General features: G+C 50.9%; 2 protein-coding genes across 6 annotated transcripts; both read left to right on the top strand.

The window, feature by feature from the left end:
* Positions 1-16,971: 16,971 nt before the first annotated feature.
* On the top strand, positions 16,972-41,913 carry LOC128826079 (C-type lectin domain family 7 member A-like). 5 transcript variants are annotated; one of them, XM_054009264.1, is made up of 7 exons: positions 16,972-17,022; positions 19,842-20,001; positions 21,984-22,079; positions 28,726-28,824; positions 29,433-29,584; positions 31,051-31,193; positions 33,374-33,766. In XM_054009264.1, exons 2-7 carry the CDS (start codon positions 19,887-19,889, stop codon positions 33,492-33,494), a joined length of 726 nt encoding a protein of 241 aa, XP_053865239.1. In that variant the 5' UTR covers positions 16,972-17,022; positions 19,842-19,886; the 3' UTR covers positions 33,495-33,766. The 5 variants fall into 5 exon arrangements, with proteins under 5 accessions (XP_053865239.1, XP_053865162.1, XP_053865490.1 ...); XM_054009187.1 differs by lacking the exon at positions 16,972-17,022 and adding an exon at positions 18,875-19,003; XM_054009340.1 differs by lacking the exon at positions 16,972-17,022 and adding an exon at positions 19,036-19,065.
* Positions 41,914-47,498: 5,585 nt separating this feature from the next.
* Positions 47,499-52,278, top strand: LOC128830321 (interferon-induced protein with tetratricopeptide repeats 2-like). The gene is made up of 2 exons (XM_054016140.1): positions 47,499-47,668; positions 50,880-52,278. Exons 1-2 carry the CDS (start codon positions 47,499-47,501, stop codon positions 52,189-52,191), a joined length of 1,482 nt encoding a protein of 493 aa, XP_053872115.1. The 3' UTR covers positions 52,192-52,278.
* The last annotated feature ends 18,396 nt before the right edge of the window (positions 52,279-70,674 follow it).

The raw sequence follows: 70,674 nt of genomic DNA on the forward strand, positions 1-70,674 counted from the left end.
TTTAGGCAGCAGCGACCGGCGGCGGTGGCAAGAGAGCGCAGGGTGGAACGGCACGGCAGCCGCCCGCTGGAGGCAGGGACGCTCCAGGGCCAGCTGGAGGTGCACGGTGGCAGCAGGCAGGGCCATAGGAGAGACCTGGTTCCGAACATTGGTGGAGCCGGGCGTCTGGGCCCTGAATATTCCTGGAGCCTGGACACCCCGGGTACATACAACTCGCCACCCCTGAACGATACCATGAAGCACAACAGTTTATATCCTTGCCAAATTTGAAGAAATGCAGTAAATCCATTTGCTCTAGAGTACTGCAAGCACCATTCTATGCGCATCACCAAGAGACACGTCTCAACTCATCCCTCTCCTGTGATATACAATAAAGCATTTCGAGCCGCAGCATGAAAGACCTGAACTGCTGAGGAATAAACCTTTTGCCATTAAGGAATGAGACTTTCACCACCACATCACAAACTTCATTGAGCACAAATGCCCAAATAGCTCCACTGTTCCCCTCTAAAATATCTACTTAATTCAATTTTAAATGGGAAGGCCTTCAAACTCTTATCCTTTGAATTCCAATGAGAGCATTTTATGCAAGACTCCTGACATAGGAGAACGGGACATGGGCTAAATCAGTCACTATTCTAGTGATTTCACTTCTGCACTCAGCTGCACCTACCTCTTTCCAAAGGAGCCACTGATTTTAGATGCATGACAGGACAGGCTGCAGGCCCATTTTTCTGAAGTGTGGAGAACCCAAAACTCCCATTGTAGTTAACAGGAGCTGTTCGTACTCAACATTTGCTGATAACAGGCCACTAGCTTTCCTGAATTGTGCACCAACACTGGAGGTATCCAAACCTGGAGGACATTTTTGGCCAAGTGATGTGGAAGCCTTTGGTGATATTGAAAGATAATGAATGGAAGAGCAATTAAACCAGAAGACCAATAGTGTGACGTAGTATATATTTAAATTTTAAAGAAAGGAGCAATTGAAAATTGTCAGACTAAAGAAGAAAGAAAGCAGAGAACCAAGACTAGATTTCCATGGTTTCATGAAGGTCTGTATCCTCTCAAAAGCTCCAAAGTGGTGTATTTCTCACACAGACCTCTTACTTTCTCAATTTAGCTCTAGAGTTTGACACTCAAGTCTGTTCGCCATAATTTTTAATGACTTATTTCAACCTGATCAGTTCCCAGCTTCTGTTTAGGACCTTCCCTGGTCCCCTCTTGCCTGGCTTGCTACTAGTTGTAAAGAAGCAGTACCAGACCCTGACACATACAGCATAATAGAATCGCAGAAATGCAGGCCTGAAAGAGACCTCAATAGGTCACTAGTCCATTCCCGTATCAGAGGGGTAGCCGTGTTACTCTGAATCTGTAAAAAGTCACAGAGGGTCCTGTGGCACCTTTAAGACTAACAGAAGTATTGGGAGCGTGAGCTTTCGTGGGTAAGAACCTCACTTCTTCTTGCATCTGAAGAAGTGAGGTTCTTACCCACGAAAGCTTATGCTCCCAATACTTCTTAGTCTTAAAGGTGCCACAGGACCCTCTGTGACTTAGTCCATTCCCCTGCACTGAGGCAGGACTAAGTATTTCTAGACCATCCCTGACTTCTGCTTGTCTAACCTGTTCTTAAAACTCTCCAATAATGGAGTTTCCACAACCTCTCTAGGCAATTTATTCCAGTGCTTAACCACCCTGACAGTTAGGAAGTTTTTCCTAATATCCAACCTATACTGCCCTTGCTGCAATTTAAGCCGATTACTTCTTGTCCTATCCTCAGTGGTTAAAGAGACCAATTTATCACCCTCCTCTTTATAAGAACTTTTCACATTTGAAGACTGTTACATGACCCCCTCAGACTTCTCTTTTCCAGATGAAACACATATATTTTTTTTCAGTTTTTCCTTGTAGGGGTCATGTTTTCTACACCTTTAATCACTTTTGTGGCTCTCCTCTGGACTTTCTTCAATTTGTCCAGATCTTTTGTGCAATGTGATGCCCAGAACCGGACACAATACTCCAGCTGATGCCTTTATCAGTGCTGAGTAGAGTGGAAGAATTACTTCTCCTGTCTTGTTTACAACACTTCTGCTAATACATCCCAGAATGATGTTCTGGGTTTTTTCGCAACAGTGTTACATCATCTCAATTCTATACGCCTGCAAAACTTAATGCAAATGAAACTTAATCTCTTGGTACTTAGCATATATATGGAACTTTTAATTTTCAAACTGATGAACAAACATCATTGAACCTACGCTCCTCTGTGAGGAAGAAGTGTGTTAATAACAGATGAGGAAACTAAGGCAGAGATTCAATTACTAGTACAAGACTACAAAGAGAGTCAGTGTCAGAGAAAGGATTAGCGCCCAGGAGTTCCTGGGTCCTATTCTTGAGCTCAGCCCACTGGAAGTGTCTGTATTGTGTTTTGCTTAAAAGGATCAAGAATTTTCACATGTTAGTTGTCCATGTCTCTCCAGGTAGGGTGGCCATTCAAATGATGATCATAAGATTATACACTCTGGAAAGCCACAAAAAGAATTGTTTCTGTGTTTGATGGAGTCAGGACAAAACCCTCGATTTCTCATCATGTTGAACTCTGTATCAACAGTAACCACCAGGAAACTTTTCTAAATGAACATGAGCTCACAGTCTCACAACTTTGACTCTCAATATCTGGGCTTCAATCAGGCACTTGACAAAGGGCTACAAAGGGCAACAAACCTTTCAGGAAATGGGAGAGGGAAAAATCACCCGCAGTCATTGAAGATATTGTTGCAGGGATTAGAAAGTGGATGGTAAACAAGGAATATATAAAGGGTAAAACCTCCAAGTGGGAGAAGTATCACATTGCAACAGACCCTTAAGGAAATTGGATCAAAGCCAACTGCAGCATGTTAGGGCCTGATCCAAATCCAACTGAAGTCAGTCGCAAGCCTCTCATCAACTTCACTGGGCTTTGGATGTGGTATTTTATAGGTAATCTAGAAGAAGGTGTAAACTGAATTGGGATCAGATTTGCTGACAAGCCCCAATCAGAGCGGTGGCAAAGACACGGGGGTGGGACCAAACTCTGGGGAGACCTGAGGAGACTGGGATAATGGGCTGCAGGCAAGAAGAGGTAATTCTGTACCCACCATTTAAAAGCCGTACCATTATTTCATATGCTTTCTTGCCAGTCTTGAAAAACCAGCCCTGCCTACTTAATCAAAGGAGATTCCATAGATCCAGCTATTCCTAACTCTTCCACTGTAATGAAAAGAGAATTAGCAGAGTCAGATCCATCTCATAGACTTTAGTCATACAATAAACCCCCCCCCCCCCAATATTCTGAGCATGTCAGATCCTAACAGGTCTATGCAATAGCAGGGTACATGGCTGAGGAAAGGCAATACCAAACGGCCCCTGCAGTAGACGATGGTGTCTAGATCTCCATTACTCATTCTGGATTCAGCTTTTTCCCCTTTATGGAGCAGGAAGGCATTCTCGGTGGAGCATCCTCCACTGTGCGTCTAGCCCCTTCTGGATGCCCGTCACAGCTTGAGTTGACTGAGCATCAGAGCACGAGGCAAGGTCCTTCTTTTTGGACAAGCCATTCTGCCGCAGCTGGCCGTCGCTGAGTCATGGACCATTTTCTGGGCTCAGAACTGTGGCTGGAAGTCTCCTCACCCACCTACTTCTGCTGACCTGAACTGCCAACTTCATGTGGCTTCTTCACTTCAATTACCTCTCCAGCAGCCACAAGGGAGCGGATTGGGGTTCCCAGGATGATGACAATAGGGCCACCAGTCCTGCCAGAGGTGGCAGATCTTTCTTCCACAATCACAGCGCCCCCTACAGGCTCCTCCTCCTATTGGAAGTCTGTTCCAGCACCTCCCTCCTCTGGTGGTTAGAAACCTGCTTCTCAATTCCAACCCAAGTTTACTCACAGCCAGTTTCTCCCCATTTGTTCTCGACCCACTCCTGGTGGTCTGATGCACCTGCTGCAGCCCCATGCAGTTCCCATTATATTAATCCCACAGGACTACAGAGCAACAGGAAAGGAGTCCATGGCAAGGCCTGCAGCAGGAAGGAAAAGATCAGCGTCACTTTCCATGCAAGAGTCTGAAAGTGACACTGCCCTTTCCACTCCCTGGGGGTCCAGAAGATGCCGAGACTGCACCACGGTGGAAAAGGGGATGAATATCAACCCCGAGAGTGACTGGCAGACACCACCGAGCCCATTCCTCTAGTGCTTCACTCGGCCAGCCAGCATCACTTCTGTCCAGTCCACTCACACCCAACCCCAGCCTTGCCCAGGCCCTGGGAAAGCAGAGAGACAGTTGTCAGGGGAGGACACAAAGAGCGTGTAGAGCTGTACCGCATGCACGTGAACACTGGAGACCTTCCTCAGCGTGTCATTGACTCGGATGTTGGTACGCAGTGTTTGGAACGTACCGTTTTAGGCAGAGACATGCTTGACATGCCTCGAGTGAGAAGGTACGTTTATTATCTCAATAGCGCTCCCCAGTGAGCCGACTGCCTTCCTGGCCAGGGGGACTACAAAGCCCTGGGGAGATTATAGCTGAAACAGACAACGCTCATCAAGTTCCAGGTCTGGGGTGGCATTTTTCATGAGCCTCACTCTGTCCTGTACCGACATGGAACAGGGGTGTGGAATCTACTAAACCAACTCAAAGCCAGTGCCCCCCCTTGGGATGCCCCCTTCCTTCTATGCCGCAGCCTTGCTTTCCTCCTCCTCAGAGTTACAGCGGCGCTTCTTCTGCCCAGCCCTAAAGGCATCCACCCATTGGCTTCAATGATGCCTTTTCCACCAGCATTAGCCCTCCCCAGGGAAACTGATACTCCCTTCTCCTAACCTCAGTGATTCCCCCTTCCACTTTGCCCTAGTCCCAGTGCCCCACCACCTCCCATCTCCTAAATTTGGGGACTGGATTGCAGAGCATTGTGATGGGATCCTACACCAGCAGCTGACATTTGAGTGGCCCATGAGCTCTGGCTTCTCTGTTAAAAGTAAAGTCGGGCAAACCATCTGCAGAAATAATTTATGAGATGAAGTTTTCCCTTCTTGGTTTGGAAATAGCCACAGAGAAAGAAGCTATTTGGCAAAGACTTTGGGCTTAACTTTGCCCTGTGCAGATGCAGAGGGCCAGGTAACAGGTGATCGGAAGAAAGGACACAGCACGCATGGAACTCGATCCCTGATTAACGAGAGCGCCACCGTGTGGCTGCCAGGTTATTCCTGACCTGAAACCTGTAACCAGGGCATCTCTGACTCCGCCCTCTTCCCCACCTCGCACAACCAACCCATGTCCGAATCCTGCCAATTCTTCCTCCGTGACATTGTCAAGGTCTCTTGTTTTCCCTCTGTCTACACAGCACCAGCTCTTCTAACCCTCGCCACCTTCTGCTTTCAAAGCTGCAACCTCCTCCCCTCTGACCTCCCTGAAGCTCACACTGTTCCTCCCCCTCAGGCCCATTGTTCTGATCCTGGCACACCTGCCCCCTGCCTCTGCTTTCCCTTCTCCACCACCTCAGTGAAGCTTCTTGTCTTCTCCTTTGTGGCCTTTCGCAGCTCTGCTCCTCCATGCTTGTCCACTCTTGTAGCTTATCACCTCATCTCCAACACAAACATACACACACACACACAGAGCCAAAGATACCAGGTCACGATCCCCTTCCCTCCCCCCGCAACACATTCACCACCCACTTCTCTCCAAAAGCAACATTGCAACTTCTTCCCCAGGGCCCCAAATCTTTTACCCTCTTCTCCTTCAAATCTGACCACAAGACCTACTTCTACAATGGTGCCTCTGGGAAATTCCAAGCCATGACGGTGGCTGGTAGGGTGGATGGTGGCTCGGGACTAATGATGTTTATCTCACTTATTTAACTGTGTCTTGGAATTGAAATAAACAAATGTAAATGGAAGCAAGTTGTGGCCATGGTTCCTGTCCTCGTTACCCTCATCCTCCCAACCACTCCACTTTTTGCACCTCGTCGTAAATTAGATCATGGGCACTTCAGGCAGGGCTGGCTCCAGGGTTTTGGCCACCCCAAGCAGCCAAAACAAACAAACAAACAAAAAGCCGGGATCGCGATCTAAAAAAAGCCACGATCGCGATCTGCGGCGGCAATTCGGCGGGAGGTCCTTCACTGCTTGAGAAGCTGGTGCCTGGAGCCGGCCCTGACTTCAGGGCAGGCCTGATCCTGATTGGAGCCTCTGAGGGCTACTACCCATATGTCTGTTCCCCCTCTGGGGGCTAACACTAATAACCAATAGCAAATAAACCTAACAGGAGAGAGATTTTATAGGGGAGCACACAGCGTCTCTCGTCAGCGCCACGGGGGCAGCTGTCAGATTGACTGTATTTCCTGGGCTTCAGAGATTTAAGCCACCTTCCACCTCCTGGACCGAGGCAGAGCTAGGAAATCTTAACTATGAATGAACAGAACGTGTATTGGGTAGAATGAGAGAGTTAATCACCAGGGGCTAAGCTGGGTGTGCTGCTGCACCATGCTAGTGTAAACAAACTCCACCTAACTCACCTGCGGGGCCCACTCGGTAAGTGTGCTCAGAGCTTCTCTACCCAATGGGGACCTATATTTGCCAGAAGAAAACAGGCCTCCCTCATAACTTTTAACCCAGGGGTTAAGGTACCCAGCTGGGATGTGGGAGATGCCCAGTTCAAGTCCCCCCCTTTGCTTGAGGGGCAGAGAGGATTTGCAGAGCAAGCGCTCTATCCACTGGGCTCTGGGACAGTCTGATGTGGGACTCCCTCCTGTCGACACTGTGCATAAACAATTTGAAGAGTCATTGAAGCAGGGGGACTGCAGACTGGGGCTCCCAGGTGAGTGCTCGAGCCAGCGGGTTAGAGTCATTTTCCTATATGCTTGCTCTCTCTCCTGTCTGCCAAAAGAGGGTTTGCAGCTGACAATCCCAAACCATCAGGCGCTCCCTGAGAGGGCAGGTCTGTGTTTATACCCCTCACCTCGGCATCGCCCATTGGCCAGCTTAGGCGAGCAGGTGCTGGCTTTTGTGACTCCCAGGGCTTGTTTTCACAGACAGCACTACAGCTTCTCCCATTGGTGTAGTTAATCCACCTCCCCGAGAGGCGGTATCTGTGTTGGTGGGAGAAGCTGTCCCATTGCCATAGTGCTGTCCACACGGCAGGGGTAGGTCGGTATAGCTGCATTATCACTCAGAGATGTGGATTTTTCACACCTTTGAGCGATGTAGTTATGCCAATATTTGGTCTATAGTGTAGACTTTGCCCCATTCTGAGGCACCTATCTCTCCCCATGCAATGTACAGGCAGCCTGGGCCTTAACCCAGGCTTCAGAAATCCCAGGGAGTTTCTAGACTCTGAGCATCAACACACCCAAGTTTCTCTGTGAATCTAGCCCCAAGTGAACATAAGAACGGCCATACTGGGTCAGACCAAAGGTCCATCTAGCTCAGTATCCTGTCTTCCAACAATGGCCAATGCCACCCAGAGGGAATGAACAGAACAGGTAATCATTAAGTGATCCATCCCCTATCACCTATTCCCAGTTTCTGGCAAACAGAGGCTAGGGAAACCATCCCTGCCCATCCTGGCTAGTAGCCATTGATGGACCTATCCTCCATGAATTTATCTAGTTCTTTTTTGAACCCTGTTATAGTCTTGGCCTTCACAACATCCTCTGGCTAGGAGTTCCACAGGTTGACTGTGCGTTGTGTGAAAAAATACTTTCTTTTGTTTGTTTTAAACCTGCTGCCTATTAAGTTCATTTGGTGACCCCTAGTTCTTGTGTTATGAGAAGGAGTAAATAACACTTCCTTATTTACTTTGTCCACACCAATCATGATTTTATAGACCTCTATTATATCTCCCCATAGTCGTCTCTTTTCCCAGCTGAAAAGTCCCAGTCTTATTAATCTCTCCTCATATGGCAGCTGTTCCAGACCCCTAATTATTTTTTGCCCTTTTCTGAACCTTTTCCTATTCCAATATAACTTTTTTAAGATGGGGTGACCACATCTGCACGCAGTAGTCAACATGTGGGCGTACCATGGATTTATATAGAGGCAATATTCTGTCTTATTATCTATTCCTTTCTTAATGGGGGGAGGGATAGCTCAGTGGTTTGAGTATTGGCCTGCTAAACTTAGGGTTGTGAGCTCAATCCTTGAGGAGGACACTTAAAGATCTAGCACAAAATCAATATTTGGTCCTGCTAGTCAAGGCAGGGGGCTGGACTCCATGACCTTTCAGGGTCCCTTCCAGTTCTATGAAATAGATATATCTCCATATAGTTAATGATTCCCACCATTCTCTTTACTTTTTTGACTGCTGCTGCACATTGAGTGGATGTTTTCTGAGAACTATTCACAATGATTCCAAGATCTCTTTCTGGAGAGGTAACAGCTAATTTAGACCCCATCATTTTATATGTATAGTTGGGATTATGTTTTCCAGTGTGCAGTACTTTGCATTTATCAACATTGATGAATGATAGTGGTATGAAGATGGGAGTAAGTGATGGAAAAGTGTTGAAGGAAAGGAACAGAGGGAAATATGCAAGAACACACACACACTGCACCTACTTTAAGATTAAGAAACTTTTACTTATTGTATTTACAAATAATTTAATTGCATTTCTCTGGAATAAAAGGGACATCAGAGCAGGGAATCCAGTTTAATTCTCCGGGGCATGAGAAATCATTACCAATTTCATCAGAAGCAACCTTGCTCACTTGGTCTTCTTGCAGAGACAGTAGTGTTTTGTGGTACAATCCTTAGCATGGGACATTCCTCGTATAAAAAACATACAAGCGTCATTTGCATCGTAGACAGTTTGGGCTCCCACGGAAGACCTGGGAAAGAAACACCAAATTTCAGCAGGGTCTAGTCACAAAGGATTTTACAATCCCAGCTTCCCCACTGCTACCCTACTCCTCTCTGTGCCCATACAGCACCCCACTCTGCCACCCCCAAGAGACATACCCCTTATAACATCTTTGGACACTTTAGCTGTGTGCAGGTGGGTGTGTACCTGTGTGGGTTGGAAGTGAGCAGCTCTAACATGTTTGTCAGCTTCACACTGAAGAAAGAAAACCAACCGCAGCTTTAGGTATTGAGTCCACTCCTCTGCTGCTGTAAGTCAAATCAGCTGTTCCAGTGGTCCATTGCTTTCACTGGGAAAAGTGTGCACATTCTTTCCCATTTGAATTGGTCTAGTTTCAACTTGCAGTTCCTACTGCCTTTGTCTGCTAGCTTGACAAATGGACAGAGCCCTGAGCCTACTGTAAGGTGAGGTCCTAACCGGGGCAGATGCTTCATTGGTTTCTTGCCCTTTTTCTTTAAATTCCTCGTGTGAAGTCTCCAGCTTCTGTTCTAGGTCTTGTTTTAACTTCTGTTAGCCAGCTTCGAGTTTTGCAAGCATTTCCAGTCTTTGTTCCATCTTTGGTCAAGAGGAATGCCAACTCACAGTTTCTCTCCTTGGACACTGGATCCCACTTTTAACACCAGTGCCAACCCTTTAGACCCAAGTGGCTAGCCAAAAATTTGGGGTTTAATAGGTTGTTCTGGTTGAGCTGGAGAAATTGGTGATGGGGTCACATTTTTCTTTTATGCAATTTTGTTTATGTAGAAAGACTGGACAAAGTCCCGTTTCTCTGAACACAGGAGGACCCAAATAACAGGAGACAGTTTTTGCTGACATCTCCAAGGCTCTTTCAGCCAGCTCTTGACCCAAAAGCCTTTTCTCTAGGCTTCTCTCCGGGCCACACCCCGTCCAGGCTGAGTCTAGAGCTTTCCTCTGTTTCTGTGAGCGTCTCTGCTTGTTTCCCTTCGCCCACCTTTTCTCAAAACAATTCCCAGCAAAGCCATCCACCCACATAGTTCTCATTCCTGGATGGACTGGCATATGCCATGGTCTAGGTGGGGACTGCTATAAAGGAGCATAACTGTTTCCTACAGCTGTCTTCAAGGAAAGTTGGTGGTTACCTATAACACGTCCGAGAGCTGCAGGAGATCTGTCCCCTTGACACTTTGGCAGCTCTTGTACAGCTTGTATTCCTAATAACGCTGTTTGGTTTGAATGGCGTGGCATTGCTTAGGGTGGCCGAGGAAGCTATTGGGATGATACTAAGGAATTTAGGCTGGATATGAGAGAACACTTCCTAACAGGGTGACACAATGGAGAAGACACTGCATGGCACGGTGCTATGCTGACCCACAGGAGGATGGATGAGCTGGGCTGTGCATCTCTAATTGCCATTCGATTGAATCCCAAGGAACGGGATAAACCAAATCACCCAGGAAACACAGTTGGGCCAATAATGTTTGTGAGTCAGATTGGGCCTTTCAGCCAGCCAGGAGCAAGGAGGGGTGTGTAAAGTGCACCGCCCCAGGAGGCATTGTGACTCAGAGGGGATACTGAGGCACAGATCCTCCCATGTTTTCTGTGACCCAGGGGGTATGCACGTGAGTGCCATTTTCTGCTGGCCCATGCCCAGCCCACCATGCAGGCTCAGCAGTTTTGGCCAATGAGTTGCAGATGGTGCAAGGCTCGGCCCATTTGCCACCCACATGTGCCAGGGAGGGAGGAAGCAGGGGAGCTGCCCACTTACCCCGCGTGTCTGGAGTCAAGGCCCAGGCAGCCCATGTCAGCGAGCTCTACCCCTGTGTGGGCCCGTAGCCCCAGTCACAGTCTAGCCCGATGTTTCTTTGCCCTTTTAAATGCTGTCACTGTTCCTGGGATTAAAGCCAGGAGGGGAGAGAGCTTGGTCATAGAGGGGCGCTGATTCACAACCTGTAGTTGCATACATTGCATTGAGGGGCAGTTGTTGTTCGTCCCATTTGGAGCTCTTGGTTAATTCTGGCTCGAGTGAGGAGGGGACACTTACAGATCCAACGTGAATGGTGAGTCATCCAGCCAGACCCACTTCTTGAGGCTGGCTTTGTAGGTCAGGCCAATCCAGTAACTGTAGTGCTGGCGGTACCTGAATTCGACACGGTACAATTTACGCGTCTCCCGTTTGAGGAACGCCTGTACAAGGATAAACACATGCACCATCAAACCTTGCTTCCTCCGGGGGATCCTGGCTGTGAGCATCCGCTCAGGTCAGAGGGGCAGAGGGGAAAGCATAAGGAACCCCAAGGCTCGCATTTCAGCATATAACAACAGAAATAAGGGAGGAATACAGAGCTTCCTGGTTTTGGAGTGCATTGGATGCCGGCAGATTTGCCAGAGCTAGGCAGGGTGAACGGGAACAACCCAGAAGTTGGATGTGACGAGAACTGAGCGCACTCAATAGTGGCCTGAAGCTCCAGTGGCCAATGCTACTGTGAGGGAGGGAGTTTAGCTCAGCCCCAGCTGTAGCAGTGCCTGCTTTTAGCTTTAGAGGTCTGCGGTTCGATCCCCGCTGTGTCAGTCACCCCAAGACAGGGGCTGTCGCACATTCACCACTTAAATCCAAAGGGGGAATAAAGGCTATAAACGGAGCTGCAAACACACACACACACACTTGGAGCCTTCTCCACATCAGAGCTAAGAGGAAGTAAAGCCTTTAACCAGGGTGCAAATAAAGCGTGTCAAAGCAAACTGCCTTGAAACAAAGCGAGTTTACACTAAAGTCAGCAGTATGAACCTAAGAATGGCTGTACTGGGTCAGCACGGCCCAGCGGCCTGGCTTCTGATAGTGGCTGCCGCCAGATGCTTCAGTGCCAATGACCAGAACAGCAAGTATTGAGCAACCCATCCCCTGTCATGCAGTCAGAGGCTTAGGGACATCCAGAGCATGGGGGTTGCAACCCTGATCAGCTTGATGACCTATCCTCCATAGCCTAACGGGTAGCTGTGTTCAGCCAAACATATCCCTGGCTGCTAGCTTGCACTTCCTCTTATGTGCTCCAGGCTTCCTGGGAGGCTAATGGCCTCCAGCTGTTTCATGAGCCTGCTGATTAACCCTTTCCTTCCTGCTCCGAACTCTGACCTGGAGTGCTGGCTCTTTCTAAGCCAGTCTATCTCCCAGCACTTCCAGGACCCAGATGAATAGTATGTCTCATCATGAATGGACTTGACAATGACGGTGCCCTAGAACAGTGGCTCTCGACCTTTCCAGATGACTATACCCCTTTCAGGAGTCTGATTTGTCTTGCGTACCCCAAGTTTCACCTCACTTAAAAATTACTTCCTTACAAAATCAGACATGAAAATACTAAAGTGTCTCAACAGACTATTCCTGGCAAACGGCTGGCTTTCTCATTTTTACCACAGAAATATAAATCAATTGGAATATAAATATTGCACTTACATTGCAGTGTACATAGAACAGTATAAACAAGTCATTGTCTGCATGAAATTTTAGTTTGCACTGACTTCTCTGGTGCTTTTTACATAGCCTGTTGTAAAACTAGGCAAATATCTAGATGATTTAATGTAACCCCTGGAAGACCTTTGTGTACCCCCAGGGGTACTTGTATCACTGCGCTAGAAAACCTCAGCTAGGCAGGCAGACAATCACACCCCTCTAGCGTGAGCCAACCAATCCCTCAGCCTACTGATATCAATGTTTTAAACCATTAGGTCAAATAGTAGGGGGAGAGAATAAAATCCATAGTTTTACCAGTTCTCCTTGAGAGTCCATCTTAACGAGTTTGGTGCCCTGCTTCTTACAATGCTCTACACACTCTGGCCACTTTGCACTCATATTGGAGAAAAGATAACAGGCGTCACCACGCTGCACCCAGGTGACCAGACACGAGTCGCATCTGCTGCCTTGGAAGACAAAACACAGCTGGTGGATTTCTCCCTTTCTGGAGAGCTTGGGTGTGCTACAGTGTCTTGTGTGGTGTGTGTAGGTGGTTTACCAGCAGAACGCACCCCAGGCTGGCTGGTTACATGCTGGGATAGACCCTACCCCAGGTCATTTGCTCCCATCTGTATTTGGTTGTTTTGTTAAAGGGGGAACCCACCCCTCCCAGCTCATCCCTCACCTTTGCCTCCTGCCTGCTTCTTCACTGAATCCCTGAGCTTCTGGGTCTGTCCCTGGAGCGTTGCCATCTTTCCCCTTGTTGCTTTCAAAGCATGCAAATCTGAAATACACAGGGACAGATAATGCCAAATGCCCCCTGTGAAACTAACGATGCAGCATGGCTGGTACTGCTGGTGTGGGTCATTTGAGTGAAATCTTTGTCCTTTACACTTTGACAGTGACGCAGTGAGATATGCCTTTGAACATTTCACATTCTTCTGGACACTTGCAAAGACCAGAAAGGAAGGAAGGTGTGTTTCTCAAAACTGTATTAGCCATCTGCCTGTGTTAGGGCAATGAAGAGCTAGAGAAATGGAAAGGGGAATGGATGCCAATGGAATTGGAGAAGTCATTACAGGGGCCTGATCATGCCTCACCCTTCATATATGGATCTCCCCCACCCATGAGGAATGGGGAGCAACCCAATTTGCAGCAGCATTTCCTGGGACCCTGCAGAGGGCTGTCTGACAGTTTGAGAATCTATGCAGGAAAGGGCGCTGGTAGGGCCGTGGGAGCACTGGGAGATCTGGAATGGAGAGATGCACATCACCTGCCCACAACAGCCTTCAGGAGTTCCCCAGATAAAAATAATACAAAGGCCAGATTACTGCTCCACAGCTACTAGGGAACCTCCTTTTCCTGGGGGGCAAGGGGCAGCCGCTAGGAAGTAGGATGACAGAGCCAGCCTGGGGGTCAGATGAAATAACATGCTCCTGGTGAAATCAGGCTCTCCAGCAGATACTCACACTTGCCAATCAAGCCCAGCAGTACGATGAGTAAGACCAGGCTACAGACCGCCAGAATCAACATCACCAGCCGCCAGTGATGAGGCCCAAAAGGAACTTCTAGTGGAAAGGAAAGGGGAAGACAAGAATCAAGCCCCTCTCCTGAGACTCTGAGCCTGATTCTCAGGCAGAATCAAGCTCCCAAAACCAAAACTAATCAACCCGGGTTGAAAACTCCCTTCAAAAACACACCTCGCTTGTGGGATACTCCATAAGCTCTGATATCTCCACATGTAGACATCAGGTCCAGTTTAGCCAATGCTATCAAAACTCCAGCCAGGTTCTTCCAGGCTAGGGGGCCTTACCACTGCAGTAGGGTGTTTCCTGCTCACTCCCCAATGCCATACAGTGTGAGGGATGAGCTGCTCCACATTGAATTCCCTCCTCCATCTGGGAGAAGTAAGGGGGGCAGGCTGGGGCAGGGAGATTGCATTCTAATGGCTCTGGAAGCTGGTTAAGGGTTTTATCAGGGCCCTCAACATTGCTTGGGCCAACCCTGGAGACAGCATCCTTTGTTTATCCGAAGATGTGGCCTGCCAGTTTGGGTCAGCCTCCCCTTACAGAAAGGGCTGTTAATTCTCCATGGTCCACTCAATCCACAGCCTCTCCACCAAGGGGGCTAGTTAGTGCCAATTGCAATGCTGTTCTCTGGGATGAGGACAGACTGCCCCACTGGAACCAGGAGTGCATCGTCCCCCACCCCAGTTCATTGCACACAGGCCAGCGAGCCACCATCAGAGGGCTGTGAGGAATCTACATTAAACTGTGACACTGGGGACAATGGGCAGGATCTGTCGGATGGGGTGTGCTTATGGGTGGTAAAAGCCAGGAGATCCTAGGACAGCAGGTGCCATTCCTCTCCTGGTCACAGCCCCTTTTTCTGCTCAATGAGGGACAATTTCCAGAGAAACATGGAGACTCCATTGCCATGCCACAAATCACGTGGACAGTAAAAGAATGCCCCACCCCTCATCCCTTCTTCTTTCTGGGCTTCAGAGCCATCCAAGCTTCATGAGGGGACTTTGACAGGCCCCTCAGCACCACATACACAAAATGCTTGCGGATGCCCTGGACAAACTTCCAAGCCCCCAGCAGCCTGAGGGCTTGTCTACACTTGAAATGCTACAGTAGTGCGCTGCCCCACTGTAGCGCTTCAGTGTAGATACTACCTACACTAGCGGAGGGGCTCTCCCATTGCTGTAGTTAATCCACCTTCCCAACAGGCGGTAGCTAGGTCAACAGAAGAATTCTTTTGTCAACCTAGTGCTGTCTACACTGGGGATTAGGTTGGCTTAACTACGCCATTCAGAGGTGGGGATTTTTCACATCCCTGAGTAGCAGAGTTAAGCTGACTGAATTTTCTAGTGTAGACTGGACCTGAGACCCCATGGGAGTTGCTGCTGTGATGTAAAATCCCCTTGCTCTTCACATACTTACTGCCAATGGGGAAGATTGGCTTCTTGGGGGCCTCTTGGCTGGCCCCTCCCTCCTGGGGGATCTCCTGTCTGGCTTCTCCCTTCTTGGGGACCTCCTGCTTAGCTTCTCCCTTCTTGGGGGTCTCTGGGCTGACCTCTCCCTTCTTGGGGGTCTCTGGGCTGACCTCTCCCTTCTTGGGGACCTCCTGCCTGGCTTCTTCCTTCTTGATGGCCTCTGGGCTGGCCTTTCCCTTGGGGGTCTCCTGTCTGGGTTCTCCACTCTTTGGGGGTTCTTGGCTGGTCTCCCCTTTCTTGGGAGCCTCTGGCCCAGCTTCCCCCTCTGGGGCAGCCCCTGGGCTGGCTCCCCCCTCAGCCACTGGGGCAGGTTTGATTTTTGCCTGTTTCGACAGCATTTTCTCCCCGTTCGGCCTCTTAAGTGGCAAGAGTTGAAACCAGAACAACTCAGCACAGGGGCTTCTCAGAAAGAGATGGGGACAGTGGTGGGAGGGTGGGAACCAGGGGAGTTCAGGCTGTGACCATCTCAGGGGCCACACAAGGTCTCCTCACCTCCCCCCCCCCAAATATCCACCAGGCACCCTTCACCCTGAAACACCCTGTGGGGGCCCTCCGCCCTAGGATGCCCCTTGTGACCTAGTTCTCCCCTCACCAGGCCATGCTGCCCCCACTCCCCCCGACGGGCTGTGTTGATCTGAGGATCGGGGCCTGGCGAGGCCGGGCAGGGGCAGTGGGGGGCAGCTGCCCTCGGTTCCCATGGAGACGGAGCTGCCCGGAGCTCTGTCAGGCTGTGCCCAGCCAGGAGCCCACGGGCAGCTGCCAGCCCAGCCTCCCCTTAGCGCCCACAGCCGGCTGGGACAGTCCTGCCCTGCAGAACTCAGCACTGCCCCTGCGGCTCCGTTACCGAGGCTGCCAGCTGGGGTGGCCCCCTTCACCTGGCCTGCCACAGCCCATTGCCGAGGGGCGGCAGTGCCAGCCCCGGCTGGGGAACGTTTGTTCCCGGGGGCCCAGAATGGCCCCCACTGGATGCTCCTGGAGCAACGAAGCAGAGACTCGGCCTGAATCTCCGCTCACTCACCCGGGGAAATCAGGCGCTAGGCCATGGCAGCCGGGGGAGGGAGGGGAGCGGCAGCTCCAGACGCACAGCTGGCTGGCGAGAGTCACCCCAGGGCTCGACCCCCCACCCCGCGCCTGGCTGGCTGGGGAAGGACCCCACAGCTCCATCCACACACCCTAGTCCTCGGTGGGGATCCCCCGGCCCTTGGGCGCTGAATACACAGAGCCCAGCCACAGCTGAGCTCAAGGCACCTGGCTCCACCAGCCATACACCCCCGGTACCGCCTGGGCGAGTGCTACCATAACCCACGGCAGCGAGTGCACCTCTGTCTGCCCCCTGATAGCCATGGGGGGCCGCCGGGGTGTGAGCCCGCTGCTGGGGGCTGCCAGGGGGTGGCACCAGGTGTGTCCCTACTACAGCTCAAGGAGGCAGGAACCACATATTGACACATCTCATGATCCTATTGCACCTCTAGAGCCCTTGGGGGAGGGGGGATTAATCTGTCTGATGAACACAGGATGAAAACTTGGTAATTTTCCCTGATTCAAAATGGCAGTGGCAGTGGAGCTGCCCTAAGCAAAGATGGCCGCCATCTGCCATTGTTTTCAATGAGGTTGAAGCCGTGCCCACAGGCAAAATGGCCGCCGCTGTGTGGGTCAGGGGGCTGGACTGGGAGTCGGCAGAGGACTAGACTGTGAGGAGCTTCAGAGAGAGACCCTGGGAAAGGTGGATGGGAAGAGTGAGGGGGCAAGAGGGAGGTTGAGGGGGGAAGGAGGTGTGGGGTAGGAGGGTGGCTGAGTGAGGCAGGGGATGTGGGGGTAGAAGGAGGCTGAGGGGGCAGGAGGTGTGGGGTAGGGAGGTGGCTGAGGGGGTAGGAAGGAGGTTGAGGGGGGGAAGGAGGTGTGGAGTAGGAGGGTGGCTGAGGGGGGCAGGGGATGTGGGGGTAGAAGGGAGGCTGAGGGGGAAAGGAGGTGTGGGGTAGGGGGAGGCTGAGGGAGGCAGGGGATGTGGGGGTAGGAGGGAGGCTGAAGGGGGCAGGGGATGTGGGGGTAGAAGGGAGGCTGAGAGGGGAAGGAGGTGTGGGGTAGGAGGGTGGCTGAGGGAGGCAGGGGATGTGGGGTAGGGAGGAGGCTGAAGGGGGCAGGGGATGTGGGGGTAGAAGGGAGGCTGAGAGGGGAAGGAGGTGTGGGGTAGGGGGGAGGCTGAGGGAGGCAGGAGGTGTGGGGTAGGGAGGAGGCTGAAGGGGGCAGGGGATGTGGGGGTAGAAGGGAGGCTGAGAGGGGAAGGAGGTGTGGGGTAGGAGGGTGGCTGAGGGAGGCAGGGGATGTGGGGGTAGGAAGGAGGCTGAGGGGGAAAGGAGATGTGGGGTAGGAGGGAGGCAGGAGGTGTGGGTAGGGGGGAGGCTGAGGGAGGCAGGGGATGTGGGGGTAGGAGGGAGGCTGAAGGGGGCAGGGGATGTGGGGGTAGAAGGAGGCTGAGGGGGGAAGGAGGTGTGGGGTAGGAGGGAGGCAGGAGGTGTGGGGTAGGGGGGAGGCTGAGGGAGGCAGGAGGTGAGGGGTAGGGGGGAGGCTGAGGGAGGCAGGGGATGTGGGGGTAGGAGGGAGGCTGAAGGGGGCAGGGGATGTGGGGGTAGAAGGAGGCTGAGGGGGGAAGGAGGTGTGGGGTAGGAGGGTGGCTGAGGGAGGCAGGGGATGTGGGGGTAGAAGGAGGCTGAGGGGGCAGGAGGTGTGGGGTAGGAGGGAGGCAGGAGGTGTGGGGTAGGAGGGTGGCTGAGGGAGGCAGGGGATGTGGGGGTAGAAGGAGGCTGAGGGGGGCAGGAGGTGTGGGATAGGGGGTGGCTGAGGGGGCAGGAGGTGTGGGATAGGGAGTGACTGAGGGGGAAAGGAGGTGTGGGGTAGGAGGGAGGCAGGAGGTGTGGGGTAGGAGGGAGGCTGAGGGAGGCAGGAGGTGTGGGGATAGGAGGGTGAGGGGCAGGAGGTGTGGGGTAGGGGGAAGGCTGAGGGAGGCAGGGGATGTGGGGGTAGGAGGGAGGCTGAAGGGGGCAGGATATGTGGGGGTAGAAGGGAGGCTGAGGGAGGCAGGGGATGTGGGGGTAGGAAGGAGGCTGAGGGGGGAAGAAGGTGTGGGGGCAGGAAGGAGACTGAGGGGGAAAGGAGGTGTGGGGTAGGAGGGAGGCAGGAGGTGTGGGTTTAGGAGGGTGGCTGAGGGAGGCAGGGGATGTGGGGGTAGGAAGGAAGCTGAGGGGGAAAGGAGGTGTGGGGTAGTGGGAGGCTGAAGGAGGCAGGAGGTGTGGGGATAGGAGGGTGAGGGGGCAGGAGGTGTGGGGTAGGGGGGAGGCTGAGGGAGGCAGCGGATGTGGGGGTAGGAGGGTGGCTGAAGGGGGCAGGGGATGTGGGGGTAGGGGGGAGGCTGAGGGAGGCAGCAGATGTGGGGGTAGGAGGGAGGCCGAGGGGAGATACGAGGGTTGGGGGGTGAGAGGGAGGCTGAGGGGGTGCAAAGGAAGAGATGGGGTGGAAGATGGAGGGATCAGTTACTCCAGTGTGGGGTGGTTGTGGGGCAAGGGAGTCCCCTCCGAGCAGCCAGGGTAAGGCCGTGTTGCAGTGTCGCCAGTTCTCACGGATGGATCGCAAGTCACGGGATTTGGGCGCCTGCAGCAGGAACTGCCGCGATGGTGCAAGAGGCTGGATCTCACAAATGTCACGGCTGGGTACACGGGCAGAGCTGTGCAGGAGCCTTGGGGCTGAGGACGCAGACCAGCCCTGCCTTCTTGTATGGTCCTGGAGCAGAGAGAGGGTCCCGGGGCAGCAAGAGGCAGGGGAGCGGGAAGTTGAGAACGTGGTAGTGCTGGGACCCTGTCAGAGGAGAAGCCCTGGGACAGTGGGTGGTACATTAGATTAATAGATTGCAAGGCCAGAAGGGACCATTGTGATCATCCAGTCTGACCCCTGTATAGCACAGGCCCCAGAACTGCCCTACAATAATTCCTAGAGCAGATATTTGAAACAAACATCCAATCAGTGATGGAGAATCCACCACGACTCTTGATAAATTATTCCAGTGGTTAATTACTCTCACTGTTAAAGTTTACCCCTTATTTCCAGTCTGAATTTGTCTACCTTCAACTTCCAACCATCGGATCATGTTATGCCTTTGTTTGCTCGATTGACGAGCCCATTATTAAATACTTGTTCCCTGTGGAGGTACTTTATAGACTGTGATCAAGTCACCGCTTAACTTTCTCCTGGTTAAGATTAATAGATTGAGATCCTTGAGTGTTGGTACTGGGTGAAGACAGTAATAGCAAATGGATGGCAGTTCTCCTATCTTAGGAGTGAGGGAAGCTAAGCGGGGTCTCTATCCAATCAGCCAAAGAGAAATGTGCATTTCTGAGTGCATTAAAGGTTGACTTTTCAACCTGAAATTCTCACATACATTGGCAAAGGAAAATAAACAGTCTAAAAAACATTTTTTTTTAAGAAAACATGATTTCTTGGGCCAATTTTATGATTCTTGAGGGTCTGATGCATGATTTTTGATCTCTTGAGGTGAGACCCTCTCCTGCCAGTGGGTTCTCTTACCTGCAGACCCCCATGCCTGTGGAGCAGAGGAAAGTGAAGGGCACTCCATCTGACATAAATGTCATCTACGAGGCCAAGGATGAAGGGAAAGCCAACACGGAGGCCGGGCCAGCTGCTGTCATTGCAGGTGCAGGGGTCTCCTCCCACAGCAAGGGGAACGGTGACCCAAACACTCAGCCTCCCTTCCCCCCCCCCCCTTGCCCCTGAGACGGGTGCCCTGACCTCCACCCTGGTCTGCGCCCAGCCTTGCCAGACCCTTCCTACCAAATGCCTCCTTCTTCTCATGTAACAACAGTGAAGAATCACAGGCTAGGTCTACACTACCCGCCTGAATCGGCGGGTAGAAATCGACCTCTCGGGGATCGATTTATCGCGTCCCATCGGGACGCGACAATCGATCCCCGAATCGACGCTCTTACTCCACCAGCGGAGGTGGGAGTAAGCGCCGTCGACAGGAAGCCGCAGAAGTCGATTTTGCCGCCGTCCTCACAGCGGGGTAAGTCGGCTGCGATACGTCGAATTCAGCTACGCTATTCACGTAGCTGAATTTGCGTATCTTAAATCGACTCCCCCCTGTAGTGTAGATGTACCCACAGAAAGAGGCTCTATCGCAATAAGGAGAAAAGGGTGATCCCTAAAACTCCTCTGCCTCTCTCTGCTTCACTGCAGAGTGGCTCCCCACAGCCATCCCAGCCCCACTCCTGCCTGGCCCACCCTGATTTCTAGGACCTGTGCTCCTGTCCACACTGCATCCCACCTGCCTCCTTAATCCACTGACCAGGGCCAGAATTGGCAGGGAGGCTGCCTGGAGATGTGACCAAGCAGGATTTCTGCTGGTGGGGAGCTGGGTCGTGGGGGTGCCCCTATCTGGGGAGATCAGGAAAGGTTTCTGGCAGGAAGTCACCCCCATTTTGCTGGGTTCCATGGCTGCAGGCTGCCTTACCTGGACACAGCACACAAGCATTCCCTGCGCCATCCAAGAGGCAGGTAGCCGGGTGCTGGAAGACCATGAAAAGAGGGCACCTTGGCTGCCAACCTGTTTAACTTAGTTGTGTAGGACAAGGTGGTTATTATTAACGTAGCGCCTAGAGGCCCACCCAAGCTCAGGGCCCCATTGCTGCTGCTGTATGAATGCAGTGAGGGAGAGTCTCTGATCTGATGCGCTTAAATAGACATGTGGGAGAAAGGCAGTATCGTTATCCCTATTTTACAGACAGGGAGCTAAGGCACAGAGAAGAAAGGCCAGGTTCACAAAGGGGCTTAGGGCCTAACTACGTTTTTAGCCACCTAAGTGCAACATTTAGGTGCTCCTGACGTTAAAACCACTGCTCAGCTGCTGCCTAACCCACTAGGTGCTTAAGTTTCCTAGGCACCTACGTTTCTGCTGGTAGTTGCCTTTGCTCATGCCTAGGTCCTGGCACCCCACAGCTAATGAGCTGCTCAGAGCCCTAGCTCAAGCCAAAGCCCTGGGAGCCCTGAAACAAGATTCTCAAACTATATGTTCCTCCATCGGTCTCGCCAGCGGGGCCTGATCCTCTCAGTGCATGCCTATGGCTTTGAGCCTGCACGAAAGGTAGCCAGGTGTGTGTGTCCCAGAATACCCAGTAGCCCACTGGATAGGTCACTCGGCTGGGATGTGAGACTCTTGAACCCAGATCTGCCACATCCCAGGTGAGAGCTTTAAACACCAGCCTATTGGGGGAGGCGGGGTTGCAGCTCTCACTGTCTCTTTCTATTTGTGTCAATAATTAACTATTTATTGGAGCAGGGACCGGAACCTGACTCTCCCCCATCCCATGTGAGTGCCCAAACCGCCAGAGTCAGACTTTCACTTTCTCTCTCTGGCCCAATGAATATTTAGTGATTTGTACACCGTGGAATAGCTCCAACATGCAAGACTGAGAGAGCCTCACCCCAGAATAGCCAACAGCCTGGGATTTGAGGCACTCACCTGGCTTCAAGTCCCTGCTCCAAATCACCCACATCCCAGGTGAGAGCCCCTACCACTAGACTATTGGCTTAGGCACCTAACTCCAGAAGAGGGTTCCCGGCTGAGAATCCCAAGCAGAAGGAAGTGCATGTTCATGTTCTCCATTTCCTTCCTGTTAGCATCTCCCAGTGCATCTCCATGGCGGCTCTCTGCCATCATCCTTGGGCCCGTCTGCCTGATCTTGCTGATTCTGGTGATCGTGATGGCTCTACAGGGTGAGTGTTTCATAGATTATAAAACCAGAGGGGACCATTCTGATCATTTGATCTGATGTCCTGTGGAACACAGCAGTAACTGAATTAATTATTTTTGAACTACAGCAGATCTTTTAGAAAAAATCCAATCTTGATTTCAAAATTGTCAGTGATTAAAAATCCACCATTGCCCTTGGTAAGTTGTGCCAATGGTGGTTTACCCTCCCTGTCAGAAAATTGAGGTTCTAGTCAGAATTTGTCTAGCTTCCATTTCTTGACATTGGATCTTGTTATACATTTGCTACATTGAAGAGCCCTCCAGTATTAAATTTCTGTGCCCCATGTAGATATAGACTGTGATCTTGTCCATTAACCTTGTCTTTCTTAAGTTAAATAGACTGAGCTCCTTAAATCTATCACAGTATAATGCAAGTTTTCCAATCCTTTAATAATTCTTCTGGCTTATTTCCTGAGCCCTCCCCAGTTTTCAAAATCCTTTCTGAATTGTGGACACCAGAACGGGGCACGGTATTCCAGTAGCACTCACACCAGTGCCAAATACAGAGATAATAGCACCTCCTCACTCCTACTCAGGATTCCCTTGTTTATACAGTAACTCCTCACTTAACGTTGTAGTTCTGTTCCTGAAAAATGCGACTTTAAGCAAAACGATGCTAAGCGAATCCAATTTCCCCATAAGATTTAATGTAAATGAGGGGATTAGGTTCCAGGGAAATTTTTCACACACACACACTCTCTCTCTCTTGAATACTGGTACACAGTGATGATGATTGTGAAGCTGGGTTGAGGTGGTGAAGTCAGAGGGTGGGATATTTCGCAGGGAATGCCTTACTGCTAAATGATGAACTAGCATTTGGCTGAGCCCTCAATGGTTAACTGATTGTTAATGTAGCCTCACTCTACAAGGCAGCAGACATGGAGGGAGGGGAGAGAGCATAGCAGACAGAGGCAGAGACACACACAGTGTGTCTGAGAGCCAGAGATGCACATTTCCCCTTTAAGTAGCTGACCCCAATCTTAAGTACACTGCCTTGTTAATTAGATCAGCTTGCTGAGACCAGCTGCTGCCTGGAAGCTCTCTCCATTCTGAACCCTTTCGTGTGTACCCCCTGCTCTATGGAAATGGGGTAAGCGGGGGGAGGGGGACACCATGACATTAGCCCCCCACTTCCCCGTCTTCCCCCTCTCCCCCGTACAGCAAGCAGGAGTCTCCAGGAGCAGCTCCAAGGCAGAGAGAAGGAGCAGCACATGGCAGTGTGGGAGGGACAGCTCAATGCCGGCAATTGCTAGCCTGCTGGGCAGCTGCAGCACAGGTAATTTAGGGGAGCAGGGAGCTGATAGGGGGAGCTGATTACAAGCCCCCACCAGCTAGCTCCAACGGGCTGCTCTTCCTGCAAGCAGTGGACAAAGCAGGCAGCTGCCAAACAACATTAGAAGGGAGCATTATAAAACTTTAAACGAGCATGTTCCCTAATTGATCAGCAACGTAACAATGAAATAACATTAACCGGGGCGACTTTAAGTGAGGAGTTACTGTACATCTGAGAATCACATTAGCCCCTTTTGGTCACAGTGTCACACTGGATGCTCATGTTCAGTTGACTATCCACCGTGACCCTGAAATCTTTATCAGGGTCACTGCTTCCCAGGATAAAGTCCACCATCCTGGAAATATGGGCTTCTGTGATCTTAGGTGTATACATTTACATTTGGCAATATTAAAACGCATATTGTTTGCTTGTGTCCAGCTTACCACATGATCCAAATTGCTCTGTATCAGTGACCTGTCCTCTTATTCATTTACCACTCCCGGATGTCTTTTTGCCTTCTGAAAATTTTATCAGTGGTGATTTTCCATTCTCTTCCAGGTCACTGAGGAAAATGTTAAATAGCGTAGGGCCAAGAACCAGTCCCTGTGGGAACTCACTAGAAACACACCTGCTTGATGATGATTCTCTGTTTACAGTTATTTTCTGAAACCTATAATTTAGCCAGTTTTTAATCCATATAATGTGTCCTATGTTAAATTTATATTCTAATTTTTAATTAAAATGTCATGTGGTATCAAGTCAAATGCCTTACAAAAGACTGAATATATTATATCAACACTGTTACCTTTATCAGTCAAACTTGTAATCTCATCACAAAAAGATACCAATTAATTTGACAGGATCTGTTTTCTCTAAACCTATGGTGATTGGCATTAATTATATTACCCTCCTTTAATACTTTATTAATGGGGTCCCGTATCAGCTGCTCCATTATGCTGCTTGGAATTGATGTCAGACTGACAGGCCTATAACTACCCAGGCCATCCTGTTTACTCTTTTTAAATATTGGCACAACATTAGCTTTCTTACAGTCTTAGGGAACTTCTCCTGTGTTCCAAGAATTATTGAAAATCAACATAAATGGTCCCGCCTGCTCTTCAGCCAGTTGATTTAAAAATGTCTGTCTTTAGCAGCTATTATTTAACATCCTCATGATTTACCACTGGAATGAAAGGAGCGTCATCATCACGATCTGATATGAGTACATCTATATTTTCCCAAATATACAACAGAAATATTTATTAAACACTTCTGCCTTTTCTGCATTATTAATTCTATCATTTCAGTCTAGTAATAGACCATTCCCGTTGTTACGATACTTTTTGTTACAAATACATTTGTAACAGTTCTTATTGTCCTTAATTATGCTGACCATTGATGTCTCCTGATGCCCCTTTGCTTCCCTTATCAATTTTCTACAGTTCCTAATTTGTGATTTATATTCATTATTGTTGACTTCCCTTTTCTTCTGCTTATTACGTATTGGAGGTTTTTATAGCTGCCTTCATAACCCCGCTAAAAAGGCTGGTGTTTTAACCAGCATGGCCTTCTTCCCTGATTGCAGCATTGTGATTTTGGGGCATGTAGTAAAGTGTTTTTAAACAGTTCCCTATTATAATTCACATTTTTTTATTAAGTTCTTCCTCCCAGCTGATTTGGCTGATAATTATTTTCATTTTTGTGAAATTGGCCCTTTTAAAGCACTAAGTATCAATATTACTGGGTTTGGACATTATTCTGTTTGCACGTTATAAATTTGATCAAGTCATGATCACTTGTGTGTAATCAACCACTAATTTTTAGTTCTGTGATCAGTTCATCTTTATCTGTCAAGACAAATACAGAATGCTCCTGTATTGGCTGCAACACTTTTTGAATTAGAAAATTGTCATCTCTATGATTTAGAAATTGCAATGACGTTTTAGCAGCATGAGACCTCCAGCATATGTCACTCAAATTGAAGTCCCCAGTGATCACACAGCTCCCCCCCACACACACATATTATAGTTAGGTATGTGAGGATCCAGTCATCCTCTTCTCCCTAATGTGATTTGCTGGTCTGTAGCAGACACCAACGAACACCCATCTTATGCTTTATCCGATAGGACATTGATCCATAACTATTCACTCCTCCATCAGCCATTCTTTTATTATGACCAGGATTAACATCAGGGCTATATAATTACCTGGATCATCCCATTTACCCATTTTAAATATTGGCACAACTTTCATTTTCTTGAAAGTTGTGCCAATATTTCTTCCAGTTCTCTGGAACTTACCCAGTATTCCAAGACTTATTGAGAATCAATGTTAATGGTCCAGAGCCTGCTCTTCTAAACCCATTTGATCCAAGCAATCCATACCAGCTAATTTTAAAATGTCTGACATGAGTAGCTACTATTTAACATCCTCCTGGGTTAGTGTTGGAATGCAAAGTATTTACTCATCATCATCATCAGACTATATTATCTGAATTTTCCCAAATAGAGAACAGAAATATTTGACCACTGTCTTTTTTGCATTTCACCTGTTAAGCAGTAATGTAAAGTGATCATTCAGCCCCATCTTTCTTACTGAACCTTCCAGCTGCTGCTTTCCATGGGCTGGGGATTTAACGGTTACCTGTAAGACATGGCTCAAGGCCCGTCACCTGTACACTTCATGGTCCTCCCCTGCAGGACATTTACAGGTGACAATGAACGATGGACTGAGTTGGTAACAGAGGTGGAGCTGGCAGTTTGTGGAGTCCTCACAGGAGTAACATCTATCACCTCATCTGTGACCCCTCATGCCAATGAGCCCCTCATGCCAATGAGCCCCTCGGGCTCTGGCTAGCTCCATGGCCTCTGATGTCCCCTGTCCATGAACCTAGAAGCCATGAGTCAGTCCTAGCTCTGTGTTCTAGTTGGTGAGGGGGGTAGGGCTGCTAAGGAATTGACCCTTTGGCCCAGCCCTCTAATTGTCCTGTAGAGTGAAACTCAAGGAAGGCAGGGACCAGAACATCCTCACTGGCATTGGGGATCAGATTAGGCCTGAGTCCTGCCATTTTAATGCCCAGTACAAGATGTGCCTCTTGGAGTGAGACCTCTACCTAAGGTTCTGCCCTGGAAAACATCCACCTAGACTGATCCAACTTGCAGAGGTGACTATAAATAGGGTGCGGAGTGACATCCATCTTCGAACATGTATAATCATGACTCCCTCAATCAGTATAGAGGCTACAATGATAGGCCCAATGAAGTGCAGGTGGAGAGACACTCAGGACCTCGCATGGGGAATCAGAGCTGGGACATTAGCTGGTGTATTGTGAGGTCCATGGTAGATCAGGGCCCTCTGGATAGACAAAGGCCAAAGGTGCCACCATGGTTGTACAGGCTGACTCTGAACTCCTCCTTCACCATCAGGAGTCAAAGGTTATTGCCATGGCCATGTGAATGGTAACTGTAGGTGCTGTGGTACATGGTGGTGGATACTAGAGAGAGATTCTTCCCTTAGTTTGTGCCCAGAGGCACTCTGGTCCTGTGGTGACACTGGCTGTATAAATACCTGTTTAGGTACAAATAAGCATAAAAAGGATTTGCCCCATGACCTCTGGGTTGTGGGATGTTGCTGATCTCCCTCTACAAACGTACAGCCTTGAGTACATTTGCTAGAATATCCTCGACGTAAATGTTGACGGTTCTGTTCCTGGGAGGGGGAATGGATCCAGTGACCAAATAGGTGTGACAAGTTGGATCACACTTGGGAGCTGCCACCTGATGTGTCAAGACCACTTCTGCCCCTGTTTTCCTGTCCTGTCAGCTTAGGACTTCAGTGCCCTGCCTGGTTTGAGCCAGACCCGATAGGCTGCTGCAAACCCAGACCCAGGTCTGAATCACGTCCCCTAACAGCTGCAGGCTTACCTGAAAGCAGCTTACAGAAGTGTTCTTGCCTTTAACACTCAGATGCCCAACTCCCAATGGGGTCCAAACCCCAAATAAATCCATTTTACCCTGTATAAAGCTTATGCAGGGTAAATTCATAAATTGTTCTCCCTCTATAACACTGATAGAGAGATATGCACAGCTGTTTGCCCACCCAGGTATTAACACATACTCTGAGTTAATTAATAAGTAAAAAGTGATTTTATTAAATACAGAAAGTGGTTCCAAGTAGTAACAGACAGAACAAAGTGAATTACTAAGTAAAATAAAATAGAACCTGCAAATCTATGTCTAATACGGTAAGAAACTGAATACAGATAAGATCCTCACCAGTTCCAGAATGCTTCCTTTTACGGACTAATCTCCTTTTAGTCTGGGTCCTGCAATCACTCACACCTTTTGCAGTCACTGTCCTAGGTTCCAGTTTCTGTCAGGTATCTTTGGGGGTGGAGAGGCTCTCTCTTTAGCCAGCTGAAGACCAAAATGGAGGGGTCTCCCACGGGCTTAAATAAACTTTCTCTTGTGAGTGGAGGCCCCCTCCTCTCTCCTATGCAAAGTCCAGCTACAAAATGGAGTTTTGGAGTCACCTGGGCAAGTCACATGTCCATGCATGACTGAGTTCCTTACCAGCCAAGCCACATTCCTGGGAAAGCCCAGATGTGGATTGGTGTCTCCAAGTTCATTGTTGGCTTAAGTGTTTCCTGATTGGGCACTAACTGAGAATAGTCTTTTCTCAGGAAGCTGACCAACTGCTTCACTACAGCCTACTTAGAATCAAACAAGTATGCAGCCAATATTCATAACTTTGAATACAAAAATGATACATGCATACAAATAGGATTAATAGATTCAGTAGATCATAACCTTTACAGAGATATGTTACGTTGCATATGTAGCATAAAACACATTCTAGTTATGTTATATATATACAGCCATACGCATATTTCTATAAAGCCTTATGGGTGGCACCGTCACAATAGATCTCTATCATCTGTCATGTAATGAGTTAACGTTTGTCAGCCCCATCTGAAATGTACGACATGCAAGTGCCAAGCATTGTGGTTATTTGTTGATAAAACGCAGGGAGCGCCCATCTCTGATATTTCCTGCAGAGAAGCCAGTTTCAAAACAATGGTGCCGATTTCCCTCTCGCTCACCCTGAGGTGAATAAGGAACGACTCCTCTGATATCAGTGAGATTTGACTAGTGTAAAATTGGTGCAAGCAAGAGGAGACCCATGTCCACATTCCCTGTCAGTCAGTAGGTGGCACTGTACCCACACATGCTCACAGTCCATCTCATGCTGTAAAACACCCCAGGATGATCCAGGCTGGAGCAATCCACTGGCTCTGGGCACCCTGTTATCTTATGATTTTTCTTGTGTCTTTAAAGTTTACCAGCAGTCCCAGAAATCCGAGCAAGAGCTGGAGGTCATTGAAATGGAAAACATCATCCTCTCAGACACTCTGCAGCAGCTGACAACTGGCAAGGGTAAGGAATCGCAGCTAGCGCCTCTGAGGAAAAGACTCCACCCATCCCTCCCCCCTTACACCCTCAGCTAATCTCTCCTTTACCTATATTCTACCTATCTCTGATCCTTCCCCGCCTCCCTAGATCCTTCTCTAAGCTCTCACTCTCTCCCTATATCCTTCTCTATCTTTCCTTCCATCCTTAGATCCTTATCTAGTCTCTCTGTTCCAGATCTTTATCTGATATGTCTTCCTTTTACTGTGTTCATCACCATGGGAACTCAGTGCCTACTAATTCTTGTCTCCATCTTCCTATAACTCCTGTTCTCAGAGATGGGCTATAACTGTCCCTCACTCCCTGACCCGCCCTCCCCACTGAGATGACAACTCATGGTACCAGTTTACTGTGCATCCTACTGGTTGCTTGAAGAAAGGAGCTGATGGGCAAAGGCAGTAGGGGCAGCCGGAGCTCTGAGTGAGCAGACGTGTGCAGGGATGAGTCAGCGGTTTAGAATTCTAAGTGAGGGGAATTTCCCATCATCCTTCACACCCAGCAGCGTGGAGCTGTGGTAACAAAATGATCTCGGAGAACGAGGACTGAAAGTCTGTCTGTTTTCCCTTTTCTTCAAGAGGACAACTGCAGCACGTGTGAGGTGGACTGGGACCAGCAGGCAGCCAGCTGTTACTCCTTTTCCACATCAGCGAAATCCTGGCATAAGAGCTTAGATGCTTGTACTGCGATGTCGGCCAGTCTGGTGAAGATAGACACGAAGAAGGAGCTGGTACAGAGCCTCCTCTGCTTCTCTTCTGTATCGATATTGGTTGCTGCTAAGACAATTACATACACACTGACCCTGCTTCTTACACCAGCGTTTACACTGTGCAGCTTTTAGCGACATGGCTGTGCCGCTACAACCGTGCCACTAAAAGGCGTTCAGTGTAGCCACTGTTTGTCGGCAGGACAGAGCTCTCTAGCAGACAAAAAACTTCCGCCCCCAATGAGTAGCATTAGTGTTGTCACCAGGAGAGTGCTCCTGCCGACTACGTGCTGTTCACACCGGCACTTGTCATCTACAAAACTTGTCTTTCGGGGGGGGTTAAACACCTTTGAACGACAAAAGTTTGTCTTTCACTTGCCAGTGTAGACAAAGCCTTGGAATCTGTGGCGTTCGGGGGAGGAGCAAAGTGGGGAACTGACTGGCTATAGGGCAGTGTAATGGGACATGAGGCCTGTCATCTCTAATGCACAGTTCCAGCCCAGACCCAAGTCAGTAGTGACACCTTCCATTGAGTTCCCAGTGGGGCAGGTGATAACTGGCCTCCTTGTTGTCACCCTCGTTAGAGTCCAAGGATGGAACGGCCTATGGGAGCCTATTGCACTTCCTCTATAGAAGTCATCATGCAGAGCACGAGGAGGAGGGAGCGTGCCCTCTGAGTCCAGTCTCTATTACTGTCATTGCAGATCCTTTCAAGAGCACAATGTGCATTTAAAGAATAGTTAGGTCTTATTAGTTAGCATTAGTGACTGGGAGACCCATTACAAATGACTGAACTTTGTGAATTAGCAAGCAAGTGAAAAAGTCAAGATAACTATCTATGGAACTCACTTCTGCAGGATACTGAGGCAAATAATTTAGGGAGATTTAGGCAAGGATCGTATTTCTGCCTGAATGAGAAGAGCATTTAGCAACGTGAGCTAGGATACGAGGACCAGGGCCATTGATCCTTGTGCTTCAGGTCATAAACAGATCAGCTAAGTGAGGAGTCATGGAGGAATGACCTCTATGCTGCTGTATTGCACAGTGAGCAAGATGCATGATGGGTCTTTTCCCACCTCATGGCGAAGCATCCAGCACTGGCCCCTCTCATGGCGGTGAGCTACTGATTTGGCAGTTCCTGGGCCCTTGGTTTCTGCTTTTATTCCTCCTTGCCAAGAATAATCTCTGAGGAAGTCTTGTTTGGGAACAGGATGAGTGGTAGGATACTTTGGGGGGTTAAGTCAGGAACTAGGAGCCAGGAAATCTGGGGTGTGTTCCATTGATTCAGTACGTGTCCCTGGGAGGGTCACTTAGGCCAATTTATCAAACACGGAGGCCTACAGAATCAGACACCTCTACCCATAGTTTAGACAATTAAATTGTTGGCCTGATTTCCAGAGGGACTCAGCCCCTGTTCTCACCCAGATGCCTTCAAAGGGGAAAAACCAGTTATTCGGGGATTGATTGTTGTCCTTTGCTGTTCGGAGCAGGAGTTCTTGAAACATGAGATGTCCAAGCGCTTGTACGTGCGCCAGGGAAAGCAATTCCACTTCAATTTCTGGACGGGGCTGAACTACGACAACGACATCGGGAACTGGACGTGGGCTGACGGCTCCCCTTTCTCCTTCCAGCTGTACGTCTCTCCTCGCTGCCTGTGCCCATCCAAGGGCACTGATCCAGTTCAATGTTGGCTCTGAACAGGGTAGCTCCTCCATAAATGGGGATAATGGTTAGAACCAGCCAATCATTTTTCATCGGAACATTTTTTCCGGTGACAAATGGCTTTTCATATAAAATTTTGATTTTTTTCAAAGTTTTCCAATGTAAACTGAAAAGTTTTTGGTAAAAATTTCCACTTTTCAGTAAAAAGGTTTTGGTTTTGATTGACTATTTAGGGGGAAATTTAAAAAAAAAAAAAAGGCCAGGTGGAAAATAAGTAGTTTCTGAGAAACTCTGACCACTTTGGGACTTTGGGCTGTAAAGTAACAAGTATCACAGCATACCAGATTTAGAGGTAAATCTCAGGAAAAACTTCCTAACTGTAAGACCAGTAGTACAGTGGAGCAGATGCCTAGGGAAGTCGTGGAATCTCCTTCACTGGAGGTTTTCAAAAAGAGGCTGGATAGCCAGCTGTCTTGGGTGGTTTAGACGCAACAAATCCTGCATCTTGGCAGGGGATTAGACTAGATGACCCTTGTGGTCCCTTCTAAGATAATTGGGGTCCCCAGGTTGTCCCTATTCAGGAGGTGGCTTTGTGCAGAGTCCACCTCCTCCTGGATAGCTGTTCAGAAGCCACCACCCATGGAGCTCAGTCTCCTACTCCATGGCTACGGTGGCTAGGAGGCTTTCATTGGCTCATGACTATGGTGGCAGAGGCTCCAGAGAATGAACGAGCCACATCGACTGAGCTCCCCTAGGGATGAGGCCCATCAGCAATGAGGGGAGTGGGAGAAAAACACGTACCTGCAGGGAGATGGGAGAAAACTTGCACTTCTGCGGGCGTTCAAACAACCCCCCAGGCCTCTCCAAGCCCATCATAAGAAGGAAGCGCCCCACAGACCAGGACACACTGACTCCAAGTGGCACCAGACTCTGTCAGAACAACAGATGCAAAACCTGCAGACGTAGCTCCACTGCTGATCAGCATCCCTCATGACACCCCTTTCAAGATCCCTGGGTCCTATGTGGTGTACCTCATCTAGTGTACTACGCGCCCAGTAATAACTATGGGGGTGAAACCAGACAATCACTACACGCTCACATGAACGCACACAGGGAAACGAGAAAGGGCAAAAACACCCTAATTCGTGTGGGCGAACACTTTGCACAAAGCAATCACTGTATATCCGACTCTCGGTCTCAAAGGAAATCTGCACAACACCTCCAAAGGACGAGCCTGGGAACTTAAATTCATAACTTTGCTAGACACTAAAAATCATGGACTGAACAGAGACAATCTATGACTCACTAACAATCCTCCCTCCCCCCCCCCCCCCCGCTGCCTTTTTTCCTCCCTTTCTTTATTGCCTAGCACTGGAGGGTTGTTAAAAGGCCACGTCACCTTGAACCTTGAAATATGTATATAGTGTAGTTGTAGCTGTGTCGGTCTCGGCATATTAGAGAAGCAAGGGAGGGGAAGGTAATTGCTTTTATTGGACCAACTTCTGTGGGTGAGAGAGACAAGCTTTGAGCCACCAGAGGTCTGTGCTTCGAAAGCCTGTCTCTCTCTCTCCAACAGAAGTAAGTCTAATACCAAATAGTAGCTCGGCCACCTTGTCTCCCTTGAAATATTTTTTAACTACTTATGCTAAACAATCTGCTCCACCTTGTATTTAGCTGAGACACTGGGAGTCCCTTTCCCACACCTGGAGAAGAGCTCTGTGTGGCTCGAAAGCTCGTCTCTCTCACCAACAGAAGTTGGTCCAATAAAAGATTTTACCTCACTCACCTTGTCCCTGCTGGACACAGAGATGCACAGGGTGATGGGAGCCACATAAGAACCTACCATTAGCAAAATGGCAACATGGGCCTGACTCTTCAGTGCCTGGCCCTGTGTGTCAGGCAAAGCAGGTGTTAAATACCAGCATTCGGATTTGATTTTCCTCCCACTTTGCAAAGGTGTCAGTGATGACCCAGATGTCAGGCAGGGGAGACTCACCCAGGGTTGTCAATCTGATCCCCTCTCATTTATGCACTACGGTGAATGCACTTTGAAGACCATTCTTACCAGTGCAGCTGAGAAGGGGTAAACGCCCCAGCCTGTGGCTGCCCCCACCCCATGGCTGGCAGTGAGACGGGGCTTGTGCTTGGCAGGTTCCAGGTCCCGGGAGCTGAAGGCTGCGTGTACATGCAGAAGGGGGACATCCGCACGCAGAGCTGCGCCAAATGGGAGGTTTATATCTGCGAGAAGCCAGCCAAGTTTGGGGGGAACTGAGAAGCGGGGCAGGAGCAGCAGAAAGACTGGCCTCAGGGCCTCTGCAGATCTATCCCCATCCTGGCACCACGTGGGTGTCATGCGCCGCCTGTTCATCACAACCGCACTGAGCCCAGTGGGGACACAGGGCCAGGAGCCTGCAGCCAAGTTCTCCCTGTTACCATTAGTTAAAGGTGTGTTGACAACAGTTGCTCAGTTATTGACTGTGTTTGAGGCAGTAAATAAAATGCTGGTTTTAAAAGGCCAAAGACGTCCTTGTGCTTTAGTCTGTGTTTCCTCATAAATTGCTCTGGGTGGGGCTTCTTCTATGGCCCATTATGAGAATTAATTTCCTTAAATGGGTGATCAAGCTGGAATAGTCCACAATGGACTGGCCAGACTGGATGATAAACTAAACAGTAATAAGTCACCAGGACCAGATGGTATCACCCCAGAGTTCTGAAGGAACTCAGGTGTGAAATTGCAGGACTACTAACTGGTATGTAAGCGATCATTGAAATCAGCTGCTGTCCCAGATGAATGGAGGATAGTTAAGGTGACGCCAGTTTTTAAAAAAGGCTTCAGAGGGGATCCCACATGATATACTTTGAACAAGACCTGTGGCAATTGTCTAACAGTGGCAATATCAGTGATCTCCGTGGTCCTATTTCAATCCTACAGCATCTGACTCTGCTGGGAGTTTCATTGCTCAGCGTGGGGCAGGACCCCAGCTGGTGGCACGCCGAGCAGGACGTTGCGCTGGCATTTCCTCGGTGCTGTAAATAGCTGGTGATCGGGACCGCAGCCCCATGGGCAGGGTGATTTCCCACCGTGCAATCTGCAGACGTGTCCCAGCCTGATGACTCCTGCTGCATCTTTTCCCTGTGGTTATTGACATCCACCCGCTTCCCCAAGGCTCCATTTGTGGCTTCTGCTTCTACCCCTAATATTGGAGATCATATAATCTGGGGCTGCAGGCTCAGTGGGTAGAAACAGGAGGAGTGGGAAAGCCAGCCCTCGAGGCTCTGGTTAGAATAGCTACCAATGGTCCCTGGATAGTGGCTGGAACAGCAATTACCCAGGGTGGGATGTTAAAGACCAGATTGTCCCAGGCAAACCAGGGCTATTGGCACTTTCTGACGTAAGAGCCAGGTCCAGACAGCTCAGGTCTGTATGACTCCATACACAGATAACTCCCTACTTCCAGTGGGCAACTGATTTCTCAGCCCATCAAATGAGACTGACGTCAGTATAGCTTATCCTTAGGTGAATATTAATAAAGAAAAGAGATTTTAAAAGTATTTTTACCAGTTCTCTTCAGGGTTCTATCTTAGTGAGTCTGGCTCCCTCCTTCTTGCCGTATTTGACACACTCTGCCTTGGCTTTCTGGTGAGAAGAGACCAGGGAGCAGAACTTACCACGTGACACCTAGTTGTCCAGACCCAGGCTGCATTTGCTGCCTTAGAAGACAAAGCAGCTGGTGGATTTCCCCCTCTCTGGGGGGATCGGGTGTGCTAGTGTATTAGGTGGTGTGTGAATGTGATTTACCACCAGAACCCATCCTAAGCTGCCTGGTTACACATGGGGTGCAGGCCCCATCACTGCAATCATCACCCACCCTAACCTGCTGTCAGTTGCTTCACGGACTCCAGTTTCTTGGCCTGCCTTCGGAGAATTCCCATCACTCTCCTTGTTGTGCGGGTAGCATGGAAATCTGAAATTCACATAAACAGTTAATGCAAAATGCACCAGGTTGGTTAGAATGAATGTATTTTGTCCTTTGCACTTTTACAGCCACGCGGTGAGCTGGGTCTTTGAATAGCTCACCTTCTTCTAATAACTGTCAAGATAGAAAAAATGTGCTTTTCTGAACTTCCTTTGCTGTCTGCTTATTTTAGGGTAATGAAAGCAGAAAGACAGCATGAGGGGTGATGAATGGATCCAGTGGGATCTGAGAAACAAAAACTAAAAGTTGATAAACATCACACTTTGTACATGGCTGCCCCCTGCCCATCTGGAATAGGGGGGTAACTGCTTTCATGGATTCCCAGGGGGCTTCCGGCCAGGAGACATCTGGATCTCACTCACCTGAGCAGCTGCTGAGGCTTCGGTGAGTGTCCGACCCTGTAATCCTGCTGGGCAAGGGGCAGCCCCATCCCCCGTGAGGCTATGGTGAGGGGCAGCAACAGGGGAGGAGGCCACACGTGATGGCAGCTCCCCCCGGCACCCACTGCAGGGCAGGCGAGGGGGCTTCCTGGACCTGAGAGGGGCCCTAGGAGCACGTGCAGTGACAGTGGTGCAGGGTGACTGTGCTGCCAGGCGGGGGGGGAAACGGGGGTCCCTCCCCCAGAGCTTGCTGCTGCCAGAGGAGAGAGGGTTGGGGAGAGCACTCCTCTCTGGCCCTAGCCCCAGGGCAGCCTGTCTGCACCCCAAGCCCCTCATCCCTGCACCCCAACCCTCAGCCCAGACCCTGCACCCCAACTCCCTCCCCGAGCCTGCCCCCTGCATCCTAACCCCCTGCCCCAGCCTAGAGCCTGCACCCAAATGCCCTCCCAGATCCCGACCCTTTCCCTCTCCTGCACCCAAACTCCCTCCCAGAGCCAATCCCCTGCACCCCAACTGCCTGCCCCAGCCCAGACCCAACACCCCAACTCCCTCCCAGAGCCCCCCATCCCCCTCCTGCACCCCAACCTCCTGCCCCAGCCTGCACCCCAACTCCCTTCCAGAGCCTGCCCCCCCAACCCCATCCTCCTGTCCCAGCCCAGGCACTACACCCCAACTCCCTCCCAGAGCCCATCCCCTGCACCCCAACTGCCTGCCCCAGCCAAGACCCCACACCCCAACTCCTTCCCTGAGCCTGCCCCCCGCACCCCAACCCCCTGCCCCAGCCTAGAGCCAGCACCCAAATGCCCTCCCAGAGCCTGACCCTTCCCCTCTCCTGCATCCAAACTTCCTCCTAGACCCTTGGGGAGGGGAAGCGGGGGAAGGGGGAGAGAGGTGACTTGGACCCGTTCTGGGCACCACCAAAAATTATACAAACCTGCTGTCCCTGCCCACACCGTCCCTGATCTTTTTTTTTTTTTTTGTCTGATATTTTTAAGACCCCATTCTTCTTGTCTCTAACATTTCTTGCCAGTTGTAACTCATCCCTTGCCTTGGCTTTCCTGATTTCGTCCCTACACGCTCCTGCTATTCCCATCCTTGGTGCCGTGCCCCTCCTTCCCCAGACAATGAGTGTGAGCAGAGACCACATCTCTCTGCACCTGGCTTGTCTCATCCCCCTGTTACATCTGGTCTGCTTTGACCGTGGGCTCTTGGGGGCTGACACTGTCACTTCCTGGGTCTGTGCAGAGCTGAGCACCATGCGGTCCCAGCCTGGGGAGGGTCTCTAGGCGCTGCCTCCCCTAACGTAATAAGCGGTAGTTAATAACAGGAATAGGGGCAGGGTGGCTAACAAGACTGTGGGGACACGGCTCCCTCCTAGCTGGTAGGTACCTCAGAGACTCAACCCTGCAGGGAGCCTGCGCAGAGACCAGGACATGAGATGGGAAGATGCAGCCCCCGCCCTACATGCCCTGCAGAGTTGCCTGGACCCACCATCAGCCCCAGCACAGCGGAGAGCGGCAGGGGAAGGGCATTCTCAGGGAGAGAGGGAGTGATGTCTCTCCTGCTGCTCCTCCTCCCCGTCCTGGGCGCCTGCCAGCTCTTCTTGCAATGGGTTAGGAAGCTGAAACTTAGAAAAATGAAACCTAAAGGGACTGTGAGGAAACAGAAAGAGCCCGGACAGGAAATGCAGCAGGCCGTGGTGAGCCCCCACCCCCTGCCAGCCTGCCCCACTCTGGGGTGAATGTGCCCAGCCAGCAAGGTCTCAGGCTGCTCTGAGAGACTTGCATGACCGGGGCTGGGGAGCACAGGGGACATGATGGGATTTGTGCCTTTAAGGAGCCTTTTGTGCATCTCCAGCAAGGGACTCTCAGCTGGGAGCTGGTCAGGGTCCATTAACCCTCGCACGCCCAGGCCTCAGGCACCGACACCCCCCCAACAAAAAGCAACAACAACTTTGCACCCCCTTTAAATAAAATGCTCTAGGTGTGGCTGTAGGATGTTCGCTGTTCCCTCCTTGCCCCTCAATGATGGGAGAGTCCCCCCAAAACAACTGAGGCAAAGGACGTAGGCAAAAGATTCCCTAAGTTGGCTGAAGTTGGCTTTTTTAAGCCTATTGTCTTTATGCTGCTGCTTCCCCTCCTTCCTTCCCTTCGGATAATGACAGAGATGTTCCTCACCCTGTGCTGTTACTCGGGTTCTTTGAGATGTGTGTCCGACAGGCGCTCCACTTCTCATCCACCTTCACCTCACACACCTTTGACTGGAGATTTTCGGTGGTAGTGCCTATTCAACCCGCTCATGCACCCTACATCTCCTCATGCCCCCCACCAGGCTACGTAGCCCTTGTCACGGAGCTTGGGGGAGACAAGGCCCTGCACCCCCGGCTTCCTGCGATTCACCATGACTCTCAGCCAGCCAGTAAAACAGAAGGTTTATTTAGATGACAAGAACAAAGTCCAAGACAGGTCTTGCAGGTACAGACAACGGGACCCCCTCAGTTAGGTCCATCTTGGGGGGGCCCAGAGAGGCCAGAGCCCTATCTGGGCTCCCCTCCATTTTCTCAGCCAGCTCCAAACTGACTCACTCTCCAGCCCCTCCTCTCCCTTCGTCCCTTTCCTGGGCCAGGAGGTCACGTGATCCCTTTGTTCTCCAACACCTTCAGCTGGCACCTTGGTAGAGGAGGGGCCCGGGTCATTAGTTGCCAGGAGACAGAGTGTCGGCCATTTTCTGTCCAGACAGCATCACATCTGCCCTCTAGGACTCTGCAACAATCACACCCCCTTCTCCCACCACCTAGATACTTAAGAACTGCATAAGGGAAACTGAGGCACCCACACAGTGTTCAGAGAAAACATTAAGAACAGTCCCACTTCATAACAGCCCTATGTGGGCAAACTACCCTCAATGCCTTCTCCACCACAAAGTCCCGCAGGGGCACTCTGAAACAGCGGGGAAGGAGGGCAAGTAGTGGAGCAGCCAGGGACACACATCTCGAAGAACTCCAGCTACTGCGCCGGGGGGAGTTTGTTCTCCTCCCTCTTCGAGTAGTGTCCCTACATGTGCCTCACTTCAGGGGACTCCTGAGCAGAACCCGCAGCTGAGGAAGGGGCTTCAGCGCAAAGTCCATGACTGAGGACAAAAATGCATTTACAAGGGCAACATCTGCTCACGAAGCCTGCGGCACCACACAATGCTTGGAAAGGGTGTGTACAGAAGCCAAGATGCAGCCGTGCAAATCTCCACAACAGGAACTTCTCGGAGTGACACGGCAGAGATGTGGAGAGGGCCAGCACCCTGGAGGGAGGTTGTATGTTGGCACATTCAGAGCATGATATAATACAAGGAGAAACCCCCCTGTGTAGGAATGCATAGCTCCCGAATCGCCAGCCCACGGGCGCGGCAAACTGCTCCCATGGCAACGAGGCAGGAGTGACCTTCAATCCAGCGTTTGTGTTTGGGAAACTTATTTGGCTGATCTGATTATTTCCCTCGCCGCTGGCGTTCACGCGCTCAAGAGATGGGTTCGTTATCTTATGTGCATGTACACTGGCTGGCTTTTCTATGCGCAGGAACGTGACCACTAAGAAGAGTTGTAAACAAAGTAAGTAAAGAATAAAAGCCCCGGGAAAAGTTCCTGGAGGTAGAGGGGCTTTTCGGCTACCACAGACCTGGCGTTCTGTTTCCTTTCTCGTCACCACACCCCTGGAGAGTCCCTGAGTGGCGACTGTTGACCCTTTATATATACAGCAATAGATGCTGTGGAGGAAAGGACCCCCCACACACAATTGCCTAGGCCTCTGTTTGCTGGCCTGGGCCTGCTTTGTAGCTAACAGACCTAAAACCTCAACCAAACTAAGGCCTAGTCTACACTACAAGTTTAGGTCGAATTTAGCAGCGTTAAATCAAATTAAGCCTGGACACGTCCACACGACAAAGCCCTTTTTTTTTTACTTAAAGGGCCCTTTAAACCGGTTTCTTTACTCCACCTCCGATGAGGGGATTAGTGCTGAAATCGGCCTTTCCAGATCAGATTTGGGGTAGTGTGGACGGAATTCGACGGTATTGGCCTCCGGGAGCTATCCCAAAGTGCTTCATTGTGTCCGCTCTGGACAGCACTCTCAACTCAGATGCACTGACCAGGTAGGCAGGAAAAGCCCTGCGAACTTTTGAATTTCATTTCCTGTTTGCCCAGCATGGACAGCACAGGTGACCACACAGAGCTCATCAGCACAGGTAACCACGGAGTCCCAGGATCACAAAAGAGCTCCAGCATGGACCGAACGGAGGTACGGGATCTGCTCGCCATATGGGGAGACGAATCAGTGCTAGCTGAACTCCATAGCAGTAAATGAAATGGCAAAATATTAGAAAAAGTCTCAAAGGCCATGAAGGACAGAGGCCATAACAGGGACTCACAGCAGTGCCGTGTGAAAATTAAGGAGCTAAGGCAAGCCTACCGCAAAGCCAGAGAGGCAAACGGAAGGTCCAGGGCAGAGCCGCAGACATGCCGCTTTTACACGGAGCTGCATGCAATCCTAGGGGGTGCAGCCACCAATACCCCAACCGTTTGCTTTGACTCCGTCAATGGAGAAGCACGCAACAGGGAAGCAGGTTCGGGGTACGAGGAAGATGATGATGAAGACAATGAAGATAGCTCACAGCAAGGAAGCGGAGAAACCGGTTTCCCCAACAGCCAGGATATGTTTATCACCCTGGACCTGGAACCAGTAACCCCCGAACTCACCCAAGGCGTGCTCCCAGACCCTGAGGGTGCACAAGGGACCTCTGGTGAGTGTACCTTTGTAAATATTACACATGATTTAAAAGCAAGCGTGTTTAATGATTAATGATTAATTTGTCCTGTCAATCGCGGCCAGTACAGCTACTGGAAAAGTCTGTTAATGTGTATGGGGATGGAGTGGAAATCCTCCAGGGACATCTCCAGAAAGCTCTCCTTGATGTACTCCCAAAGCCTTTGCAAAAGGTTTCTGGGGAGGGCTGCCTTATCCCGTCTGCCATGGTAGGACACTTTACCACGCCAGGCCAGTAGCACGTAGTCTGGAATCATTGCATAACAAAGCATGGCAGCGTATGGTCCCGGTGTTTGCTGGCATGCAGACAACATCCATTCCTTATCTCTCTTTGTTATCCTCAGGAGAGTGATATCATTCACGGTCACCTGGTTAAAATGGGGTGATTTTATTAAAGGGACATTCAGAGGTGTCCGTTCCTGCTCGGCTGAACAGAAATATTCCCCGCTGTTAGCCACGCTGTGGGGGGGAGGGGTGAAGTGATCATCCCAGAGAATTGGCTGTGGGGAGGGAGGGGAGTTAGTTGGGTTTGTGGTGCATGGAAACCGCAGCCCTCCTTTTACATTGCAAACCCATTTTAAATGGCCAACCCAACGGGTGCTTGGTATGGGAAATAAGGGCGCTGCTGTTTGAAAACATTCCCACATGTTATGAAGGTTAAAAAAGCCAAAAGACTGTGGCTTACCACGGCTGCCTGCAAGCCGAATTCTGATGCCTGGCACTGCGTGAGTGATCTCTCACACCAAACTGGCAGGCCCTCAATATAAGGAAAAATGCAACCTTGTAATGAAAGCACATGTGCTGTGTAATGTGAACAGCAAAATTTAACGTGAAAGAGTGTACCCATTGTTCTCTAAAATGTGTCTTTTTTAACCACCTCTCCCTTCTCCTCCACCAGCTGCAAATGTTTCTCCTTCACAGAGGCTAGTGAAGATTAGAAGGAGAAAACGGCGGACTCGGGATGATATGTTCTCAGAGCTCCAGATGTCCTCCCATGCTGACAGAGCACAGCAGAATGCGTGGAGGCAGTCAATGTCAGACTACAGAAAAGCACAATATGAACGAGAGAAGAGGTGGTGGGCTGAATCGCGGGATGAACAGAGCAAGTGGCGGGCTGAAGATGATAGGTGGCGTCAGCTTGCAGACAGAAGGCAAGAGTCGATGCTCCGGCTGCTGGAGCATCAAATTGATATGCTCCAGCATATGGTTTAGCTGCAGGAAAGGCAGCAGGAGCAGAGACCGCCGCTACAGCCCCTGTGTAACCAACAGCCCTCCTCCCCAAATCCCATTGCCTCCTCACCCAGACGCCCAAGAATGCGGTGGGGGGCCTCCAGCCACCAAGCCACTCCACCCCAGATGATTGCCCAAGCATCAGAAAGCTGGCCTTCAATAAGAGTTAAAGTTTTAAAGATTTAAACTGCAGTGTGTCCTTTTCCTTCCCTCCTCCCCCACCCCTCTCGGGCTACCTTAGCAATTATCCCCCTAGTTGTGTGATGAATTAATAAAGAATGCATGAATGTGAAGTAACAATGACTTTATTGCCTCTGCAAGCGGTGCTCGAAGTGGGGAGGGGAGGGTGGTTAGCTTACAGGGTGACCCGGAGGGAGGCAGCGGTTCATCAAGGAGAAACAAACAGAAGTTTCACACCGTAGCCTGGCCAGTCACAAAACTGGTTTTCAAAACTTCTCTGATGCGCACCATGCCCTGCTGTACTCTTCTAACCGCCCTGGTATCTGGGTGTGCATAATCAGCGGCCAGGCAATTTGCCTCAACCTCCCACCCCACCATAAATGTCTCCCCCTTACTCTCACAGATATTGTGGAGCGCACAGCAAGCAGCAATAACAGTGGGGATATTGGTTTCACTGAGGTCTATCCGAGTCAGTAAACTGTGCCAGCGTGCTTTTAAACGTCCAAATGCACATTCCACCACCATTCTGCACTTGCTCAGCCTATAGTTGAACAGATCCTGACTACTGTCCAGGCTGCCTGTGTACGGCTCAGGGCAACGCAGGCTGTTCCCACCCGGGCGACACGAACACCACAAGGTGGCGGGGAAGGGCTGGCCGGAGGCCGGGACACGGCCAACCTGGTCACTGCACGGGGCTGTGGAGTTGATTGGGTGCGTAACAGGGAGCGCACTGCGGTGTGGTAATGGTGAGTGTCCCCGTCTGTGTGCGGGGAAACCGCCTTGGATCTAAAAACAAGGAAAAAAATCAATCAGGTATTAAGAAAAAGGCTTTTAATTAAAGAAAAGAAAGGTAAAAGAAAACCCTCTGGGAGAGATTAGCATACCAGCTACTCTCACAGACAACAGATTCCAGACACAGAGGATGTTCCCCTGGGCAAAAACTTACACAAAAAATACCCAAATACCCAATTTGACTAAGGGGGTTGGATCTGGATCCACCAGGAGTTGGTGGGAGAAAGGAGGGGGGATGGTTAATTTCTCCTTGTTTTAAGATCCAAGGGGTTTGGATCTGTATTCACCAGGGAATTGGTGAAGAGTCTCCCAAGGCTACCCAGGGAAGGGAATTAGCACATTGGGAGTGGTGGCAGTGGACCAGATCTAAGCTGGTAGTTAAGCTTAGAAGTTTTCATGCAGGCCCCCACATCTGTACCCTAAAGTTCAGAGTGGGGAAGGAGCCTTGACAACACACATTTCTTTAACCAAACTTAAGGTAACTTTAATTTTATATTTATCCTACAATGTCCCCACAGCGCAGTGAACCAGGCAAGGCCCCACAGAGATAGAACCCGATCGTGTAATTAAAGAGTGTACCACTGTGGGGAAAAAGAACTAGGTGGCCTTCTTTATGACAGCCAAAGTAACACCAAAGGCCCAAATTCAGGCTCTCTGACAGAAGCTGACTATACAGACGGCCTTTACATAGAACAGTACAGGCCAGGGCCTGAACAAAACTAAGCCAAACATATATCATCTTTGGGCGTCCTGTAACAAACCCCCATGCCCTTAACCATAGAACCTCGGAAAAAACAGTATGTACCCTGACAAGAACAACACTCCAACTGGTGCCAAGTACCACCCATGTCAGAAACCACGAAGAAACCCCCCCCACACCCAATAGGCACCCAATTCTCGTAAATAATGACGGAGCTACTGGGAAAAAGGGACAGACCCCTACTCTTATTTTCGCATAAATGACGTATTATTTGTACTATGCTTGCGGTTTGACGGAATAAAGGCAGCCTGCGTGCTGTGCTAGGGGTGGTAGTTTTCGGACTGCTACCCCAACGCGTTGGTATGTATTGCAATAAACTGGCCTCAGGCTTGAGTCTGTGAACTAAAATCAATGCATGGGTGATTTTTTCCACAACACCACCATGTGGCAGTGCAAAGGGCAGAGATGAGGCTGCACAGGGAACCTGACCATTATTTCCTCACTTCAGAGGGTTGATTTTTATGTGGGGGAGACATTTTCAAAAGTACTGAAGTGATTGAGGGTCATGGATCATGCTGGCAGCCAATGGGGCCTGGGCGTCTAAATCGGGGGGCACTTTTGAAGATTGCCCCCTGCACGGATAAAGCTGGGGAGGGTTCGGGGAGGAGGAGGAGACCTGGGGGAGCAGGTACAAAGTGCTCACATTTTGCTAATCACCCTGCCTCAGTCATTTCCTTCTGCTCCTCACTGCTAAGTGCCCCGTGCCGGGGGCGGGGACAGGCTGCCAACTGTGCCGCACAGTCCCCGTGTGTAGCACACACACCCACACACCTTGTAACTAGTCCCATGTCACCCACGGAGCTGCAGATGGCAATTCAGGCAGAGTGGAAGCTAGGGTTACCATATCTATTAAATAAAAAAAGAGGACCCTCCACGGGCCCCGCCCATTTCCCCACCCCCAGCCCCACCCCAACTCCGTCCCTTCCCCACCCTAACTCCGCCCCCTCCTCCCTCCCACTCCCAGCCACGGGGAAAGGGCTGCCCCAGCCCTACCGGCTTCACGGTTTGCTGGGCAGCCCCCAGACCCTGCGCCCCCGGCCGGCGCTTGCCCAGCGCACCTGGAGCCCGGGGGGGGAAGCGCCCAGCCGGGGGTGCAGGGTCTGGAGGCTGCCCGGCAAACCGTGAAGCCGGTAGCGCTTGGGCTTCGGGCAGCCCCCTTGCCTCCGGACCCTGCGCCCCCAGCCGGGCACTTCCCCTCCCGGGCTCCGGTGGCACAGGGTCCGGAGGTATGGGGGCTGCCCAAAGCCCGTAGCGCTCGGCTCTTAAACAGAGCCGAAGAGTCGAGGAGGAGCAGAGCCGCCGCGGCCGGAGGCTCTGCTCCTCCCCTGACTCTTCGGCTCTGTTTAAGAGCCGAGCTGCCCCAACGCTACCGGCTTCGGGCAGCCCCCGTGCCTCCGGACCCTGCGCCGCCGGAGCCCGGGAGGGGAAGTGCCCGGCCGGCGGCTGGGGTCCGGAGGCAAGGGGGCTGCCTGAAGCCCATAGCGCTCGGGCAGCCCGGCTCTTAAACAGAGCCGAAGAGTCAGGGGAGGAGCAGAGCCGCCATTTTCCCAGACATGTTCGGCTTTTTGGCAATTCCCCCCAGACGGGGGTTTGAGTGCCGAAAAGCCGGACATGTCCAGGAAAAAGAGGACGTATGGTAACCCTATGGAAGCTGAAGATGACAAGTGGAACTGAAAGTTAAGTTTCAGTTTCCTTTTCTCCAGCTGACTCTCCCTTTCTGTTGAAATTCATCTGACGGACAAGTGAGATCACCAGCTAGCAGCCCAGCCTGCATATAAAGGTGAGCATCGTCTTAGCAGACACAGCCCATTCTGGCCTCAAACAGAACTCGGGTCTCTCCCAGAACCGGGCACTTCTCTAGCTCGGGAAGAAACCCAGTGCAGTGAAAGGAGCCGTCACCTCCCTGGGGCCAGCTGGGGACTCAGCTGATCACAATGAGGTAGGTGCATTGGGGTCACTGGGTGAGGGGGGGGCATTTCCAGCAAGGACTAAACAGACACCTTCCCACCCCTCTGCGCATTTCCCGGGCTGTCAATCTCCAGCTTTTATATCTCTGGGCCTGGGGGTGGGGGTCAATGTCATATAATTTTGCATCCGTGTTGAATCTCCCAGGCTGGTGACTCACTGGGCTAAAATGCGATCTCGGTCATTTAACACGAGTGAGCTGTTCACATCCTTCTCCTGCAAGCTCACCTTGCTGTAACCGTCGGGAGAGCAGCCCCTTGTCGCCAGCTGTCAGTTCCATTTCCCTTACATCCCGCAGCAGCATCCCGCGTGGTGCCAATGACACTGAGCATTTCCACAGCCACCCCTGTCGGCTGTCGGAGAAAAACTGAGTTCTCACTCTTTTGTTTAGGTACAGCAAGTCAGAAGCTTTATTAACTCTCACAATTGTGCAGAGGAGAGAGCTAAGCAGATCTCTCTCTGGTAACTAATTACATGCAAGCATTTATACCTTTCATTCACAGAAATAATGAGGGACAGACAGCTGCATTTTGTCTCTTTGATATCTCATTTCTCAATTGTTTTGACTCCTGCCAACATACAATATTTTCTATACCTTATCTACACAAGGTCTCCTACACCTTATCTATACATACCAGGTCATGATGACTTATTACACAGTTCTTTCTCACCCGCCTTACACATTCCTCGCTTCTATAAATCTCGCGTTATCAGGGTTATCAGGGTTACAGTTAGCTTGACTCTTGCTAACGAAGCCTGAGTCTTGCTAACGAAGCCTGACTCTAGCTAAGAACCGTCATGCATTGCAGTTCCCTTCTGTCAGTTCTTTACTCTGCTTCCACACGGCCCAACACTTTCAAACACTCATTCAGCAGGTACATAGCTGCACACAGGGAGCCCCGTCGCCCTCTCCCCCGTCAGCTGGGGCTTGGGAGAGCTCTGGGCCAGAGGAAGAACAGGGACAGCCCTGGTATAGAACAGCTAGTTTTGGTCACTTTTAGAGCATCCCCTAATGTATATGAGGGTTGATTGGGCCTGTTTCCCCCCCAGTGTACATACAGGCGGGTTCACGGTGCAAAGGAGCCTGGTTGGTGAAAAACAGCAATTTTCAGAACATTGATAGCAGCTCCAGTGACCAGTGCTGCAGCTTGCAAGAGCCAGGTGACGGGAGAGGCGGGGGGCAGGTACATAAGAACAGCCAGACTGGGTCAGACCTCAGGTCCATCTAGCCCAGTGTCCTGTCTTCCCACAAGGGCCAATGCCAGGTGCCCCAGAGGAAATGAACAGAACAGGGAATCACCAAGTGATCCATCCGCTGTCGCCCATTCCCAGCTTCTGGCAAACAGAGGCTAGGACAACGTTTCTCAAATGCGGACATTGTGGCCACATGCGTCCACCAGGGGCTTTTTGTGCAGCCAGGACAGCTTCTGGGACGGGGGGGCAAAGCATCAGCCCCTCCCTCTCCCTCCTTGTTGCTCCTGGATGCACCTCTCTGCACGGCCTCTGGAGAGAAGTGGGGCACAACACTGCAGGAGCAAGGCGAGTTCTTAACCCACCTTGGGGGTGGGGGTTTGGGCTGCAGGCTCCAGCAGCGGGACTTCAGGAACCTGGTTTGCTGCCCCAGGCTCCGACCGCAGGGCAGCGGGTACTGACCCCACACACACCAGCTGCGGGATTTCAGCCTCCGGCCCCAGGTTCCAGCTCGTGGCAACAGGTGCTGGCTCCTGGCTCCAGTCGTGGGCTCCAACCGCACAGTGGCAGGGGCTGGCCACAGGCACCAACCCCCAGCCCCAGCCGCCCGGCAGCAGGCTCCAACCGCAGGGCTTCGGGCACCAACCCCGGCTCTGGCCATGTGGCAGCAGATGCTGTCCTCCGGGTCTGATGGCAGAGCTTCAGTCTGCCTCTGGCCCCCAATTCCGGCCATGCGGTGGCAGGCGCTGGCCCTGGGCTCCAGCCACGCAGCCCCAGCTCCTGGTGCTGATCCCCTGCCCCAGCTGCAGGGCATCAGGCGCCAAACCACAGCTCTGTTCCCGGGCTCCAGCCACACACCCCTGGGTCAGCAGGCACTGATCTCGGGCCCCACAGCAGCAAGCGCCGGCTGCAGCCACTCAATGGCAGGCGCTGACTCCTGGATGCAACCACACACCCCTGGCCTCCAGCCCCCTGCTCCGAGCTCTGGCCATGCGGCAGCAGGCAATAGCCCTGGGCGCTGACCCACAGCTCCGGCTGCACTGCGGCAGGCTCCGATCCCTGGCTCCGGCCACGCAGTTCCTGTCCCCAGCTCCGGGTTCGGACACTGAGCCTTGGCTGCATGGCAGCAGACACCAGGCCCTGGCTCTGGCCACGCAACAGTGGGGCTCATCTCTGACCCCCATTGCCCCGGCCCGGGCTGCCTCCCACAGCCCTGTATCCATCCTCTCCTCCCCGCCCCCCCAGGACTCTGCAGCCTCCTCCGGCCCCGCATCCATCCCACCATTGCCCTGCCCCCTTCTGCCTCCCACAGCCCTGTATCCATCCTCTCCTCCCCGCCCCCCCAGGACTCTGCAGCCTCCTCCGGCCCCGCATCCATCTCACCATTGCCCTGCCCCCTTCTGCCTCCCACAGCCCTGTATCCATTCCCACCCATTGCCCCTGGACCCCACTGCCTTTCTGGCTTCCCATCCATCCCCACACCCATTACCACAGGCGCCCACTGCCTCCCCCAGCCCCAAATCCATCTTCTCCCCTCCCCCCGCCAGGACCCTGCAGCCTCCCCCTGCCCAGCATCCATCCCACCATCGCCCTGGCCCCTTCTGCCTCCCACAGCCCTGTATCCATTCCCACCCGTTGCCCCAGGCCCCCACTGCCTCCCCCAGCCCTGCATCCATCCCCCCCATTGCCCCAGGCCCCCACTGCCTCCCACAGCCCCAAATCCATCTTCTCCCCTCCCCCCGCCAGGACCCTGCAGCCTCCCCTGGCCCAGCATCCATCCCACCATCGCCCTGGCCCCTTCTGCCTCCCACAGCCCTGTATCCATTCCCACCCGTTGCCCCAGGCCCCCACTGCCTCCCACAGCCCTGCATCCATCCTCTCCTCCCCGCCCCCCCACAGGACTCTGCAGCCTCCTCCGGCCCCACACCCATCCCACCATTGCCCTGCCCCCTTCTGCCTCCCACAGCCCTGTATCCATTCCCACCCATTGCCCCTGGACCCCACTGCCTTTCTGTCTTTGCATCCACCCCCACACCCATTACCACGGGCGCCCACTGTCTCCCCCAGCCCTGCATCCATCCCCCCCATTTCCCCAGGCCCCCACTGCCTCCCACAGCCCCAAATCCATCTTTTCCCCTCCCCAGGCCAGGACCCTGCAGCCTCCCCTGCCCAGCATCCATCCCACCATCGCCCTGGCCCCTTCTGCCTCCCACAGCCCTGTATCCATTCCCACCCGTTGCCCCAGGCCCCCACTGCCTCCCACAGCCCTGCATCCATTCTCTCCTGCCCGCCCCCCGCAGGACCCTGCAGTCTCCCCCAGTCCTGCATCCATCCCACCATCGCCCTGGCCCCCTCTGCCTCCCTCTTACAGCGCCCCCATCCAGGGCTTAATGGGTCCTGGGGCTTGCTGAGAAAAGTGATATTAACAAACATGCAAGTATCACTTTTCGCAGCAGACTTACTAGCTGTCTATGAAAAGTGATACCTGTATGTTTGTTAATATCACTTATCACTTTTCATAGCCTCCCAGGGAGCAACTAAGTGTGCTGTGATATTAACAAATATACAACTATCACCTTTCACAGCAAGCCCCAGGACTCATTAAGCCCTGCGTGGTGGGGAGGCGAAGGGGGATGCAGCATTATTTTTGTTGTTGACTCTGCCAAAAAACCCTACAAATATAAATTACGACAATTTGGATGTAAATCTCTGCCTATTTAATTGTTTTTCCTCAAATTAATTAAGTATTTTAAGAAAAAAGTGTCAGTGCGGCCACCAGTGAGAGTTGGTGTCTGCACTCTGAGGCCACCAAAAAATTGTTGTGAGAACCCCTGGGCTAGGGATACGATCCCTGCCCATCCTGGCTGATAGCCATTGATGGACCGATCCTCCATGAATTTATCTAGTTCTTTTTTGAACCCTGTTATAATCTTGGTCTTCACAACATCCTCTGGCAAAGAGTTCCACAGGTTAACTGTGCATTGTCTGAAGAAATAAGAACATAAGAATGGCCCTACTGGGTCACACCAAAGGTCCATCTAGCCCAGTATCCTGTCTTCCAACAGTGGCCGATGCCAGGTGCCCCAGAGGGAATGAACAGAACAGGTCATCATCAAGTGATCCATCCCGTCGCTCGTTCCCAGCTTCTGGCAAACAGAGGCTAGGGACACCATCCCTGCCCATCCTGGCTAATAGCTATTGATGGACCTATCCTCCATGAATTTATCTAGTTCTTTTTTGAAACCTGTTATGGTCTTGGCCTTCACAACATCCTCTGGCAAGGAGTTCCACAGGTTGACTGTGCATTGTGTGAAGAAATACTTCCTTTTGTTTCCTTTGCCAGAAGCTGGGATTGAATTACAGGACATTGATCACTTGATGATAACCTGTCTGTTCATTCCTTTTGGGGCACCTGCCATTGGCCACTGTTAGAGGACAGGATACTGGGCTAGATGGACCTTTGGTCTGACCCGGTCTGGCTGTTCGTATGTTTTAAACCTGCTGCATATTAATTTCATTTGGTGACCCCTAGTTCTTGTGTTATGAGAAGGAGTAAATAACACTTCCTTATTTATTTTCTCCACTCCAGTCATGATTGTATAGACCTCAGTCATATCCCCCCTTAGTCATCGCTTTTCCAAGCTGAAAAGTCCCAGTCTTCTTAATCTCTCCTCACACGGAAGCCATTCCAGATCCTTAATCATTTTGTTTTTCTGAACCTTTTCCAATTCCAATATATCTTTTCTGAGATGGGGCGACCACATCTGCACGCAGGATGCACTGCCGGGGCAGGGGTGTAACAGATCTCAATTGCCTCAATTAAATGTCCGGAGAAAGAATATTTATATTTTGCCATTCCTCAGAAGTTCCCCATTACATTTCTCTCCTGCCTGCTGACTAGAGTGGGCCCCGTTCCCATGGATACTAAGGGTAGGCTACACTGCAGTCACAGGTGTGTCTAGCTCAGGGAGGCATACCCATGCTAGCTTTAACCTAGCTAGTGGGACTAAACCGAGCAGTGACGCTGCAGAGACACAGCCCCGGATGTGGGCTAGAAACACGAGTACGTACCCGGGGGGCCAGACGGGCTCGCGGATCCCACGCCGCCACGCGTCACTGCTGTTTTTAGCTGCGGGAGCTAGGTTACAGCTAGTGCGGGGAGGGCAGCCCATGCTGCGATCACACCTCTCACTGCAGGGGGGGACACACCCTGCGGCCATTCACAGCACCCTGGCCGTGTGAAGGGGCCTTTCCATTTACACTCGCTTTATTCTGACAGAGTGTTGTGAAATAAACTTTGTAGGAATGATTTTAGATGCAGTGGAAATTCATTCAGCCCAGATGGAGTCTCATTTCCCCCTCTCTTTGCAGCCCCCTGCGTCTGAAGGAGAAGCTGCAGGCCCTCCAGTGCCACTTCACCTGGAACTTTGAAATCAGAGACAAGGTAGATGCATCTCACATCCTCCAAACTCTGACTCTCAGGATTGCCCACACTCACTACCAGAACCAGCCCACGTTCCTTGCCATGCAGGCTTATCTCTACCACCTGCAAGGGCAATATGAAGACGCTCTGCAAAGCCTTAGAGAAGCCGAGGAGATTCTGCAAAGAGATCACCCAGATAACTTCCCCCGGCAGGTCCTGGTCATTTACGGAAACTACGCCTGGCTCTATTATCACTTGGCCCACTATGATTTGGTTGAGCTTTACCTGGACAAGGTTAGAAAGATCTGCAGCTCCCTGAAGAGCCGCTCTCCATATGCAGCTCAGATCCCTGAGATACATGCACAGAAAGGCTGGTCTCTCCTGGCAGCAGGCTTCCGCAATGGCAGAGAAGCCACAGAGTGTTTCCAAATGGCATTGAGAGAAGACGAAGCAAATGGGGAATTTCTTGCTGGGTTGGCAATCGCAGCCTTTGCATCATGGACTCACTCACATGATTCTGCATCTTGGAATGCTGCCAGAGAGAAGTTGGGCGCCATTATCCGTGAACAGCAGCAAAACTATGAAGCTAAGGTGTATTTAGCCAGGATCCTTAAGAGCGCGAATAGACAGCAAGCAGAAGCCCTCTTAGAAGATGTTGTCCAGAATAGCCTGGACCCTGAGGTCCTGAGAAATGCAGCCAAGTTCTTTCAACAAGAATTCCCACAAAAAGCAATTGCTATCCTACAGCGAGCAATATCGCTGAATTCCACTTACCATCTCCTTCAATATGACCTTGGCGTCTGCTACAAGAAACAACTGAAGGAGGCCAAGTCAGGCAGAGGAGAAATATTGGCAGCAGCTATTGAAGCCTTCAAAAAGGCTGTGCAAAAAGATCCAACTTCTGTGTTTGCAAAGCTGGCTTTAGCTGAAATGTATGGAGAAAATACACCTCACTACCAAGAAGAGATTTATCTCAATCTCATGAGTGAAATGCCCAGCCTCAGCAAGAGGTGTCAGCAGGCAGTCTATCTTCACTGGGGGGATTTCCTCTTCTACAAGCAGAAGTCACTGTGGGAGGCAGCTAAGACGTACAAAGCAGGTTTCGCCATTCCAGACAAGTACCTGGAGAGGCAACAACTGAAAACCAGGTTGGAAGAGGTGGCAGGAGAATTCCAGCAGAGCTCCCAAACCGCTGAGGCTGGGGCCATATATGACTTCATTCAAGAGAATGAAAGTCCGAGACACTATAAAGTTCACTGATGGCAACAATAGAGCAGGAGACTGGAGATGTGGAGACAATGCAGGATCCCTTTCCCTTCCCTGGACACACCCAGACCTCCTTCTGAAGCAAGTCACTTTCCCCACCTGTGTAACAATGACATTCGTGTTGCAAGTGATTCTGGGTCCCCTGAATAGTTCAGACCACGGCACATCCTGCTGCTGCTTCTTATAATTATTATTAGCTACCTGTACTGTAAAGAACGAGGCCCCTTAGTTAAATTGTGCATGTTTGGGACACATCCATGTATGTAATTAATAAGGGCTATGTGTACGTTTTTCTTATGTGATGGTTGTCATATGTTTATGGGTCCTGAGATTGTCCATGAACATAGGTTTTGTGAAGTTTCAGTTCCCTGCAAAAGGCACAGGGTGGGAAGCAAAGAAAGGAGTTGCCTAGGGAACTAGGGTATATAGGGAAGCCGGTGGGGTAGGGAGGAGGCTCTTTCTCAGGAGAGTGAGAAGGTTGCTGCCTGCTGAGCTGTGACTTTAAATACAGCAGCAGTCAGGATCTCTCTCCCTGACAGCAGGGACGAGCGGTCAGCCCGTGACAGCTACTGACACCAGTGAGTGCGTTGTTGTCGGGGTTTGTTGTTCTGATGGGGAGCACACTCGCAGACACACAGAGCTAGGTTCTTACTTGCAGCCATGACGGCGCAAAGGGGTTAGGGTGGGAAACAAGTGTCAGGGACACTCACCTGATCTCCGTGGTCAGGTCCTTGTTGTCGGAGGAGGCCTCTGATCCACCTCAGCTGGGAATCAATCCTCGGGCAGCCTCACCTGTAGAGAAGTTAAGGTAGAAGGCTTCCAATTACCACCTGTTAGGTGAATCATAGAATCATAGAATATCAGAGTTGGAAGGGACCTCAAGAGGTCATCTAGTCCAACCCCCTGCTCAAAGCAGGACCAATTCCCAGCTAAATCATCCCAGCCAGGCTCTATTGTTATTCCCCTCCCTTCCCTTCCTCCTTTTACATCCTCCCGTTGTAATTAAAGGAACGTTTACATTCAAACAGCAGTGTGGGTGGCGTTCTTCCTGGGCAAACTCGGACAGACTGGTGCGGAGGGGGTCTGCAAGGGATTAGAAACCTCCTGTCAATCTCTGATTCAGAGCCTTCGGGAAGGGTCGCTGCTCAGAAACAGAACCCTTGGGGTGATTGGGTTACAGTAGTGTGGTAGCGCCTAGGAGCCCAGACATGGACCAGGACCCCATTGCGTCTGGCCCCAAAGAGTCTTCAGTCTGCGACCAGAGACAACAGGAGGGAACCAGCAGACAGACGGGGGAGCACAGGCAGACGATACTGGTCAGCAAAATGGACAGTGGGCTCAGCCCACCAGCTACCCAGCCACTGTCCAGTGTTTTGTAAGCATCACCGCAGAGGAGAGTTTAGCTTCTGATCCTGAGCAGCTGTTTCTACCCAGAGGGGACGGTGCGACCATCCTTGTCTCTAAGCAAACCTACCTGCCAGCTCTGCTGCCTTCTAACATCCACACAGCAAATAGGTGTGGAGTTTCTTCAAACAGCCTTGAGTTCTTGTATCTGCATAGCTGAGGGCCTGTCGTGTGTCTATATCATGAGTCCCATCTTTGCTTTCTGCACCTCTCACTGACAATAACTCACATTTACATGGCACCTTCACCCCCAGCTTGTCAGGGATCTCCTATGTTTTTATTTCATTTACAATAAAAGTAACTGAGAAAACAGAAATAAATCAATTCCACCATCTTGGAACGTTCCTTTCCCTGCCCTTCGGTTGCATCAGGGTGAGCAGCACACGGGCACGTCCAGCTCACAGTAAAGCACCGGGACAGTCACTGATAGCGCAGGAGCCAAGGCTGGAGTTTCGGAAGTTGACTTGGTGGAAATGAGTGTCCAGATTGACCCAATAGCTCAGCACCCAGCAGCTCCCGTCGTTCTCAGCTGGGGTCTGAGAACCCTGCATTGTTCTCAATGGGAGTGGGTTGGGGTGGAATCCTCCATTGTTCTCAGTGGGGGTGGGGTGAGGACGATTCTCCATTGTTCTCGGTGGACACTGCTAGCACTTTTGAAAAGCGGCCATAGAAGCTTAGGCAGCTAATGGGGTATCTTTGAGGTCTGCTGGGCACTCAAGGGATTACCATAAAGGACCCTAAGCTCCCAAGTGGGTGAGGTGGACAAAGGGGTGGGGCAGGGGTGTGAGTAAAGACTCCTTACCTGGCACGTTCAAAAGTCCTCCCGGGGTCCTGTGTGCTCCAACCCCTCAGGCACAGGGACCCCATCAGGTGCAGGGGAACACGCTCGCCCCAGCGCTGCCGACTGGCCAGGCGCGTCCAAACACCATGGACTCCTTTGCGCTGCGATGAAGGGATCAGCAGACAGCCAGGGCAGGCTGGGTGCGAGTGAGGGGGGTGGGAACTGGCAGGTTTCCCCTGTCGGGAGGTGCTGGAGGGGACGGGGCGCAGATCCTCAGGAAGGGGGCAAAACACAGGAAGGTTCTTATCTGGTTGGGGGCTGCTGCACCACAGAGCAGGTGCCCTGCTTCCAGCCCCGATCCTTTTCCACAGCAAACCTGGGCAGCAGGTACCTGCCCCGGGGCTGTTTGTGGGTGGATGTATCGCCATTGAGAGCTGGAAAGGAGCCGTGTGCAGCCAGATAGGGGGGTTCAGTCACTTTTACTTGGGACGAGAGTGAGCGTTTCCTTGGCAAGTTTGAGAGCTGAGACGGCTTCAATAAACCCCTTTTGCGGATGGGAACAATAGTTGTTCGGGGGCAGTCCTGGCCGACTTTAGAAGACTCTACATGGCACACAGAGCCCCTGGTATAGCAGAAGGGAGGGGGGCACCCAGCGACTCTGCCATGCAAGAAAAGGGAGTTCCCCTTCCTCAACCACAGTCTATGGGCCTGATCCTGCTGAAATCAGTGGAAGGTTGCACTGGCTACAGCGGGAGCAGAAAGGCCCCGTGTCAGACACACTCAGTCCATCGGACGAGGGTCCCAGCTCAAAGAGGAGCTGAGCTCTCACTGCGAAAGGGATGGATGCAGCGAGGCTTCCTGGAGGTCGGGGTGAGAGATTTGCAGGAGGAAAGGGAGGGCACTCAGCATGCAGGGAGGGGCAGCAGTTGGAATCCTCCTGTCTGCTCTCCTGTAGGAGCAGCGTAGGCTGACCGTACATCCTGTTTTGACCGGGACAGTCCCTTTTTTAAGCCCCGCCGTGGCCCTCCCGATTTTTTTGACAAAAGTGGGCATTTGTCCCATTTTCTCTTGCTAACTGATCGAGTTGGCAAGAGCAAACGGGACAAATGCCCACTTTTGTTACAAAGTGGTGTAAGGTACGGAGGAACGTGCAGGGGGGACAAGTGGAGATGCCAGCCCCGTGCAGGGGGGAGGCTGGACTGGGGGGAGGAATGGTTCCAGTGTGTGCGGGGCAGGCAGGTATCCAGTGCCCAGTGACAGCCTCAAGCGGGGGGGGTCAGCAGGGTTTGAGTGTCCAGTGACAGTTTGTGGGGGGCGCTTTGGGAGAAAGGCTGGGGCCCGCCCCATGGGGAGGAGGGGACTGCACTTGTGCTGCTGGAGATATGAGAGCTGGAGGCTCATGGGACTGGATAACAATCACGTGATGTCTTGTTTCCCTAAAGCTGGGCTGCCCCCATCTTTATCTCAGGCTCTGCATTGGTACAGCCAGCCTGGCATGCTGCACTGGTACTTTTGTACCTAGGGAAAGAAACAAGGCTTCCCCCTCCTGACCCAGGGTTTGGGGCTGGATTTTTGTGGGAGGAGCGATTCTATAGGCCTTTCTGCTGCACTTTGTGACAGAGGGCGATTGGCTTTCTCGGGGTTCAACTTCACAGCCCCAAACCCTCTCCACGCTGGATAGGCTCTTAGTGATCCCTTAAAGCCCTCACAGTCAGCACAGATCTTAGCCCCTGAGCCTCGGACACTCGGGGACGGGTACCAGTCACTGAGCTCTCATCTGGGAATAGCCCCAAAGGGCTTTCCCTGAGCTGGGCTGCAGAAGGGGGACTGCTAGGGACAGGCCATAGGAAGGAGGCAAATCCCTGACAGTTTCTTTGAGTGTGAAGATGGAAATTCCCCATATTACCCATCATGTACTGCCCCACATACCCACTAAGGGGTATAACCCTTCATCTCTCTTCTGTATCACCCACCTCTCCCCTATGATGGGATTTGCACCTTTAAGGAACCCTTTCTGCATCTCCAGCATGACGCTGTAAGCTGGGAGCTGGTCAGGGCCCATTCACCCTCGCAAGCCCAGGCCTCAGGCACCGACAAAAAGCAACCACAGCTTTGCATCCTCTTTAAATAAATTGCTCTAGGGGTGTCCCTAGGGTGCTGACTGTTCCCCCCTCGCCCCTCAATGATGGGAGAGTCCCCCCACACACACACAGATTGAGGGCAGAGAACCAGGCAAACGAGTCCCATGGAGCTGCAGATAGCAATATAAAACAACTGGCTTGATCCCCCACCCCAGTCATCTGGGAAAACTAAACCCATCCCTGGGCATCTCTAAGAGGTATTTCCCCATTCGCAAGCACTGAGTCTGTGTGTAACAAAAGAAAACCTCAGGGGGTAGCCGTATTAGTCTGTGTCCACAAAAACAACAAGGAGTCCGGTGGCACCTTAAAGACTAACAGATTTATTTGAGCATAAGCTTTCGTGGGTAAAAAAACACTTCTTCAGATGCATCTGAAGAAGTGGTTTTTTACCCATGAAAGCTTATGCCCAAATACATCTAAAAGAAAACCTGTATTAGAAAGGGAAAGGGAACCCAGCATTAATTTGGGAAAACACCACAACCACATTCAAAAGCATGTAACCAAACGTAAACACCCACCCCACACTGTGATGGGCAGTGTCCTTTGCCTCAGTTTCCAACCTCGCGATGTGAAAGTCCAACAAATGAATGTCCCTTTAACACACCAACCCCCTTTCCCTCTGCTGCACCCCTCTCACAGTGGGTTGACCTTGGTCAGCGAAGCCCCAGAGTTCAGCGTTGCATTCACACGGGTTCACCTCCCACTCCGGAAAAGGGGGGCGATATTGAGCAGTGCCTCCATGCCTGCCCCGGCCTCGGCAATTGGCTCATGGCTGCGGCTGCTATCTCTGCCATCACATGCCACTGTCCTCTGCTGAGCACCGCTGTTATCTCGGCTGCCGCTTGCTACCCTATCGGCTACCACCGCCACTGCTTGCCACTCACTGCCATGTCCTGAGGTCCCCCCACCAGTCCCAGCCCTCAGTGATTTCACTGACACACGCAGTGGGGGAAGATATGACCTCGTCCTCCCCTCACCAGGCCATGCTGCCCCCACTCCCCCCGACGGGCTGTGTTGCTCTGAGGATTGGGGCCTGGCGAGGCCGGGCAGGGGCAGTGGGGGGCAGCTGCCCTCGGTTCCCATGGAGACGGAGCTGCCCGGAGCTCTCCCAGGCTGTGCCCAGCCAGGAGCCCACGGGCAGCTGCCAGCCCAGCCTCCCCTTAGCGCCCACAGCCGGCTGGGACAGTCCTGCCCTGCAGAACTCAGCACTGCCCCTGCGGCTCCGTTACCGAGGCTGCCAGCTGGGGTGGCCCCCCTTCACCTGGCCTGCCACAGCCCATTGCCGAGGGGAGGCAGTGCCAGCCCCGGCTGGGGAACGTTTGTTCCCGGGGGCCCAGAATGGCCCCCACTGGATGCTCCTGGAGCAACGAAGCAGAAACTCGGCCTGAATCTCCGCTCACTCACCCGGGGAAATCAGGCGCTAGGCCATGGCAGCCGGGGGAGGGAGGGGAGCGGCAGCTCCAGACGCACAGCTGGCTGGCGAGAGTCACCCCAGGGCTCGACCCCCCACCCCGCGCCTGGCTGGCTGGGGAAGGACCCCACGGCTCCATCCAAACACCTAGTCCTCGGTGGGGATCCCCCGGCCCTTGGGCGCTGAATACACGGAGCCCAGCCACAGCTGAGCTCAAGGCACCTGGCTCCACCAGACGTACACCCCCGGTACCGCCTGGGCGAGTGCTACCATAACCCACGGCAGCGAGTGCACCTCTGTCTGCCCCCTGATAGCCATGGGGGGCCGCCGGGGTGTGAGCCCGCTGCTGGGGGCTGCCAGGGGGTGGCACCAGGTGTGTCCCTGCTCTGAGGCCCTGGGCTAAGGGCCGTGGTTCTAGCGGTTGCCATGGAGGCCAGGAACTCCCTCCTGTTGCTGGGTTCTCCTGCCCTGCAGGCCCCATGTCTGTGAGCAGGGGAACATCAAGGGTTCCCTGCCCGACATGAACGTTGTCTACGAGGCCAAGGATGAAGGGAAAGCCAAAGCGCAGGCCGGGCCGGCTGCTGTCTTTGCAGGTGCAGGGGTGTCCTCCCACAGCAAGGGGAAGGGTGACCCAAACACTCAGCCTCCCTTCCCCCGCCCCTTGCCCCTGAGACGGGTGCCCTGACCCCCTCCCTGGTCTGCGCCCAGCCTTGCCAGACCCTTCCAGCCAAACGCCTCCCTCTTCTCATGTGACAACACTGAATCATCACAGGAAGAGGCGCTTTCTTCCCACACTGAACAAGAGACTCTATCGCAATAAGGGAAAGAGCCTGATCCCTAAATCTCCTCTGCAGAGCGGCTCCCCACAGCCTTCCCAGCCCCACTCCTGCCTGGCCCACCCTGATCTCTAGGACCTGTGCTCCTGTCCACACCGCATCCCACCTGCCTACTTAATCCACTGACCAGGGCCAGAATTGGCAGGGAGCCTGCCTGGAGATGTGACCAAGCAGGATTTCTGCTGGGGGGAGCTGGGTCATGGGGGTGCCCCTGTCTGGGGAGATCAGGAAAGGTTTCTGGTAGGAAGTCACCCCCATTTTGCTGGGTTCCATGGCTGCAGGCTGCCTTACCTGGACAGCTAGGACACAGCACACAAGGATTCCCTGCGCCATCCAAGAGGCCGGTAGCAGGTGCTGCAACTCCTGAGGGTACCTTGGCTGCCAACCTGCGTAACTTAGCTGTTTAGGACAAGGTGGTTGTAATAAACATGAGGCACAGGGCCCCATTGTGCTGGGTGGTGTATGAACACAGAGAGGGTCTCTCCTCTCTAGAGCTTACAGTCTAAATAGACAAGTGGGAGAAAGGGAGTCTCGTTATTCCCATTTTACAGACGGGGAGTAGAGACACAGAGGAATTAAGTGACTGGCCCAGGATCACACAGGGAGTCAGTGGCAATGCTGGGAAAAGAGCCCTGTTCTCCCACGGCTCAGCCTGAGGCCTTAACTATCAGCCCATCCTTCCTCTGCAAAGAGGTTCTGTATCCCAGTCTCTTTGCAAGCTCTCCGTAGCCTGTGCAGCCACCGTCCCTTGGGCAGAAAAAGACCAGGCAGGGGAAGGATGGAGCCCAGCCTAGCACCCGCCAGCGATGTTAGACTAGAAATCTGAAGCAAATGGAGCAAAGCCTGTGGGAGCAGTGTCAGCTCCTAATTCCACACAGCCTCATGTTAGCATCCACCGTGTAACCCCTGTCTCCCAGGCACTGTGCTATGTGTGAGGTTAGGGCAGGAGGGCTGAAGATTGAAGTTTCTCTCTTGGGTCTCAGCAGACACATGTCCCTGGGGTACAGAGAACCTGGGACCAAATCATGCCATGGGGGGAGAGGCCAGGACAGGTATGTCAGGGGGTGTTCCACAGCTCTTGCTGCCAATGGGAGATGCTTGCTGCCAGCTCTCCCATTGATTGCCAGAGATAGTGAGCACCCAATCAGTAGGAGTTATTTCTCAATGGGCTGTCCAGTCCTGCTGGGGTGGTTCTGCTTTCGGGAGCAATGATGGACTGTGTTGGTAACAGGTGTGGGGGCTGGGCCTACAGATTGTGGGGCCCTCGGAGGAGCAATATCCAAGACCTCATCTCTGACCCCTCATGCCAGTGAGCCCATCAGGCTCTGGCAAGCTCCCTGTCCATGAACCTGGAAGCCAGGAGTCAGCTGTAGCTCTGTGTTCTGGTCGGGAAGGCGGGGAGGGATGCTGAGGAATTGACCCTCTGACCCGACCCTCTGATGGTCCTGTAGAGTGAAACTCAGGAGAGGTGGGGTCAGAGCATCCTCACTGGCACTGGGGATCAGATTAAACCTGACTCCTGCCATTTTAATGCCCAGTACAAGACCCACCTCTTGGAGTGAGGCCTCTCCCTAGTAGCTGCTTGACAAGGTTCTGCCCTGGAAAACATCCACCTAGACTGATCCCACCTGCAGAGATGGCTGTAAATGGGGTGGAGAGCGACATCCATCTTTGGACATTTATAATCGTGACCCTTCATTCAGGATAGAGACTATGGTAATAGGCACAATGAAGTGCAGGTGGCGAGAGTCTCCGACAGGACCTCGCATGAGGAATCAGAGCTGGTGCGTTAGCTGGTGTGTTTTGGGGTCCATGGTAGATCAGGACCCTCTGGATAGATAAAGGACAAAGGTGCCACCAGGGGAGATTCTGGCTGCCCAGGTTAGTTCTGAACTGCTCCTAGACCATCAGGAGCCGAGGGCACTGCCATGATCATTGGAATGGTAACTGTAGGCAGGGGTGCAGGAACAATTTGTGTAGTAGGGGGGCTGAGAGCCATGGAACCAAACTGTAAACTCTGTATATGATGGAAATAAACCCGGGGGTGCTGCAGCACCACCAGTACCCCTAGTTCCAGCACCTATGACTGTAGGTACCTAGGTACCATGGTGATGGATACTAGAGAGAGACATTCTCCCCTGAGTGTGTGCCCAGAGGCACTCTGGTCCTGTGGTGACACGGGCTGTATAAATACCTGCTAAGATACAGGTAAGTATAAGTAAGGATTTGTCCAGCAACATCTAGGACGTGGGATGTTGCTGATCTCTCTCTACAAACGTACAGCCCTGAGTACTTTTGCTAGAATATCCTCAAGGTAAATGTTGACGGTTCTGTTCCTGGGAGGGAGGCTGGATCCGGTGGCCAAATAGGTCTTTGTCATCTGTCATGTAATGAGTTAACGTTTGTCAGCCCCATCTGAAATGTATGACATGCAAGTGCCAAGCATTGTGGTTACTGTTACTGGATAAAACGCAGGGAGCGCCCATCTCCGATATTTCCTGCAGAGACTCCAGTTTCAAAACAATGGCATCAGTTCCCCTCTCCCTTTGGGTGAATAAGGAACATCTCCTCTGATACCAGTGCAATTTGACTAGTGTAAAATTGGTGCAAGCAAAAGTAGACTCAAGCCAGCATTCCTTCTGTCAGTCAGTAGGTGGCACTGTGCCCCCACATGGTCACAGTCCATCTCAGGCTATAAAGGCCCCAAGATAATCAGAGCTGTAGCAATCCGCTGCCTCTGGGAACCCCACTGTATTGTGATATTTCTTGTGCCTTTAAAGTTTACCAGTGTCCCAGAAATCGAAGCAACAGCTGGAGGTCATGGAAGTGGAAAATATAGTTCTGTCAGACACCGTGGAGCAGCTGACAACTGGCCTGGGTAAAAACCACAGCTAGAGCCTCTGGGGGTGTGTTGTAATAACCACTTTTCGGGGGAGGGAGAAGATTCCACTCACCCGCCTCTTCATCCCTCTCACCCAGGTCCCTAGTTAATCTCTTTTTCCCTTTATCCTTATCTGTTTCAGTCTATCCATCTATCCACCCCTGGATGCTTAGCTAATCTCTCACTCTCTTCGTATCCTTCTCTTTGTTTCCATCCATCCATCCCGAGATCCTTATCTAGTCTCGTTGTTCCAGATCTTTATCTGATCTCTCTGAATATCTTCCTTATACTGTGCTCATCCCCGTGACATCTCAGTGCCTACTAACTCTCATCTCCATCTTCCTATAACTCCTGTTCTCAGAGATGGGCTATAACTGTCCCTCCCTCCCTGACCTGCCCTCCCCACTGAGATGAGAACTCATGGTATCAATTTACTGTTCATCCTACTTGTTGCTTGAAGAAAGGAGCTGATGGTCAAAGGCAGTAGGGCCATGCATCTGAAGAAGAGGGTTTTTACCCATGAAAGCTTATGCACAAATAAATCTGTTAGTCTTTAAGGTCCTACCAGACTCCTTGTTGGTTTTTTAGAGGCTAGGGACACCATCCCTGCCCATCTTGGCTAATAGCCATTAATGGACCTATCTTCCAGGAATTTATATAGTTCTTTTTTTAACCCTATTATAGTCTTGGCCTTCACAACATCCTCTGGCAAAGAGTTCCACAGGTTGACTATGCGTGATGTGAAAAAATACTTCCTTTTGTTTGTTTTAAACCTCCTGCCTATTAATTTCATTTAGTGACTCTTAGTTCTCCTGTTATCAGAAGGCATAAATAACACTTCCTTATTTACTTTCTCCACACCAGTCATGATTTTATAGACCTCTATCATATTCCCCCTTAGTCATCTCTTTTCCGAGCTGAATAATCTCTCCTCATACAGCAGCCGTTCCATACCCCTAATCATTTTTGTTGCCCTTTTCTGAACCTTTTCCAATTCCAATACATCTTTTTTGAGATGGGGCAACCATATCTGCATGTAGTATTCAAGATGTGGGTGTAGCATGGATTTATATAGAGGCAATATGATATTTTCTGTCTTATTATCTATCCCTTTCTTAATGATTCCCAACATTCTGTTTGCTTTTTTGACTGCCCCTGCAGATCTCTTTCTTGAGTGGTAACAGCTAATTTAGACCCCATCATTGTATATGTATACTTAGGATTATGTTTTTCAATGTGCAGTACTTTGCATTTATCAACATTGAATTTCATCTGCCATTTTGTTGCCCAGTCACCCAGTTTTGAGAGATCCTTTTGTAGTTCTTCGCAGTCTGCCTGGGATTTAACTATCTTGAGTAGTTTTGTATCTGTGGCGTTATTGACACAAACTGGTCCTGTAGTGGCATCAAATCTTGTATAAAGGGGGTCAAATAAAGGGGGTCTAAGACAAGGTTATGGTTTGCTGGTTAGCCCAAGGGGCAGGAGTGTCTAAGGGAATTGCTTGTGTGACTTGTGGTTAGCCAGTGGGATAAAACCGAAGTCATCTCTGTTTGGCTGGTTTGGTTTGCCTTGGTGTGCAAAGGAACCCGAGCCTGGGGCTATAACTGCCCTGCTTTAAGCAATTTGTCCTGAACTGATACTCTCAGAAGCGATCCACCAAAACCAGCATTGTTACAACATCATCTGGAAATTTTGCCACCTCACTGTTTACCCCTTTTTCCAGATCATTTATGAATTTGTTAAATAGGACTGGGCCCAGTACAGACCCTGGGGGGACACCACTATTTACCTCTCTCCATTCTGAAAACTGACAATTTATTCCTACCCTTTGTTTCCTGTCTTTTAACCAGTTACCACTTCGTGAGAGAACCTTCTCTCTTATCCCATGACTGCTTACTTTGCTTAAGAACCTTTGGTGAGGGACCTTGACAAATGCTTTCTGAAAGTCTAAATACACTGTATCCACTGGATCTCCTTTGTCCACATGCTTGTTGACCCCCTCAAAGAATTCTAGTAGATTGGTGAGGCATGATTTCCCTTTACAAAAACCATGTTGACTATTCTCCAACAAAATATGTTCATCTATGTGTCTGACAATTTTGTTCTTTCCTATAGTTTCAACCAGTTTGCCTGGTACTGAAGTCAGGCCTGCAATTGCCAGGATCACCTCTGGAGCCCTTTTTAAAAATTGGCATCACATTAGCTATCCTCCAGTTATTTGGTACAGAAGCTTATTTAAATGATAGGTTACAAACTGCAGTTAGTAGTTCTGCAATTTCACATTTGAGTTCCTTCAGAACTCTTGGGTGAATACCATCCGGTGCTGGTGATTTGTTACTGTTTAGTTTATCAATTTGTTCCAAAACCTCCTCTAATGATACCTCAATCTGGGACAGTTCCTCACATTTGTCACCTAAAAAGAATTGCTCAGGTTTGGGAATCTCCCTCACATCCTCAACCGTGAAGACCGATGCAAAGAATTTATTTAATTTCTCCACAATGGCCTTATCATCCTTGACTGCTCCTTTAGCATCTCGATCGTCCAGTGGCCCCACTGGTTGGTTAGCAGGCTTCCTGCTTCTGATGTACTTACAAAAAAATTGCTGTTACTTTTTGAGTCTTTGGCTAGCTGTTCTTCATATTCTTTTTGGGCCTTCATAATTATATTTTTACACTTCATTTGTGAGAGTTTTGGCTATTTTCTACTTTCTTCATTAGGATTTAACTTCCACTTTTTAAAGGACGCCTTTTTGTCTCTCACTGCTTCTTTTACTTTGTTGTTTAGCCACGGTGGCTCTTTTTTGGTTCTCTTACTATGTTTTTTAAATTGGGGTATACATTTAAGTTGAGCCTCTATTATGGTGTCTAAAAAGTTTCCACGCAGCTTGCCGGGATTTTACTTTTGGTGCTGTACCTTTTAATTTCTGTTTCACTAACGTCCTCATTTTTGTGTAGTTCCCCTTTCTAAAATTACGTGCTACAGTGTTGGGCTGCTCTGGAGTTTTCCCCACCACACGGATGTTAAATTTAATTATATTATGGTCACTATTACCAAGCCGTCCAGCTATTTTCACCTCTTGGACCTGATCCTGTGCTCCACTTAAGACTAAATCAAGCATTGCCTTTCCTCTGGTGGGTTCCAGGACCAGCTGCTCCACGAAGCAGTCATTTAAGGTGTCAAGAAACTTTATCTCTGCATCTTTTCCTGAGGAGATAGGTACTCAGTCAATATGGGGATAATTGAAATCCCCCATTATTATTATTGAGCTTCTATTTTAATATCATCTCTAATCTCCCTGAGCATTTCACAGTCACTATCATCATCCTGGTCATGTGGTCGGTAATATATCCCTACTGCTATATTATTGTTATTCAAGCATGGAATTACTATCCATAGAGATTCTATAGTACATTTTGATTCATTTAAAATTTTTACTTCATTTGATTCCACGCTTTCTTCCACATCTAGTGCCACTCCCCTACCAGCACGGCCTGTTCTGTCCCTCCGATATGTTTTGTACCCTGGTATTACTGTGTCCCATTGATTGGCAAACAGAAGCTAGGGATGCTCAGAGCATGGGGTTGCATCCCTGATCATCTGGGCTAATAGCCATTGATAAACCTGTCCTCCATGAACTTATCTAGGTTGTTTTTTTAACCCTGTTATAGCTTTGGCCTTCACAACATCCCCTGGCAATGAGTTCCACAGGTTGACCATGCGTTGTGTGAAGAAGTCCAATAATAGTAAAGATACCATAAAGAAAACATACATGGAACTCGACACTGAACAGGACCGTTTTAAATAACAAGTACCTGTGTTAGGATGTGGTGTTACACACTCCAAATTGCTAATTGTGTTGTATGGAACTTGTTTCCATGAGCTGACACATTGCCAATTTACAAGCATCTTTAATACATATTTCGGGCAATGCTATTTAGATAATTATTCATCACTGATTAAATCAGGCAATTTACCTGGATCAACGTTCCTTAACCAATTGGTTATGCCAGTAGCACATAGCTACCGTAGGCTGCACAGATAATCTTCTTACCTTTGTGGTGCTCTTGTACTTCATTATTATTTTCTGTAATCAATTCATTAATTTTTACGGGTGTCTGGTTAAACAATTTATCAGTTTCACACATAATAACTACAGAACATCTTTGGTAACATTGGTAGGTGTGCGACATGTGTAAGATTAGAGGAAAGAGGCCTATTGAAAAGGTGAAATATTTGATTGCCCAGAATATGGCAAATAAAGCTTGCACAGGGAAAGTTAAGCTCCACAGGCAAGAGTAGATTGGAAGCCAAAGCAAGAGGCCTTTGTTTACCACGCACCTCCTGAGCTAAAAGCACTGATGCTGCCACTCCACGGGCAGCCACCTGCAAGTGGAAGGGTGTGAGGGGTCACGTGTAGATGGCCAGTCCACCGCCTGTTTGAGAGGCCAAAAACAACCGCAATGTGGATACAGCTGGTAGGTAATGGTAAACGATCAAATCTACCTTCGGCTGGGCTGGTGTGCATACAGCTTTGGACGGAGTAGTCCCTAAGAAGAAAGCCGTCTGCAATGTCCCCAGGGCCAGCCTCACAGGCGGGTGACAGCCCAGGGCACCGTGTCAGAGGGGGCGCTGTGGTCAGGGGTGTCCAACTGTCCATAGAGCCCCTGTCCGTATGGAGGTCTCAGTGCCCATAGGGCACCTATGTGGGGGGAGGAGGGTCTCAGTGTCCAAGGGGCCCCTGTCAGGGGGGCGGTGTCTCAGTTTCGGCCCAGAAGGCTCCTGTAGCAAAGTCTGTGTATGGAGAGTGGGGTGGGGAGGAGGGGGTCTATGGGCAATGTGGCCACCTCAGGGCTGAGGCTGGTCTCCCATTTGTGGGGCACCTGCAGGGAGCAGGGCTGGGGCGGCTGCGGCTGGTGCAGGCGGCTCAGGGCTGTTCAACTCAGCCAGTCTCTGGGGGGCCGGGAGCGAGGCCAGCTCGGCCCCTTCCCCGTCTTCCTCAGCCCAGAGCTTGCAGAGAGCAGCGACCCCCGGCTGCAGAGGGAGCCACAGTGGGAGCCGACCGGACAGAGATGCCGCCTGCTCCCCCAGGGTCACCGCTGCTCTAAAGCTGGGCCCAACGCCCCCCCCACACACACACACACACACCCTGGGGCGAACCTGTCCCCCCACATCCCGGGACCTGCCCGACCCCCCAGAACCCAGGAGCCCGCCTGACCCCCCAGCACCCTGGGGTCCTCATGTCTCCACGCACATGGCAGAAGCGAATGGGTCCGTCCCTGGCAGGGGGCCCGGGGAGCCAAGGAAAACAGGAACCTGCCCACTCTTGACAGGAAGAAACAGCTGAAGATCGTGATCGTGGGGGATGGAGGCTGCAGGAAAAAGTCTCTGTTCATGGTGTACACAACGGGAACCTTCCCGAAGGTGAGTGCTGGGGCCTCCCACCCACCAAGCTGCCCCCCAATCCAGCCCCTCCCTGAGGCAGTCCCTGCCAACCAGCCCCTCACAGTATGCTGAGCAACCCATAGCATAACAGCCCTTCCACCCCACGAGGGTCTCCAGGACCCAACCCCCCATCCCCTGCATCCCACAACATCAAAGGGCACCAAAATACAAGTTCGCCCAGGGCGCCATTTTCCCTAAGGCTGGCCCTGATTATCCCTATCCATGCCAGAAGTGTTTAGAGAGAGCAGAGGGGCCAAGATTCCTTGCAAACGTTTCTAGAGATATAGACTGACTGGAGGAGAAAAGAAAGAAAGAAGAGTGTCAGTTTCAAGTGGGAGAAAAGCTGCCCCGGGATCTTATCAGCATGTTTGGCAGCCTGGGACCAGCCCTGGTAGAGACGTGCGCTCCAGAGAAGTTATTCTTGTCAAATTTGCTTTTAACAACTTCCTTCTGTGCATTCTTTAAAACTAAGTTCACAAAACAACATGGTCACACCTTCTGTCAAGTTTACTTTTTCCCTTGAATACACTGTTTATCTCTTGTGTTGAGCCAAGAGAATAACAGACTTTTACAGTCCATTGTTTTATACTTTAGAAACAATTGCCTGTTTCCCAGGAACTGAGTAGAACTCCAGAAATAGTGTATGAATGTCAATAGAATCGTTGGGTTAACGTGTTCCTCATTGAGCAGTTTTAAAGAACTAACTCGCCTGGTACTAGGGCAAACACCATCAATATTATTTAACCTTTGATTACAAATACAGAAAGGGGGAGGAGGGAAAGAAAAAAGGGGGAAATCTATATATCTCACATTACCACTACATACTATCCACACCAAACATATATCCATATGTATTAAACACATCATAGTAATACAATAGCACTTATATAGCCTAAATTGGCCTATGCTTTTTATATAACCCTGCTCACTCATGCTAAGTATCCCATAACCCCTTGCATTCCCTGAAGTATGTCAGGTATGTTAGCAACAAGAAGAAGGTCAAGGAAAGCGTGGACCCCTGAGGGAGGCAACCTAGTGACCGAGGATGTGGAAAAAGCTAATGTACTTAATGCTTTTTTGGCCTCTGTCTTCACCAACAAGGTCAGCTCCCAGACTGCTGCACTGGGCAGCACAGCATGGGGAGGAGGTGACCAGCCCTCTGTGGAGAAAGAAGTGGTTCAGGACTATTTAGAAAAGCTGGACAAGCACAAGTCCATGGGGCCAGAGGCGCTGCATCCGAGGGTGCTAAAGGAGTTGGCGGATGTGATTGCAGAGCCATTGGCCATTATCTTTGAAAACTCATGGCGATCGGGGGAGGTCCTGGACGACTGGAAAAAGGCGAATGTAGTGCCCATCTTCAAAAAAGGGAAGAAGGAGAATCCGGGGAACTACAGGCCAGTCAGACTCACCTCAATCCCTGGAAAAATCATGGAGCAGGCCCTCAAGGAATCAATTCTGAAGCACTTTGAGAAGAGGAAAGTCATCAGGAACAGTCAGCATGGATTCACCAAGGGCGTCATGCCTGACTAACCTAATTGCCTTCTATGATGAGATAACTGGCTCTGTGGATGAGGGGAAAGCAGTGGACTTGTTATTCCTTGACTTTGGCAAAGCTTTTGATACGGTCTCCCACAGTATTCTTGCCAGCGAGTTAAAGAAGTATGGGCTGGAGGAATGGACTATAAGGTGGACAGAAAGCTGGCTAGATCGTTGGGCTCAACGGGTAGTAATCAATGGCTCCATGTCTAGTTGGCAGCCAGTTTCAAGCGGAGTGCCCCAAGGGTCAGTCCTGGGGCTGGTTTTGTTCAATATCTTCATTAATGATCTGGAGGATGGCGTGGACTGCACCCTCAGCAAGTTTGCAGATGACACTAAACTGGGAGGAGTGGTAGATACGCTGGAGGGTAGGGACAGGGTCTGGAGTGACCTAGACAAATTGGAGGATGGGGCCAAAAGAAATCTGATGAGGTTCAACAAGGACAAGTGCAGAGTCCTGCATTTAGGACGGAAGAATCCCATGGACTGCTACAGACTAGGGACCGAGTGGCTAGGCAGCAGTTCCTCAGAAAAGGATCTGGGGTCGAAGTGGAGGAGAAGCTGGATATGAGTCAACAGTGTGCCCTTGTTGCCAAGAAGGCTAACGGCATTTTGGGCTGTATAAGTAGAAGCATTGCCAGCAGATCGAGGGACGTGATCATTCCCATCTATTCGGCATTGGTGAGGCCTCATCTGAAGTACTGTGTCCAGTTTTGGGCCCCACACTAAAAGAAGGATGTGGAAAATTGGAAAGAGTCCAGCAGAGGGCAACAAAAATGATTAGGGGGCTGGAGCTCATGACTTATGAGGAGAAGATGAGGGAACTGGGATTGTTTAGTCTGCAGAAGAGAAGAATAAGGGGGGATTAGATAGCTGCTTTCAACTACCTGAAAGGGGGTTCCAAAGAGGATGGATCTAGACTGTTCTCAGTGGTAGCAGATGACAAAACAAGGAGTAATGGTCTCAAGTTGCAGTGGGGGAGGTTTAGGTTGGATATTAGGAAAACGTTTTCCCTAGAAGGGTGGTGAAGCACTGGAATGGGTTCCCTAGGGAGGTGGTGGAATCTCCTTCCTTAGAGGTTTTTAAGGCCCGGCTTGACAAAGCCTTGGCTGGGATGATTTAGTTGGGGATTGGTCCTGCTTTGAGCAGGGGGTTGGACTAGATGACCTCCTGAGGTCCCTTCCAAGCCTGATATTCTATGATTCGATGATTCTATAAGTAAGCTTTGGCTTAAGTACATAGGGAAGCTATCAAGATCAGGACAGATGAGTGCTTTACCAGAGCAACAAGAAGGAAGTTACTCTCACAGGCCTGTACTGGAATGTCCCAAAAGAAGAGGCCAAGACATAGGATTGTTCTATCCTGGCACAATCTTAGGAGGTGCCTTCAGCCTCTTTGGTGTCTGGAATGCACATGTTCACAACAAAGAGATAAGGGTACACCAGGGTGCCAGAGAAACAAGGTAGAAAGCTGCTTGGTTCAATCTAGTTTCAGATGATGTACACAGTACCTTTTCCTTGTAAATAGGTAGGGTAGAAAGAGATGGGTTTAGGGATGTAATTTAGGGAGCACACCTTCTGCGTAAGGTGAATGTAACAACGTTGCTGGAAGCGGCTATCCAGACACTGGCATCACATTGAACCTTTATCCTGTACTGTATTATTATTGGCTTGGAGCAATAAACCTGACTGACATTGGTTATTTGGGCCCTTGCATATATTTTGTAATGAACCAAAGTGTGGTCAAGCGATTGACTATACATTTTATCAACAGGCTCATGACATGGACACGCACCCACCTCTTTCCCCAGGAAGTGGCTGATGTATATGGATCATTCCAATTTGCCAATTTAAAAGCTTTTATGGCAAATTCAAATTTCCAAATCATTTAATTGGGCAACAGAAATTTTACTTGCTTCTTTTAGCCAATAACCAACCGTATAGAAACTTGTGAGAAACGTTCTGTTTTCCATTTCAGCTAGTAAGTCTAGTTGCTGTAGATTAATATTACCGTTTGCTTTGAGGAGTTTTGTCTGGATGTACCA

The sequence above is a fragment of the Malaclemys terrapin genome, chromosome 1 (assembly GCF_027887155.1).
Source record: "Malaclemys terrapin pileata isolate rMalTer1 chromosome 1, rMalTer1.hap1, whole genome shotgun sequence".
In the NCBI taxonomy this organism is placed as follows: domain Eukaryota; kingdom Metazoa; phylum Chordata; order Testudines; family Emydidae; genus Malaclemys; species Malaclemys terrapin.

What these genes read in the sequence shown, in the direction of transcription:
- LOC128826079 (XM_054009187.1), top strand. Translation starts at nt 18,965, where the DNA reads ATGGTGCAAGAGGCTGGATCTCACAAATGTCACGGCTGG. An exon ending in GATCGTGATGGCTCTACAGG is followed by an intron (nt 22,080 to 28,725) that starts GTGAGTGTTTCA and finishes GTGTCTTTAAAG; the next exon opens with TTTACCAGCAGTCCCAGAAA. An exon ending in TCCCCTTTCTCCTTCCAGCT is followed by an intron (nt 31,194 to 33,373) that starts GTACGTCTCTCC and finishes TGTGCTTGGCAG; the next exon opens with GTTCCAGGTCCCGGGAGCTG.
- LOC128830321 (XM_054016140.1), top strand. Translation starts at nt 47,499, where the DNA reads ATGCGGCAGCAGGCAATAGCCCTGGGCGCTGACCCACAGCTCCGGCTG. An exon ending in CTGGCTCTGGCCACGCAACA is followed by an intron (nt 47,669 to 50,879) that starts GTGGGGCTCATC and finishes CTCTCTTTGCAG; the next exon opens with CCCCCTGCGTCTGAAGGAGA.